Source organism: Dipodomys merriami, unplaced genomic scaffold, assembly GCF_024711535.1.
Source record: "Dipodomys merriami isolate MVZ:Mamm:240054 unplaced genomic scaffold, mDipMer1.0.p SCAF_332, whole genome shotgun sequence".
Lineage (NCBI taxonomy): Eukaryota > Metazoa > Chordata > Mammalia > Rodentia > Heteromyidae > Dipodomys > Dipodomys merriami.
The window spans coordinates 341,081-410,000 of record NW_027204849.1 but is presented as its reverse complement, the minus strand read 5'-3'; the positions used below and the strand labels follow the sequence as shown (position 1 = coordinate 410,000).

The following is a 68,920-nucleotide window of genomic DNA, read 5'->3' as shown; positions in this document are numbered from 1 at the left end:
TTTCCCAGCCACGTGGAGTGCCAACCTTGCCTGGTCCCAGCAGGTCTACCCCTTACCTGAATACCACGTGAGTGCTACTGTTCTTACCCCTCTCTCTGCTCTTTTCTCTCTCTCTCCTCTCTTCCCAGCTCTCTCTCATTCCCAGGCCTTTCCCAGCCACGTGGAGTGCCAACCTTGCCTGGTCCAAGCAGGTCTACTGAATAAACCTACCCCTTATCTGAATACCACGTGCGTGCTGGTGCTGTTCTTACTTGGCCACCTCTTTTTAAAAACCTAACATAAATGGTGCCGTGATTCGGATAAAGGCTTAAAGTCAGGATAGCTGGGATTTCTCTGTTTTTTTTCCCTCGTTTTTCTTTTTTTTTTTGTTCTTCCCTTTTTGCTCTGAGGAATACCCGCAGTTCTGACGGCCTTTTGCGAACCAGTCTGTCTGCGGCGGAATCAACGCATCGATACCATTGCTGCCTTCACATCCACGTCCACACTTCTCTACTCTGGCCCTGGTAACGGAGGCCCAACCATCTGATGTGCTTTGTTAGCAAAGATGTCTAAATGTTGTCAAAATTTTAGGTTTTGAGTTTTGCCTTTTTTGTTTGTGTTGTGTATTCTACTACTGACTACGTGATTCTAAAATACTGGGCATATCTATGCTAAAATTTTCATCACATCTAATGAGTTTTGTCATTTCAAAATATTTGTTGGCAATTCTTGATAAGAACCAGGTAAGCTCTGCTTATTCTACTTGATCTCCTTGTTGCCTTAATTGGAAATAATAAAGGGCTTTTGTGGCAAAGATTTCAGTTCAAAGCCAGCTCGGGCTAAAAAATCCCTAAGACTCCGTCTCCCAGCTAAACTCTGCAAGTGGTACTATAACTCAGTGTGGCAGAGTGCTAGCCTTGAGCAGAAGTGCTCAGGGACAGTGCCCAGGCCTTGAGTTCAAACCTCCTTAAATACTAGTGGTACTATAACTCAAAGTGGTTCAGTGCTAGCCTTGAGCAGAAGTGCTCAGGGACAGTGCCCAGGCCTTGAGTTCAAACCTCCTTAAATACTAGTGGTACTATAACTCAAAGTGGTTCAGTGCTAGCCTTGAGCGGAAGCGCTCAGGAACAGTGCCCAGGCCTTGAGTTCAAATCTTGAATACCAACTGGGACAAGCCATCCCAGCAACGAGCACCTAGACTCAGCCAGTCTGGGGAACAAGGGAACGTGGAAAGGAGTAAGAGGAGATGATGTCACATCAGCTACTTTGTGCCTGCCCTTTCAAAATTAACCTGAGCCGGGAGGTCAGTAGAAGTAAGAAGCCTGCCCAGCCAATGTCTATACCTGTCTACCTATTAACTGAACAGGAATTTCTATTCTTGCCTTTGTCACCTGACTTCTCTACCTAGTCGCCAGATGTCAGAAGTAACTAGGGACATTTCTACCAACATTTTCAGCCCCAAGTCCTTCCTCTTGCCATTTATTTGCTCTCTAGTATTTTTTTTCCAGCCCCTCAATGCTCATGAGACTTCTCCAGATTTCATCTAAGGACTCACGCCACCAAGGGACAGCTGCTGCTCACTGCCTTCTCTGGGAGGAGACCAAATTCCAGCCTTTTACCCCTATTGTCGACGCCCCTTGTCAGCAGGAAGTAGCCAGAGAGAATCCTCGCCCTATTTCATGATTATTAAAAGGCTGGAATGTAAGGTCTGCACCTGGATGGCGAGCAGACTCCACCCTCCTCGCAGCAAAGTCTCCACCCAGTACCTGCGTTACCTAGGCAACTGGGACACCTGGAAGAGGTCACATCTGCATCCGCTGAGGTCACATCTGAATTTGATGTGGCCACACCTTTCCCCACCCATACCCTACATAAGGGCTAGCCCAGGCCCAGACTCTCTCTTTTTTCTCTCTCTGTTCGTTTCTAGCTCTTGCTGCTCTTTTCTTGCTCTCTTGCTCTCTCTCTTTCCCAGCCACGTGGAGTGCCAACCTTGCCTGGTCCCAGCAGATCTACCCCTTACCTGAATACCACGTGAGTGCTACTGTTCTTACCCCTCTCTCTGCTCTTTTCTCTCTCTTTCCTCTCTTCCCAGCTCTCTCTCATTCCCAGGCCTTTCCCAGCCACGTGGAGTGCCACCCTTGCCTGGTCCAAGGAGGTCTACTGAATAAACCTACCCCTTATCTGAATACCACGTGCGTGCTGGTGCGGTTCTTACTCACCTACCTCTTTTTAAAAACCTAACACCTTTGGGGTTTTTTTATGTTTTGTTTTTAGTGCTGGTACTGACTTGAACTAGGGGCTGGGTGTTGTCTTTTAGCTTTTGCACTTAAGGTTCTATCACTTGAGCAACAATTCCACTTCAGGCTTTTGGCTGGCTAATTGGAGATAGAGTCTCTTGGATTTTCCTGGCCATGCTGGCTTTAAATCACAATCCTCAGAAGTCAGTCTCCTGTGTAGCGACCACTACCTGGCTAATTGATTTGTGTTATGTAAACTGCACAGAAACTTTAAGTCATTCAGATATGGACATGGCAATACTATTTTGTACTATATTCATGGGGAGCTTTTATTCCATAGAATTTGCAAAATTAATACCTTTTATTTCCATACTGACGTATTTATCACAAAATAAGATTACTGAACTAATACTTACTACTTAAAAATCACTGTGGCAAATACTGACCAGATTCCTTAACTTTCACTTCAGCATGCAAGGCATACAATACCACATCTTCACCTAACTGGTAAGGGAACCTGAGGCCCAGAGATATAAAATAACTTGTCCAAGATCAAACGAAATCTAGTAAAAGGTGAGGCTGAGATATAAACTAAAATCTGTTTAATTCCAAATCCTGCACTCTCTCCAGGACCACCCTAATCTCTTCTACTAACCAACAGCATTATTCAGCTATCTTATGAACAAAGCCTGATTTCCAAGAGGCATGAATGTTGACAACTATCTTATTTTTAAAAAATCTGTTTAAAATATATGCATTTATTTTGTAAATATTTACTTTCTATAAATAATTATGGTGTGTTAGGCTATCTCAAAAATATAATTATAGCTACTTAACCTCTTAAAAATAAACTATTTTTCAAAATGAGTTAATAGGAAGTGAAGCTGTAGCTCAAGCAATAGAGCCATAGCCTTGATCATGAAATCTCAGGAAATGGGCCCAAGCTCTGGGGTCAAGCTTCAGGACTTGCACATGTACAAACATACATACACACACACACACACACACACACACACACACACACACACACAGAGGATTAATACACTTTTTCATTTCACAAGATTGATTTATTAAGATTCTTTTAATTATTTTCATATTTCACTAGTTGAGATTAAGTAAAAAAATGAAAGCATTGGCAAAGTGGTTGAGTTGTAGTTGCTATCCAATAAAATGCTAGCAGCTGTTATTTCTTTATTATATTTCAAACTTTATTATTGATCATGTCTTAATAAGAAATTCAAAATCTCTATAACATTATAAAGCACATGACAATTATATCCTCCATAGTGAATATCTAGTCATGCAGCATCCACAATCTCAAATTCCAATATACAAAAGCACTCTCTCTTCTTTAGATTAGCAATATGGTCATTTTAACAGCTCAACAGAACACTGGATTCTACTCAGTACTTTAATTTTAGAGAAATTAATATTTTAGTTTAGCCTGACACCTAGTGGAATAACTGTAGTGATTCAAAATATTTAAAATACCCACTTTTTATTTTTAAAAGGAAATTAACAATATTCTATTACATAAACGAATACTAGCTAATATAAAATACCTAAAGAGTCTAATCAGGGTTAGGAGTGTAGATTAAGCGAAGCAAGCCTGCTAAACAAGAATGAGGCCTCAATTCAAACCCGTTTGCCCACCAAAATTATATATATATATATATATATATATATATATATATATATATATACATAATTTTTGGTTGTCAAAATATATAAATAATTTTGGTGGTCATATATATATATATATATATATATGTATATATGGTTTTGCAGGACACACACACACCTGTAATCCTAACTACCTGGGTGGCAGATAGAAAGGTAAGATCATGGTTTGAGGCCACCACAGGCAAAGCTGGTGCAAGATCCTGTCTCAAACACAGGCTAAAAGCAAAGTGATTAGGGACATTGTTAAAATGGCAGAGTGTTTATCTAACATGCATGGAGCTCCTGAATTCAGTTGAGAAAGAGGGTGTTGGGTGAGAGGATAGGGAATCAACTTGAGTATTATATGTGAGGCACTAAACTAAAACCTTCCACAAATTGTATGCCATTCATTCATGTGTTCATATTTAACATTTAGTAGTTATGCTAAGCATACACACACACACACATGCTTTCACATATATGTGTGTGCATTTATTTTTGTTGGCAATACTAGGGCTTGAAATCAGAGATTTGCACTTGCTTGGCAGGTATTCACTACTTGGTCTATTTACATTTTTGGACCAAGTCTTGCATTTTTGTCCTGGGACAGCCTTGACCATGATCCTTCTATTTATATCTCTTTTGTAGATGGCATCATAGCCTTGGACTACCATGCCCAATTTTTTTGCTGAGATGCTTGGGCTGGCCTTTAATCAGAATTCTCCCTCCCAAGTAACTGGGATTACAAAACAGAGTCATTCCATCCAGATAAAAATATTTTTAAAGCAGATATGACATTAACCTTTTGATGTTTATGGACTGACAGGAATTAAGTTATTAAATGAGTGGATTATATTATATAGCTGAATATAATTATAAATTGTGCTTAGAGCTATGAAGTGCCCATAAAAGAATCCTTGGCTGAGAATGTGTAGAATGCTTTCCTAGCATTCATGAAGCCCTGGGTTCAATTCTTCAGTACCACATAAACAGAAAGTGGTGCTGTAGCTCAAGTGGTAGAGTGCTAGCCTTGAGCAAAAGAAGCTCAGGGACAATGCCCAGGCCCTGAGTTCAAGCCCCAAGACTGGCAGGAAAAAAAAAGTTGTAATCTTTCTCTGGTATATTTATTTACTAATAAAATTTCCTAGTTCCTGTCTTTAAAAAAAAAATCCTTAATTTGGATTCCTTAGTTTAGGATAAACCTCTCTAAGGAAACCATAAGCAAATTTCTACAGAATGATTACCAAGCCAAGAACTAGTAAGTCATGCCTAAAATCCTAGCTCTGCAGGAAGCTGAGATCTAAGAATGGTACTTCAAAGCCAACCCAGGGATACAAATTGGAGAGATTCTTACCCCCAACTAACTAGCAAACATTTGCAAGTGGGGATGTGACTCAAGTGGTAAAATGTCAGCCTTGTACAAAAAACTAAGTAACAGTGCCCCAATACTGGCACACAAAAAAATACCAAGAAAAAATTAAGGCATAGAGAACCACATATGTGAAGGCCCAGAGGTGAGAAATGGCTACAGCTGTGATCAAAATAGCAGCAATAAATGAGTTTAGGGAGATAAATGAGGGTCTTATCATGCAGGGCCTTGAGAACCATTCAACCAAGAGTACTATTCAAAATTTTATTACTTCATCACATTGATAGTGGAAATAACCTGAAGTGTAACACAGGGAGAGATGTTTGATGGCCTATGTCAATTTAAAAGAACATGTTGAGCTAGGCAGTGGTGGTGGCTACTCAGGAGGCTAAGATCTGAGAATCAGGGTTCAAAGCCAGGATGAGTAAGGTCTCTGAGACTCCTATCTCCAATGAACCAGCAAAAAGCTAGAAGTGGAGCTATGGCTCATGTGGTAGAGCACTAGCCTAAGTAGGAAGCACTAGCTTAAGTAGGAAGCCCCAGGACCAGCACAAAAAACAATAGTAACAAAAAACCATTCTGGGGGAAATGAAGTAAAAGAAGATAAATGGGAATGTAAGAAGAAAAATTAGCACTTTCTTGTTAGGTAATATATTACAAGTTTTCATTCTAGTCTCATTTTTTAATCCATAGTTTTCATTTGTTTATTTCTCCAGGCTGTGCTATATAAAACATCGTTAAAAGTATCTTGCATTTACTGATATCTATTCATCTATATCTAGCATGCAACTAATCAGTCAATTAAGATTTTTACTTTAATGTCTATATTTTAAATTTCCAGAGGTTATCTTCTTTTAATCTGTCCTTATTTTCAGTGTCTTACTGTTTTCTTCAGATTTCTATCTTGCTTAGTTTCCCATTCCATATAGTCATTGTGGGAATGTTATTTGCCCCATCTAAGCAAATGCAGACCAGTAAGTGTGCAGGCAAGTGTTTTGGCAATCACTTATAAGAGAACCATTGACAGAAGGGCAACTCTTAGTTTCTCTTCCTTTTAATCTTTCCTTACTCATCAGTAAGTCAAAGGTAGAGTATTATAGAATGTGCACATATCAAGAAATGAAATGTTTAAAAATTAAGTTCATTTATTCAGTATTTTCACTGTTGGTGAGAACAAACACATATGCATATAGACATTATGAAACATAATCTGCAATTTTAATGGCTAGGCATACATATTAAGTATCCTTATGTGTGCATTTTAGTTTTTTTAAATTTACTAATTTAGACAGTTTAACTATATAGTCTTAGTTGGTCTCAAATTCATGAGCCTTTTGCTCTGCCTCCAGAATGCTGGGATTATAGGTATGTATACCATGTCTAGCTTTCATATTCAGTTCTTAAAATTGGCATTGTGTAATATGAATATGCATTGTAAAATTCATGCTAATAATTTAAAATTTTAGTTTTTCTTTGCTTAGGATGGTATCAAATTTTAAAACTAGTATGACAAGTCAAGGGACAGACCACTGAAGAAATGTGAAAACTTACACTTTTAGTTTTTAAAATTTTTATATTTTTTATTGTTATTCGAAAGGTGATGTACAGAGAGGTTACAATTTCATAAGTCAGGTAATGAGTACATTTCTTTCTTTTGGGGCAATGTCACCCATTCCCTTGCTCTCTCCCAGTCTCCCTCCCTCCCTCCCCCCCCCCCAGCCCCTTTGCCGGGACTTGAACTTGGGCCTAGGCACTTTCCCTAAGCCTTTTATTTTTTTTGGGGGGGGGTTCCGGTCATGGGGCCTGAACTCTGGGCCTGGGCGCTGTCCCTCAGCTCTTCAGCTCAAGGCTAGCGCTCTACCACTAGAGCCACAGCACCACTTCCGGCTTTTTTCTTTTTGCTTATGTGGTGCTGAGGAATCGAACCCAGGGCTTCAGGCATGTAAGGCAAGCACTCTACCACTGAGCCACCTTCCCAGCCCTCCCTAAGCTTTTTTACTAAAGGCTAGCACTGTACTATTTGAGCCACAGATATACTTCTGGCTTTTTGTTTCTGAGTACTTCATAGCTCTAAACACAATTTATAATTATATTGTTATATAATATAATCCACTCATTTAATAACTTAGTTCCTGTCAATCCATAAACATCAAAAGGTTAGTGTCATATCTGCTTTAAAAATATTTTTATCTGGATGGAATGACTGTTTTGTAATCCCAGTTACTTGGGAGGGAGAATTCTGGTTAAAGGCCAGCCCAAGCATCTCAGCAAAAAAATTGGGCACGGTAGGCCAAGGCTATGATGCCATCTACAAAAGGTATAAATAGGAGGATCATGGTCAAGGCTGTCCCAGGACAAAAATGCAAGACTTGGTCCAAAAATGTAAATAGACCAAGTAGTGAATACCTGCCAAGCAAGTGCAAAGCTCTGATTTCAAACCCTAGTACTGCCGAAAATAAATGCACACACATATACATAGTTTATTTTAGTTTAGTGTCATTTATAACCATATGGATAAACCTATAGAACAATATATTAAATGAAGTAAAGCAGGAAAAGACATATACCATATGTCTTCATTTATGTCTGATATCATTTATGTATGGAATCTAGTCTAAAGAGACACAAACAGGAACTGGCAGAAGCAAAACAAGACTGATAGTGATTAGTGAGCAAGAGAAGTAGAGGCTAGATGATGTGGTTTAAGTATACAAAATTTCAGTTACTAGAATTAACCAGTGAAGAGCTATCGAATAACATGGTGGCTACAGCTACTAATAATGTAATATATTTCTGAAATGCATAAAGAATGTGCCTTTTTGAGTGTTTAACCATAAAAATTTCACGTGAAAATAATACATGTTCATTTGTTCAATTTAGTCATTCCAATATATACATATTTCAAAATATTAACATATTATATACAAATTTTATTCTGTAATTTATTTTATTCTTTATTTTGTTTTAATTTCTTTGCTGGTCATAGGGCTTGAACTCAGAGTTTGGGCGCTGTCCCTAAGCTTTTTCGCTCAAGGTGAGCATTCTATCACTTGAGTCACTTCCTTTTTCAGTATATATATATTTTTTTGTTGGTCATGGGGCTTGAACTTTGGGCTTGGGCACTGTCCCTGCGCTCTTCAGCTCAAGGCCAGCGCTCTACTACTTGAGCCACAGTGGCACTTCTGGTTTTCTGGTGGTGTATTGTAGGTAAAACTCTCATGGACTTTCCTTCCCAGGTTGGCTTTGAACCGTGATCCTCAGATCTCAGCCTCCTGAGTAGCTAGAATTACAAGCGTGAGCTGACACCCGGCCATTATTCAGCAATTTTAAAAATTAGTTTTTAAATCCTCACATGGTGATGGGAGGCAGAGCCTGAACAAACAGACTCAGTAACTAAGAATGACTCCAGTTCCACTTACTGGCTTCACATATACACGAATTAAAAACTTATGAAATCCGAAACTCTCAGTGAAAGGCCAGAATAGATAAAATCCATTCAGTGAGTTGGAAGGAAGCATTTTTATCACTTGGAAATGAGGAAAATTCTCCCCTGAAATTTTATAAGTATCGTTAATTTCTAATGTGAGACATCTGAGTGATCTTGTAATTTCTAACCCAAGAAACCATTTCATATCAAAATTTCTCACTGGCAAGTGATACCCTTAGAATTTCTGACATATGAAACATTTTTCAATAGTGGAATGTAAATCCATTAAAAAAAAACTGTAAGACATGGGAAATTATTTCACAAAGAATAATTCCGCAGATAAAAGCATTGATCCCTAATTAGAAAAGTATATTTGTAACACCAATAAAGTCGTTTTACAAAATAAAATAGTACACATATATACATGCATATATTACGAAAACAGAAACATACAATCAAAATCAATGATACCAGTTTAAAAGTGGCGGTCATCTATAGGGAAGAAAGGGGAAACGGGGATGTATGAAAAGCCTGAAGAATTATTCCAGACTGAAGGAGGATTGAGCAACATGGCACTGAGGTACAACATGTGATCTTGGCTTGGATGTTTTCACTCTGAAGACACTGGAACAATTTGCTGAAGCCTGAGTAGGGTTTCTAGATAAAGTGTCTACAGAACTTTTTGTACTATTCTTTCTTTTGTTAGTTTGAAATGGCTTCAAATTTTTTTAAGCCCAAGAGATGAAAAGCATTTTAAAGAAGAAACTGCAAGACTAGATTAATTGGAGATGGCAATAACAAATAACAAAGAGACCTAGATTTATGGCTTATGGGATTTCATGCATGATTCGATTCACCAGTATAGAAGCCTCAAAAAAGAGTCAACCCTTGGGAAAAGCAAACAATAGTCTGATCACTGGAAATATTGAATCTGGTGTTTGGAAGTTAGGTTTAGGGGTTGGAGCCCTGGTTCAGTTAGTAGAGTATCAGCGAATGAACAAAAACATCAGGTACCAAGTTCAAGTCCCAGTCTCAAACAAGAAAGAATAAAATTCAGATTTAGGTAGTAGTATCACAAAAGAGCCTAACAAATTATTTAAAGAGCCAATATAGCTAGGAATCTAAGGCATAAAAATATAAAAATGAATAGGAAATATTGCCATCGTTAATGGACTCCCCTTTGGTAAGAGAAGCAGAATGGATCTGTTGGCAAAGTAGACTGGAAGAACAATCTCTAGTCTAGAAGATGATGAGTTCATTTTTAACCTTGGACATGTTTTAGAATCACCTTAGAGATGCCCAGTCCATACTCAGGGTGTGATCCAAGAATCAGTGGTTGCTTATATTCTCCAATAATGCTACTGTGTAGTGTAGCTAAGATTAAGAGAGGAGAGGTTCTACCCAAAGAGAACACCTGAGATACCACCCCCTTTCCTTTGAAATGTTTGACAATGGGGGAAGGAGCATAGAAAATAGGAGGTGAAGACAAGGGAGTTTTGTAATTCAAGCTACTCGGGAGACTGGAGATTATAGTTTGAAGCCAACCACTAAGGAAAAGATGAGAGTGGGCTCAGATGAAGCCCAGTGGCAAAGTGCTTGCCTAGCAAGTGCAACATCCTGGGTTTGATCCCCAGTACAAAAAAAAAAAAAAAGACAAAAGACAAAAAAAATACAGTTAAAAAACAAAAACAGAGAGGCTTCATCTTCAATTAGCAAAAAGCAAGGCAGGGCACAGCTTGAGTGGTAAAGTATCAGCCATAAGCAAGCAAGGCAAGCAAGCAAGGAGGCCCTGAGTTCAAGACCTGGGTAGAGCAAAAACAAAAGAAAAAAAGTTCCAAAGGTGAGAACACATATGAGCAAGGCAAACAAGATTGCATCTGTAAAGGGCTCAAAAATTAGAAGTTTTGCTGGGATTTTTTGTTTGTTTGTCAGGTCTAGGAAAATCAAAACACTTGAAGAAGATGTAGAGTTATTTCCCAAAATGGTGGCATCGAGGCATGATGAGCAAATGTCCCTGTTTTCAATACAGAAATCTGAAGGGAGGGTGGTGCTTTTCTACATAAAAAATCTAAAAAGAGCCAATGAATGGAAAAACAGGACTCGTGTTTATATATTTCCTTTTCTGGAAAGATAAGATTAGAGATGAAAGACATGGAATAGTTCAGAGTTGATACAGCCTCTGATACTAGAGTTACTTTAAAAAGAGATAAATGCTTCTGTCATCACAACACAAATATTTATATATTACTTTCTTGTCCTACTCATGTTTTTAATAGTGACTTTCATCCTATTTAACAACAGCTATTGCCCTTGTGTGCTCTGTTGAGGTAAAACACTGAAGCCTGAATAGATTTCACTGCGGGCTGGGCCTGTGTTTTTCCCAGACCCATTGTTTCAAACCGGGTTGGCAGCGCCATACACAAACATCAGTGTTTCCTTATTCTGGAAATACCAACAACATGCCTCCTTCCACGCTTGAGACTTTCTGATTTCTTTCAAGCATAGGATCTGTAGGACATTTTGCCTTAAGAGTGATTTCGGAGTGACAGGGTTTAAGCCATTTTTCACAATCGCTGTGAAAATTATTCAAGCTCAACAGTTATGGATTATCCTATTAAATAAAGTGCTATGCAGGTAGGAGCTTGGTGTTCATCTTTACGCCAGAATGATGTTTCTTAAGGCACCAGGTAAGTCCCAGGGTCAAGTAAGGAGACTGAGAGCAAGATCTCCCCGGGCCCTGCTCCAGAGCCTGGCACACAGTAGGTCCTCCGCAGTGCTGAGCGCGAACCCTCAATTCAACCCTATTCTACTACGAACAGGCCTCGGGGGCCGGTGAGATATTACCGCTACGACAAGATGACAGGGTCCGCTGGCTCTTATTTCATAGATGCTGTTTTTCTGTGCTGTCATTTCCGAGGAACGACGTCTCCGGCGTGCCGGGCCGCAGACCTGTACTGGGAAGGCGGGTGGCAGTGGCGGCGCGACGCCCTCTGGGTCCCCTAATGGGCGGGGCGGAGCTCCCGGCGCTTCCACGGGCTCGGCCGTCGGAAACCTCTAGGGGTCGCTGTTCTCGCGATAACCTCGCGGAGGCCCCGCCCCGTGCCGGCCCCGGCTTCCTGTGTCGGGGGCTAGCCCCACCTCACAGGGACGCCCGCCTGGGGGCCCGCCCGCCCGCCTGGGGCCCGCTCGCCCGCCCTCCGCGGCCGGCGTCGGCGTTAGCGGCGGCTCTCCGGATCCGATAGGCCGCTCTTCCGGCGGCGGCGGTGTCCGGGGTCAAGACCCGCTCCCGGGCGCGCTCCCCACCCCCGCCTCGCCTCAGCCTCCGCCCCCTTCGCGGAAACAACAGCTGCGGCGGCGGAGCTGGCGCCGCCTCCCGCCGCCTCCCTCCACCTACCGCGCCCCGCGCTCCGCGTCCCGGCTCTGTGGCGGCGCCTCCGCCTCTCCGCTAGGTCGGCCGGCGGCTCCGCCCGGCTGCCGCCCAGAATGAACATCATGGACTTCAACGTGAAGAAGCTGGCGGCCGACGCGGGCACCTTCCTCAGTCGCGCGGTGCAGGTACCGCGGCGGGGGGGGGGGGGGTGGCGGTGGCGGCGTCCCGGGAGGGACCCGGGAGGGGCCGAGCTCCGAGGCGACGACTCCGCGTCCCCGGGCCTGGACTAGTGGCGCGGCCTGCTGCCCCTGCGGGGCCCCGGAGGCCGTTTCTCGCCCAGCTTTTGGCCAACCGCCGCTCGTAGCGAGGCGGGGCGGGTCGCGACGCGGCCCGGGGCTTCCTCCACCCCGGGAGGACACCTTGAGCTCACCCTGGGGGGGCGGATGGGCGACACCCCCTGGGGAGGCCGCTCTCCCGGGACCGGGGAGGGGACCGAGACGGACACCCACCCTGCTTGTGCCGCCCCCACCCTTCCCTCGGATCTCCTCCCGACGGCTGGGAGGCCGAGGAGGGAGTTTCCTTTTCCTGTCTCTCAACCCGAGAGCTGCCAGCACAGCTCCCACCAGCGGCCCCCAATCCCCCAGGAAAGACCCGTCCCTGGACTTGGCAGCCCCTAGAGGAAATGGAGATCGCCTGTTGGTATCCAGACTTTTTTGCCCAGGACTTGGGGAAACCTAGAATTAAGGGGAGGGGAGCTTTTCCTTCTCTCCCCAAATGGGAAGCCCTGTTGGTAAAGCCAAGGGAGACGAAGAGATTTCGTGATGTTGTGTCCATGGTCACAGTGGTTTCTTTCAAGTGCATTGTCAAGGGAAAAGTTCACTGCTTCTCAAGATGCCGTAATCAAGGAAGTGTGTGTGGTAAGGAACTTGGACAACTTACTACAGTCATCACTCACATTGCGCCAACTCAGCAAATCTGTGAGCAGATGTCAATTTCACAACACGGGTTATAAACAATCTGTTCTTTAGTGTCATAGAATAGCAACAGCATTCTCTTTTGTTTTTAGAAAGCAAAAATAATTTTCTCATACGTGTTGCCAGATTGGTACTGAAATGTGAGTGTGTTCTTTTGCCTTCTTTCCTTTTTTTCCTTTACCTCAATTTTTAGTAGCAAAGTTGACCCTGTGTTTCATTAATCTTGGCAAAAGAATGGGAGAAGTACAATAAGATATTCTCTGCCTATATGATGAAAAGAAGTGTTTCAAGCATTTGGCTATACATTTGACATACAATCTCCAGTCCCATCTGACAACTTGTCAGATGTTACTAACTCCCCTTTATATATAAGGAAACAGCCTCAGAGATTAAATAACTTGATTCACTTGCAGGGCTAGTAAATAACCAGGTGCTGTCTGACCTACTACTACTGCAAGCTGCTTTCTCTTTCTGGATAAGCATCACAGGTTCAAGAGCTATAGAATAATAAAAGGACGTGACCTAAAGAAACCTTAAAGGTCATCTAGTACAAACAATATTTCATTATCAACAGTAGATAACAAGAGATGGAGAATTCCATCTAGCTTATTTCCTAAATCTATAGTAAGTAGCAAGCCTGTTCTTCTCCTTGCTTCTCCCGTAAAAAAAATAGAGACATATGATTGAGAGTATAAAATAAATTTCGATTTCTGAGACACTTTCTTTAGACTTAACGTTGACAGACCGTAGTAGAGAACTAAAATCTGTGATATTTTGTTTATCTTAGTGCTGAATGATTCTGATGCTTAATAAAAACTTGACACTATATAATGCCATATAATTGGATAAATTTCAGGTACATAATCCATTCTGTTTATATAGGATATTTTTGCTAACATTTAAATGGTTGGTGGATTCAACTTAAAAAAAGTAAATCTAGGAAAACTCTCAAAAGATGTACTTTCTAGATGAATTTTAATTACTGCTTTAATGCTTTAAGAAAAGCTTTTTTAATCTGTTAGCACTTATAAGTGTAGACAACTGTAGAGTGGGATCTAAGATTTCTTTCCTGAATAATTTCCATTTGATTTCAGTTGTGATTTCAAGAATCTTGTGATAAGCCACCTGCTGTACTTTTTTTTTTTTTTTCCATTTTACCTTAGAAATTTTAAGTTTAAACTTCCACACTGGGCACTGGTGGCTCATGCCTATAATCCTAGCTATTCAAGAGGCTGAGAGCTAAGAATTACACTTGGAAGCCAGTACAGGAAACTTCTTGTCCATGAGACTCTTAACTCCAACTAACCAGCAAAAGGCAGGAAGTAGAGCTATCGCTCAAGTTACACAGCAAGAACACAAAAAGCTCAGGGACTACTCTGTCCCTAAGTTCAAGCCCAATGACCAGCACAAAAAAAACATAAACTGCTCTGTTTTAAAAACTATCAGCTCAAAAGTATATAAATGAGTCATCACTACTGTGTACTGTCTAGAATTAGTAAATCTTGATACTTTAAACAATTTTAAGGCAGAATATATAAGTAAGTTTGAATGTTCTTAGTCTATTTGTGTACTTGTTGCTTTAAAAAAAATGGAATGAAAAATGATTAGGTAATTTATCCCTTGTTATTTTACTGGTGTCTTAATAGCTATTAGTTCTTAAAATCCTTTTAGTCTAAATTCCTTAATTGAGCTTTAAATGATCAAGTTTTAAACTTGTTTTTACATATGTAAGGACTGTTCTTACTGTATCATTTCTTTCTAAATTGTCTAAATCTGGGCTTTGTTCATGTAGTGAAACTTTTTTGAATGCCATCCATCTCTCTGATTAGTTTTCTTCCTTCAAAACAGCTTCAAATGCCTCTGAACTATGAAGGTTTGTCAAACCATAAGAGCTTTATGTGAAATCACTTGACATATTTTAATTCTTTATGGTCATGCGACATTTTTCTTTTAATGAAGTATTATGTAAGGTCCTTTGTAGCTCTCAAATTCTGTGACTCTATACTTTACATCTTTCATAAGATACATCCTGAGGAATCAACTCTTACATTTTTTCCCTCCTTTCTTAATATCTGTCGTGGTTCATCTTAACGTTTGTATCATTATAGCCAAGGAAGTTTGTGCCCCTGAATATGAGTTTACATGTAGGGCAACCGGAATTTAGCATGTTAAATTTAGCATGGTAAAAAAAACTTACTTATATATTCTGCCTTAAATCCATTTCACTACATATTTACTGAGTACCTTTTAAGTACTTGGCATTGAAAGATACAAAGATGAATAAGACCAAGTTCATAGTTTAGTACCAAACTTGTCATAGTTAAATATTTTATTCTTTGTATATCTACACAGATATATATATATATCTGTGTAGATATATATATATATATCAGTATATTTATGTATACACTGTTCTCTTATTTCATCTGATAACTCTTTTGAGTAAATAAATGAACAAGAAGTGAAATTTTAATTTACACTTGATATTAAGGCCAAACTTTGTTCACTGATTTTAAAATAAGGGAACATGTACTTTCTAAACACTTTTTAAAACTAAAATACTTAGGGAGTTCATTTTTAATTTTGTAAGATATCTTCTCATTAAGTTATTCTATGAATTTTATGAATCTCAGCTCTTTTCTTGGGGAATATGTCTTAGAAACATATTTCTAAGATTAGTCTTAATCTTCAAATTCTTTCAGCAAGCATAATGGTGTATTTCACCTGGAGATGTCAAGATGATAATGCCATCAGTTAACTCCTTTTGTATCCTGTTTGAAGTTTCAATTCCTGCCTTTCTTAAATCCTGTTTCCTTTTTAGAATTTAAACTGTGATAATTTCACTGTATCTTTACAATTTTAATAAAGCAGACCACATTTACAATCTCTGAATTTTCTCATAAAAGGTCCTACATATTTACCATTACTTAAAACTATATTTGCATGCTTTGATGGCATTAGTCTTAATTCAGTAAACTATTAGATAGAAGATAGTCTGTTAGCTAAGAAAATTTTTGCCAAAGTGCTACATAAATTATACAATAGAAAGCCTTCAAGATTATTTTCAATTCATCATATTTCTTGAAAATATTTTTAAGGTAATGACAAAAGTCACAAATGGTTTTTCTAAGCTATACTAAGTCATACACTCCTTATTGCTCTGCTATTTAAAATTATGAAACACCTAGGTCTATTACTTAAATCTGGTTGTGAAGACAGATTTCATAGTTTAAATTTTTTATATTTAAATAGTTGTACATAGTAAATAGTTTTTGAATACAATGTGTCTTTATCAGTGTTACCCCTTTCAACATTCTCAACCATGCCTCACCCCCAAACCACCCTCTCCCTTTTCTCCAGCTCATGTTTTTGAAGCAAAACTCTTGCATAGTCAAGTGACAGTACTAGCTAGATTAAAAATGCCAAAGAGGAAAGTCATGCCTGCTGCACTAAAACAAGTAATGCACACTTAAATAATTAGGAGCTTAAAACATAGTTTTAAGTCATAGGTATGCCAGAATTTACCTGGGGAATCTTTAACCCATATATATTCTACATCCTAGTCCAGTGAAATTAGAATTTAGGGATGTATTGGTCAGCATTGTTTTTGAAACTCCCTGCCCTCAAGTAATGCTAAAGAACAACCAAAATTGAGAAACAGTGATAAGTCCTCATTAAATATGCTCAGTTTGTTACTTATTTCCTCTCAAGGCATTTAGATTACTTTTAGACTATTACTCTTTCTAACCAGAGAATTGGTGGTTACAATTTATATTACATCAACATCTTTTTATCACACAGCTTTACGTATTTCCTCCTCCTTTCTTATAAAAGCTTATGGAATTCAGTTTCTGTTTTATATTGTAGGCTATCTTTGCCTATTTTACTTAAAAATTTTTAAAAAGAAATACTGCAGTATCTGGCATAAGGCAGCCAACTCAAAGACAATCCTTTCCTTAAAGAAATATTTAGGGGGTCTGGGAAGGTGCTCAGTGGTATAGCGCTTGCCTTGCATGCCTGAGGCCCTGGGTTCGATTCCTCAGTACCACATAACCAAAAAGAAAAAAAGCCGGAAGTGGCGCTGTGGCTTAGGTGGTAGAGCGCTAGCCTTGAGCTGAAGAGCTGGGGGACAGTGCCAAGGCCCAGAGTTCAGGCCCCATGACCGGACCCCCCCTCCAAAAAAAAAATTTAGAAAAAATATGTAAAGGAGAGACAATTAAACCTTGTTTTCTTGGGCTATTTTACTATGGTACAAATGAAATAGTATGAAAAGATTATGCATCTGAGTCCATTATAGAGAATATAAAATTTGGATTTCTATAGCCTACTTGCATTCTGACATTTACTATAGGTTTTTCCACCAAAGTTCTTAATAAATGTTACCACAGTCTATTTATTAAATGCTTTAAATCAGTTCTGGTCTTTTAGTGATGTGGACTTGAAGATGTGGAAAATGAAAAACTTTTATGTTTAAACCTTTAATTACATAGGAAAGGAATCTTTCAGAAAAAGAAGAGAAGTAGTAGGTCTTCTGTCTTTCTAAAAAGTATACCATTGTTATAATTTTATATTTGCAATAGACAGTATTAGAACATAAAATCCTTGCAGGCAAAATCACATCATATGCTGATTATCTTGTAACAGAAGAATTCCATATATTTTTATTATTAAAAAAATTGTTAGAGCTGGGAATGTGGCTTAGTGGTAGATTGCTTGCCTAGCATGCATGAAGCCATGGGTTTGATTCCTTAGTACCACATAAGCAGAAAAAAAAAGCTGGAAGTAGCGCTGCGCCTCAAGTGGTAGAGTGCTAACTTTGAGCAAAAGAAGCTCAGAGACAGTGCCCAGACCCTGAGTTCAAGCCCTAGGACTGGCAAACAAAACAAAAAAATTATTATTGTACAAAGTGGTAACAGTTCCATACTTAGATTTTAAGTACAATGCATCTGTTTTTTTTTTTCTTTAACGTTGGTTGTGGGGCTTGAACTCTGAGCTTGGGCGCTGTCCCTGCACTCTTTCAGCTCAAGGCGAGCGGTCTACCACTTGAGCCACAGCACCACTTCCAGTTTTCTAGTGGTTTATTGGAGATAAGAGTCTCAGGGACTTTCCTGCCCAGGCAATCTTTGAACTGCAATCCTCAGATCTCAGCCTCCTGAGTAGCTAGGATTACAGGTGTGAGCCACTGGCACCCGGCATACAATGCATCTTGACCTATCATCACTGTCCCACACATAAAATATTTTTGTTTTTTGAAACTCATGGCCTGGGCCCTGTCCCTTAGCTTTTTTTTTTGCTCAAGGCTAGCACTCTATCATTTGAGCCCCAGCTCTACTTTGAGCTTTTTTGATGGTTAATTGGAAATCAGAGATTCATAGACTTTGCTGCCCAGGCTAGCTTCAAATCACAATCCTTAGATCCTATGTAGCTAGAATTACAGGCATGAGCCACCAGTGCCTGCCCACAAATAATTTATGTATAAATAATTTATCAATAACTTAAATCTGCTAATTTGGTTACTTAATAGCCTTTTGTAGTTTATACATTCTTTAAAATGTTTTAGGGAAAATATATATTAAACATATTTTTTGTTAATACAATAAACCTGATGTTAATACGATAAACCTGAATAATGATGGAGAAAACTCTTTAGCCACCAAAATATTTCCCATTTAATCATGAGAAATATGTCTTTTATAATTCTACATTTATATAACAAGATTTCAATTTTTCATTAAATAATATAAAAGCATCAGTGTTCTTACTGTGTGCCCTCCCTCTTCTGCCTTTTTTTTTTTCATTCAGGATCACATGTAGGTGGCCTTCAATTAGGTGAATAATTATTGAATGTCACTAAAAGGCAAGGATAGGGGCTGGGAAGGTGGCTCAGTGGTAGAGCGCTTGCCTTGCATGCCAGAGGCCCTGGGTTCGATCCTCAGCACCACATAAGCAAAAAAGAAAAAAGCCGGAAGTGGCGCTGTGACTCAAGGGGTAGAGCACTAGCCTTGAGCTGAAGAGCTGAGGGACAGCGCCCAGGCCCAGAGTTCAAGCCCCACGACCGGACCCAAAAAAAAAAAAAAGGCAAGGATAGGCTGGAAGATACAAATACCCTCAGACAAGGAAGCATAGAATGTGTATGGATAATGGTAATAGAAGTAAAAACTAAATTTCTTTAAATTAGCAAGTATTTAATGTAAAGATGGTATAGTATAAGACTTAATAACTAAAACACAAGGGTAAAATTAAATGTCAGTACTGACCCTTGGACAGATTATTTCCCTACTATAAGCCTTTATTTAGCACTAAAATTATAATTCTTACCATAGGATTTCCTTTGAGTACCGATGTCCTGCTTAATAGATGGAATTTTTAACACATATTAAGTCCACGTATTGTTAACTCATAAATAGACAAGTGCCAGTGATTCATGCATGTTAAAAACAGAAGAGAACCCCCCAACAACAAATCCTCAAAGAAACAACTGCCCAATAAATAAGTGGGCGAAAGACTTAAAGAGAAACTTCTCTGAAGAAGAAAGAAGGATGGCCAATAGACACATGCAGAAATGTTCAACATCCCTAGCCATAAAAGAAATGCAAATCAAAACAACATTGAGATATCACCTCACTCCAATTAGAACGGCAAAAATCAAGAACTCTAACAACAACAGATGCTGGAGGGGATGTGGACAGAAAGGAACCTTACTTCATTGTTGGTGGGAATGTAAACTTGTTCAACTACTTTGGAAAGCAGTATGGAGGTTCCTCAAAAGACTTCACATAGAACTCCCCTATGACCCAGCAATCCCACTTTTGGGCATTTACCCAAATGTTTACAAACAAGACCACACTAAAGCTACCAGCACAACTATGTTTATTGCAGCATTATTTACCATAGCTAAGATCTGGAACCAACCCAGATGCCCCTCAGTAGATGAATGGATCAAGAAAATGTGGTATATATACACAATGGAATTCTATGCCTCCATCAGAAAGAATGACATTGCCCCATTTGTTAGGAAATGGAAAAACTTGGAAAAAATTACATTAAGTGAAGTAAGCCAGGCCCAAAGAAACATAGGTCCCATGGTTTCCCTTATTTAATATCTAGTATATGTATGAGTCAAGCGGAAAAGGTCAGATAATGTGCTGTCAGGAAAATGAACCCTTAGATGTGTATTTTAATGTTTTTTTCTTTCATGCATGTGTTTCTAACACATTTATAAGATTATCTCTTTGTTGCTTTGTATGTCCCTCCCCCACAGTATAACCCCTGCTTTCACTATATTTGATGTCAGTATAACTTGTGGAGGAGATGGGGAAAAACCAGTTGTTTAAGTATACAGGTGGACCTATTGCAACAATGAGAAGTACAAGTTGTCATGTCCAAAACTAGCTTTACAACATGGGGGGGGGGTGGAATGAGAAGGATTGGGATTGGAGGGGAGGGGGGAGGCTGGGAAGGGATGTGAAGGGTAAACAAAGGAGGAGGCTGCAATGCTTGGTAAGAAATGTACGCATTATCCTGCCCATGTAATTGTAACTCCTCTGTACAGTATGTTCACAAATAAATTTTATTAAATTAAAAAAAAAAAAAACAGAAGAGAGAGCTGGGAAGGGTGGCTCCATCCTGTAAACCAAACTATTTGGGAGATAGAGATTGGAGAGTGGAAGTTTAAGGCTATCCTAGACAAAAACAATTTGCAAGATCCCATTTTCACCAATGACTGGGTTTCTGTCATCCTACTACAGGGAAAGCACAAGGGCTGGATGTGGTAGAGTGCACACTAATATACACTAGTGGTGGGAAGCACACTAGTAAAAGAATCACAGTCCAGCTCAAGCATAAAGTGAGACCCTATCTCACAAATAACAAGCAATACAAAGTCCCAAGTTAACCTCAGTACCAGAAGAGTGGAAAAACCAAAACAATTTTAATAAAAAGAAGATAAGCTAGGCTTGTTGGTTTGGAGTAGCCCAGAGAAACAAGTAATAAAACTCAGAAAATAGAACAGCAGAAGAGATTTTAAGGGATGCAAAGGAGAAGTCAAGGAAATATTGCTCTGTTAGCAAAAAATGAGTCATGGTTGAGCATGGAATGGGAGCTAGATGCCTGTGATGAGAAGAAAAATCATATGTTTTAAAGGAAAATTATACATGACAAACTGCTTGAGTCATCACCTGTACTGTTTAATTAGAAGTTTTCAGAAGGCTCCATAAAGTCATAACTTTTTTTCCTTTCTACCTTGTAGGCAGTGCTATCTTTTCTCAAACACCAGCACACTCAATATAATAAAAATTGGCCCATTCAATATAGTAACTACATTTTATGATTTCTATCTCTATACAACTGGGCAATGATGGCTCATGTCTGTAATCCTAGCCGCTCAGGAGGCTGAAATATGAAAATTGTGGTTCAAAGCCAACCCAGGTATACAAGTCTGAGACTCTGTATTTAACCAGCAAAAAGCCCAAAGTGGAGACATAGCTCAAATGATAGAGCACCAGCCTTGAACAGAAAAAGCTAAGCAAGATCTTGCCCTGAGTTCAAGCCCTGTACCATCACAAAAATTAGAAAATAAACAATCAATAAATGAATGAATTTCTGGAATATATACTTAATAACAAATACCACTTTTCCAGAGCATCTCATATTTTACATAACTTGAGCATGATTAAAGTATCAATAAATAAATCATAATAAAGAATCCTTTTTAACTTGAAATAAAAATTTCCAGATTTTGAATAGAGTGGTCTCTTAAATAGGGAACTAATTGAAAAAGTATTATCTAAGAAGCACAAACTTTCAGGCCTATTTTTTTTTAACTATATAAAATGTTAAACTTAAGCCCCAAGACTGGCACCAAAAAATTCTTAACTTTGTCTATCAGATATTTTATAACATACTAGAATTAAGGAAACAGGTTAGAAATGACTAAAATATGTTTAATAATTACCATTTTTTTAAGTTACTGAGTTTAAATGTTGTTAAAAGTTAGGATTTGGGGAAAGTTTTCTCTCTGATAGCAAGGTTCTTGTTTTGAAAAATTGAAAAGGTATTTATTGTCTTGCTTTTATGACAGTGGTTACTAAAAACATATACAGTTCTTTCTCAGGTAATAATACAGCAGTGCAGTCAGGATTTGAATTCATATCTATCAGATTAGTCATTTTTTATTACCATTCCAACAAACTAGAAGCACATTTGCTTATTTATGATTATTTGGATTTGTGAGTTTTGTTTTGTTTTTGCCAATCCAGAGGCTTGATCTCTGGCCTAAGCTCTGTCCCTGAGCTCCTTTTGCTCAAGGCTAGTATTCCACCACTTGAGCCACAGCTCCACTTTTGTCTTATTCTGTGATTTACTTGAAGATAAGAGTCTCACAAGACTTTTCCTGCCTGAGCTAGTTTCCAACCATGGTAGAGTTCTCAGCCTTCTGAGTAGCTAGGGTTACAGGCATGAGCCACTAGCACCTGACTTTGAGTTTGGTTTTTACTGATTGAAATAATTTGTTTGCATTTGAGGTTTTATATATATACATATATTTTTTTTTAATAATTACAGTTTACAGAAGAAAAGCTTGGCCAAGCAGAGAAGACAGAATTGGATGCTCACTTAGAAAACCTTCTTAGCAAAGCTGAATGTACCAAAATATGGACAGAAAAAATAATGAAACAAACAGAAGTATTATTGCAGCCAAACCCAAGTAAGAAGTTTTTTTTTTAACCTATAATCTAATTTGATTAAAATATTGTTAGTGGGTTTTCTTAATGTTACAAATACAATTTTTGTGGCGTTAAGGTCTTTGGCATGTGTGCATGCGTGCATGTGTGTTTGGAAAAAGATGAAATGATAAAACACCTTTGTTTATTCTCTAAGAAATTTACAAATAACATTATTCAGACCTTTACTGAATCCAAAATTTTAAGTTTTATATTTTTACATAAGTTATTCTCTTTGATTTTCAGATATCTATGAGATTTTTTCAGTTATTCAAGTCGATGACAATAATTACTTGTTGAATGAAATTTTCCAGTTAGCCTCTTATCCAATACAGCATAGTTAATTAGAAGTGGAACATGACTAAAACTATAGAAGTATTGATGGCCTTTTCACTATAAGCTTTAAGTATCAAAACATGGGTGCTAAGTGACCATGTTATAAAATGCTATGAACTTACTTACTTTTAGGTAATAAAACTCCCAGTATTGCAAAAACTACTAGTAAGTCCCTGACAGTTAAGTTAAAATTACCTTTATAAATAAGCCATCTGCCCCTGGAGTGAAGCTTATTGTCTTTGGCTCATGTAATATTACTTACTCGTTTAAGTCCATCTAAATTACGTACCAGGACACTTTTAAAAAGTAACAGACATTTTCTCTCTCATTCCTTATTCTATACAGAGATCCCCCATAAAAAACATGTATGTCTCCACACTTATTTTTCTGAATGGAAAATAAACTCTTACATATGAGTTAGTGAGAATACAGTATAATCCCCCTCCTGCCCCTGCCCATTCTCCTGTCTTCATTAATGTGCAGTAGAAACAAGTTTTTGCTTCTTGATATAAAGTTACATCAGTATTGGATGATCAGTCACATTTTCTTTGACCTATAAGCCTTGGTTTTTCTTTTTGTTTTTGTGCTAGTTCTAGGATTTGAACTCAGTGCCTTGTACACACTTGTCTTTTTTGCTCACAATTGATGTTCTGCCTCAGAAGCCACATCTTTAGCTTTGTTATTGTTAGTGTTTGATTTTTCATAAGCTATATTCTTTCCAGAAATGAGGTATGTATATATACATGTATTACACTAAAGCAGGATTGCTTGCATTCTTAAGATTTTATGACCTATTGAATGAATTATGACCTTTTGAATTCATTTTAAAATGAGTCAGTTACTTATTAATATACCAAAGATTTGGTTAAAACTGGATCAAATCAGAAGGTCTTTGAAATTTGACAAGATTGGGGAAAAAGCAGTTAGACTAAAAATCAATCGGAAAAATTTCATTAACATTTCCTAAATGCTTGTTTTGAAATTGAATTACTCTTTGTTTTTAACTAATGCTTAAATTCTGCTTTTTGTGATTTTTGTGTCAGAATCTTCTACTAAAGGAAGTATCATTCCAAATTCCTATGGATATATGGTTCCAAGGAAACCACCTGGAAAAATAACTACAAATACTCAGGATGCAAAGTTCTTCTGCTAAAGATATACCACCTTTCAACAAATCTAAAATTTTCACTTATCACTTCAATTAAACATATTAACTTTTTACTGTGCTTTTTGGGCACCCTTGAGGGCAGGCAGACAGCAGAACATGCATAGTTTAGGTACAACTGACAATAAGGTAATACTGACTGAGAGTTTCTTCACATTAAAAGCTATGTAATGTGTACAGATACATTAATTTGGTTTTCAATTTTCTTCTGCTTTTTTTTTTTTTTTTTTTTACCATGCTTGGTCAAACTTCATGGTATATAAATAAGGCAGGCTTACTATAGTGCATGTATTTCATGTATTATAAATTAACCCTTTTATGTACTGCAGCTAAACCTTTTACCTTCTTCTGGAGAATTTCTGTTACTGATTCAACACAATAAATTTTTAGTGCACTATGTGAAAATTATATTACATAGGAATCAATACACAGTGTAGTACTTACAAGGAACATATTTGATGTAGCTGAATTTTGGATTGTAATTTTAAGTTATGCGTACTTTTGTTTCTGAAATTTTTATCTATTTAATACTGAAGTACCTTGCTGTTAGTAATGTAAATGTGAATTTCTTGGGTCTTAAATATCACCCTAACCAACCATTATTAGGCTTTTCTAGTTGTTTGTTTTTTTTTTTTACTCATTTATTCTCTAATGTCTGTTACTACTTTTATCCTTTGTCTTGTATTTTTAACAATTAAATCTTTTAAATGAATGCATGTTCAGGGATAATACCTGCAAACCTATGTACTTTAAGCATAACTAAAGCAAAGGCTTTGTACTTCTAAGACTATTCCAAGCCTAGATTGTTCCAGTTCTTAAGCTCCTCTGTCTATATTTAGACTTGGCAAGAGAAAGTGAGTGCATGATCATACTAATGGTGTTAAATGGGAATCTTTGGTTTTTTTAGACAATTTACTAGCTTAAAAAAAAGATATTGAAATTTGTAGTTTAGAGTTTAAAAATAAGGCAATGATGACTTCAGTAGTTAAATACTATAAATCCTCTTCTGAAACAAAATCTCAAAAACTCTTGTATTTAGCTTTATTTTAAAGTATTTTTGTGCTTAGACATATTAAGGAATTTCTAAAATGTAAGTTTCTTAGATCTATATAATACACTAACAAATTATATATTAAATGTATATATGAAATATGTACTTGAGTGGATGATAATTTCTTATTTAAGGGGGAATAAATTGCTGGTAAGAGTTGCAAACAATCACTTAAATTCTTTTTAGCCAGGCTCTTGCTTTTATAGCTCAGGCTGACCTGAGCTACCAGTTCTCCTGCCTCTGCCTCTCAGGTGCTAGGATTACAGGGATAACTTTCATACCCAGGACTTCTTGCTTTTTTGAAACTATTAGTAATTTTAACCTTTCTTTTAGATGCCAGAATAGAAGAGTTTGTTTATGAGAAACTGGATAGAAAAGCACCAAGTCGTGTAAACAACCCAGAACTTTTGGGACAATATATGATTGATGCAGGGACTGAGTTTGGCCCAGGAACAGCTTATGGTAAGCAAAGACCAAAAGATTCTGATAAAAAAAATATCCTTACATTGAAATTTTTTACTCCTTAAAGATATCACTGGCTAACTTTATTATGTTAAATTTTTGAAATGTAGAAAATAGAAGTGACCAACAATTGAAAAGTTTAATATTTAATACATTTAAGTATGTATTTAGTTAAGAGAATTCACATCATTCTTAGTTTCAAAAGAATTAAATGAATGTTTTACTTGTATTCTCACTGATCTTCCAAACAAATCTGTTTCAGACTTCTTGTGTTATATTACAGCTGTTTATATATGTATCCTCTATTTGCTTTTTTTCTTTTTAATGCTTTCTTGTATGAGTATTTCTTTACTGTTAAAGTGCTTTACACATAGTATATGGTGCTTTTATTTAAATTTTGCTTAATTAGTACCCCAAAATAATTAACAGTGGATAATAACTCTGTATGTTTGGATTACATTTCATTTCAGTTGCTGTACTTTTAAATTTGCAGCTCTAGAGCTAACATTTTACATCTTTATTATCACTCATAGCTAATTTTATAACAACATGAGACTTTCTGATTTATATAGCCAATAATTCTCTTTAAGACTGCATTAGAAATTGGTCCTTTTTTGACTATGAAATGATAGGTAGATTTAATGAATTTCTACAGATTTGGTTTATGAAATAGCTCTTAAATTCTTGAATTACATTAATGTCAAGTTTTGCTAGTTATAAATCTATTGAATGGCTTCTTAGATGTACAACACTGAGATATTTACAGTATATTCTTCAAATTCTAATTCTTTCAAATGTCTGAAAATACTTAAACTTGAGACTACCTCTAAATTTTAATTAATTTTTGGAAAAATATATTAAACATGTTTTATTGCTTTTTTGTTCTCCATCCTTAACGGTATGTGAAGGAGACCAGCTCCTTCATTTACCAAGCTAAAGGCCTGTTCAACCAAAAACACATTAGAAAAGCTTTTATAGTCGGGCACTGGTGGCTCATGCTTGTAATCCTAACTACTCAGAAGGCTGAGATCTGAGGACTGAGGTTTGAAGCCAGCCTGGGCAGAAAAGTCTGTAAGACTCTTATCTCCAATAGACTACTCAGAAAAGGCTAGAAGCGGTGCTGGTGCTGAAGTGGTAGAGAACTAGCCTTGAGCCAAAGAAGCTCAAGGACAGCAGTTAGGCCCTGAGTGCAAGCCCCAGGATCAGCACAGAATAAAAATGTTTTTATAGTTTCTCCTTTTTTTAACTTGCTTAGTCTGTATATACCTCTAGTAATTCTGGGAAATGTATTCTGATTATTAGCCTGGGCTAACGTAGTAAAAGTGAAATGAGTATCCAGGCATTGGGCTAAACACTACACAATATATTTACATGTTATAGCCATAAGTCTTCAAGTTGTTTTAGCTTTTTGAGACAGAATTCAAACATGTGGCCCAGCTTGACTTTGAACTCAAGATCCTTATGCCTCATCTGACTAAATTCTGAGAGTACAAGTATTCACCAAGAATATATCCTGTTTTAACATAGATTCTGTTGTCTCCATTTTAAACACAAGGTAACCCAGGCTTGAAGAAATTAAGTAATCCCTAATCACATAGCTGGCATTTGAAATGCATATCTTTTTCCAGCTAATTACTTTCCTTACCAATCTGACCTAAACATTATAACCTGAAGGAATAATTAGGAAAACTGAAACTAACTCTGATCTGAGGTTCCTTTCTGCTCTGCTCCCTTGTGTGTGTACACATGTGTACACGTTGTGTGCATGTGTGCACACAACGTGTGCACTGCTCCTGAGCTTGAACTTGGGCCTGAGCGCTGTCCCTAAGTTTCTTCACTCGAGGTTCGTGGCTAGTGCTCTACCACTTGAGCCACAGTGCCACTTCCAACTTTTTGGAAGTTAATTGAAGATCTCATGGACTTTCATTCCTGGGCTGGCTTTGAAATTTGATCCTCAGAGCTCAGCCTCCTGAGTAGCTAGGAGTACAGATGAGAGTCTCAAACCCAGCTTTTGCTCTGCTTTTTTTTTTTTTTTTTTTTTTGCCGGGCCTGGGGCCTAAACTCTGGGCCTGAGCACTGTCCTCAGCTCTTCAGCTCAAGGCTAGAACTCTACCATGTGAACCACAGCACCTCTGGCTTTCTCTGCTTATGTGGTGCTGAGGAATCGAGCCCTGGGCCTCATGCATGCAAGGCAAGCACTCTACCACTGAGCCACCTTCCCAGCCCTCTGCTCTGCTTTTTAACTCTACTTTGCAGCAACTATGCTATAATCTATTTAAATATAAGGTAAAGGTAGAATAAAACATGTTTTCTTAAAATATACAAAAATACGCCATTCAGCATTATTTATTAGCCCGGGTTTGTTTTTCTGAGTATAACTACACTGTTTGAACAGTGACTAAAAATTATTCTGTAACTGTCCTCTTTAAAACTATTGGTAGAATTTGTGCAATTAAATGATATGATAGAAAATTTGTCTTTCTCATTTAGATGTTTTTCTTATATTTACTTTTAAATAAACCATTACATTACTGACAAAAAAGGGACAAATAACTTTTAAGCTTACCTAAAAGGTGAAATATCTTTATATGATTTTTAGATTTCTAACCAGTCACTAATTGTTTTTTCCTTTGCAGGTAATGCCCTTATTAAATGTGGAGAAACACAAAAACGAATTGGAACAGCTGACAGAGAGTTAATTCAAACATCAGCCTTAAATTTTCTTACCCCTTTAAGAAACTTTATAGAAGGAGATTACAAAACAATTGCAGTGAGTTGGAAAATGTTCCCTGTCTTTTTTCTTTAGTAGTTTACATACATGCTTAATTTTTAATGAATAATTTTCTTTTTAATGACTGCAAGTATAGCAGATTAGAACACTTTAAATATTCTAAGTCAGTATAGTCTCCAAACACCAAAGCTAAACTAAAATAATGGACTGTTAATAACATCGATTCTGTTATAAAGATGTCTTTACATCCATTCTCACTTATTACAGCACTGAAATCTATATTTTCCCAACTATTCCATGAATTTGTCAAGAGTACAAGATAGTCATTGTGAGTTATTTAAACTCAAGCTAGAAACTTATTGGAATGTATATTTCTGCTACTATCCTTTATCTCCACGTGCATCCTGGAAGTTTTTTCATAGTATTTTTTTTCCAAAGTATAAAAATTAAAGCTGTTCTTCCTTCACTAAACCTTATCGGTTAACCTTTATTTTTCAACTTACTTTTTCTGTTAGCGATGTGAATCTTGGTAGATTTTTTTTCCCTAGGATTTTTGTTGCTTTTGTTGTAAATACAACTTTAGACTTTAATTTTCATATTTCCTTTACTTTTTGAGGTGGGAGAGGTTCATAATTTATGTTGTATATTTATTTTGAGTTAATGCTGGATTATTTGTCTATATATGGGCTGAGTGAAGTGGTTAGAAGGTCAGATTCACATTTTACCTGAGACATCATTGTATATTTACAAAAAGGAGAAAGATAAGAAAAGTGGGCATTGTTGAATTAAATTAGAATATAGTTATTGCTTCATATTTTCACAAAAGACATTTTATAGCTTTTAAGATTTCTGCTAATTGCATATAATAATTTATTATACAAAAGGATGTTAGTACAGGTTGAAAAGGACAAAACAACTATTCTCATGTGTTGCCATAATTATACAGCTTTATTTTCAAATAATTACATTTATGTAAATCTACTATTAAAATCAGTGTTATTTATACAGTTAGTCCCTAATGAATTCAGTCAACTTGCTATGATCCTATCCTTTTTAAATAAGATACTGATATTTCTGAAATTCACATATTCATTGTTACAAAATAGAGAAGCTTTTAATCGGTGTATTTGCAGTGAATTTATTTCTCTGTAAAGTATTTGAATTGATAAAAGAACTACTAAATAGGATTTAAAAGATATTAATGTATGGAATCTAAGAAAACAGGCAGTTATAGTCAACTTGACTTTTACACAGAAGCTTGAGGAATTCTAAAATATTAATGTTTGTTGTTCATGCTTTCTTTTTTTTTTTTTTGTGCCAGTCCTGGAGCTTGAACCCAGGGCCTAGGTGCTGTCCCTGAGGTTTTGGTTTTCGTTTTGCTGAAGTCTAGTGCGCTATCACTTGAGCCATGGCTCCAGTTCCAGCTTTTTGGTAGTTAATTGGTGATAAGAGTCTCACAGACTTTGCTGCCTGGGTTGACTTTGAACTGCAATCCTCATATCTCAGCCTTCAGAGTAGCTAGGATTACAAGTGGGAGCCAGTGGTACTCTGCTTATTATTCATAGTTTATGTTTGAAATTCTGTTTTAGAGCAGTTGCATTACATTACTGCTATGATGCATTAAGAATAAACTTCCAGTCTATGAAATAAATCACATAGTATATCAAGGAACCTTGCCCTAGGTTTATTTTTCCTTCACTTTAAGTACTTTGTAGATAATCCATGATAGTTTTAAGGTTTCTGGACTTGGCCATCACCAACATTGTGGGCCAAATGAGTCTTTGTTGTAGTAACTGTGTTGCATTGTAATTTGTTTAGTAGAATCATTGGCTTTACTCAGAAGACACTAGTGACACCACCTAAGTTTATCAACCAAAAAAATACTGCCACGTGTTCTCTAGAGGCAGGAAAACAGACTGTCAGATCATTAGAGCTCATATTCTTTTGCTTTTATGCCAGATTCTCCAGCTATATGCAGAATGTCTAAAATGTCTAGCTCATTTTAAAATGAAAAATGCTAAAAGAAAGGGAGAAAGAAAAATATCTGCATAGTCACTCTATAGAGAATTTTATAATCATAAATCTTATCAGATGGTACACGTATTTAATGAAAGGTAGTAGATGAAATTTGTGTATTCTTTCTGTTTCAGTTATAAAGGCTAAGATTTTTTTCTTTTCTACTATATATAGAAAGAAAGGAAACTGTTACAAAATAAGAGACTGGATCTGGATGCTGCAAAAACCAGACTAAAAAAGGCAAAAACTGCAGAAGCTAAAAGTTCAGTAAGTAGTATTTTTCTTTTTAAATAAAAACTAAGATTAAATAACTTTAAAATTTGTGCAATATTTTGCTAACATGTAAGTTGCAGACTGTCATTTAGAAAATATGATTTTAGAGTCTTAGTTTTGTTTTAAATAAATTTATCAGAACTTAATACACCCAAGTCATCACAGAGTAGTCCTATGAAGAGGCAAATCTACTGTTGTCTATAAACACAGTACCTCCTAAGGGCTGAAGCATGATTTAAGTATCCTCAGTAGTGAATTTAATTAACATGAGAAAATACCAAGTTTGAGAACCTAAGTATGTAGCCTAAAAGTTAAATAAATTTAATTCCTATATCTGACTCAGATTGTTAAGGGGTTATCACCAAGAATAGTTTTAAAAGGATTCAAAAAGTGGCAGCCTAGACTCCCAAGTAGCTATTTTGAAGGGAGAGAAACCCATTTGGATAAATTAAGTTCCAGTATAGTTTTCAAAAACTCAACTTCACATTTTTTTTCAAATTACATTAAATTTGAAAATGATTCAATTATATATATATATTATGTATATATATATATATATTAATGTATAACTATATTTTATCCAGTCTTGACACTTGAACTCTGGGCCTGGGAACTATCTCTGAGCTTCTTTTGCTCAAGGCTTGAGCCATATCTCTACTTCCTTTTTGGGTAATTTATTGGAGATAGACTCTCAGACTTTCCTGCCTGAGCTTGCTTGCTTCAAAACCATGCTCCTCAGACCTTAGCCTCCTGAAGTAGCTAGGATTACAGGCATAAGCTACTAGCACCCGGTTATATATAACTTTTTAAGGTCTTACAAGCTTTTTAGCTAATCTAACTACTATTTATATTTTCAGTCCAAAGTTAAAAAAGGTTATTCAGAGTTAAACTAGAATACTTTTACTGTTGTACAGTATAAACAGTTACAGTTTTGTTAGAGAAAGCTAACAAATTCTTAATTCGAAAAGGAATATGTTTTTGTTGAGAAGCAGAATTCTAGCCTCTATTTCTAACTCTGTACTGCTGTCAGAAATCATTTCCTTAGTTGAATATATTAATACAGTGCTGGTAAAAGTCAGTTTTCTTAATTAGGTTGAGATAGTATAGAGTGAAATTTAAAGCTTGGTGTTACTCAGTGATAACATGATACTACCCCAATACCTTTTATAAGCAATATGTACTTTTTCTTTTTGACAGTCCTGGGGCTTGAACTCAGGGCCTGGGACTTTTTGTGCTCAAAGCTAGCAATCTACCACTTGAGCCACAGCATCATTTCTGGCTTTTTCTGAGTAGTTTATTGGAGATAAGTATCTTAAGGTCTTTTCTGCCCAGGTTAGCTTCAAACTGTGATCCTTAGATTTCAGCCTCCTGAATAGGTAGGATTATACGTGTGAACAATTAAAACCCAGCTAAAATATGCTTTTTCTATTGGATTTCCTTTTTGGAGATTTTTGTACTAGTAACTGCTGGAGAAGAGCTATCTCTGATAAGATATTAATTTCAAATTCAATTTTTTTCACTTCAAAATTTACCGTGACATCATAACCACAGTGTTAATTCCTTAAACAGATGAATTTAACTTTAATTCACTAAACAGATGAATTAAACTTTAATATAGTAGGGCTGGTCAGGTGGCCCAGGTAATAAACTGCTTACTTAGCTTGGTCTATGCCCTGGGTTCTGTTTAAAAAAAAAAAAAAAAAAACTTGTAAACAGCAAAAGACCTTGCAATTTATAAACACAAATTGGTTTTTAAGACACTAATTTTATAACCAGGAAAAAGTTAAATATTATTTAGAAATAAACATTGGAACTAGAACAAAAACTTTAAAAAAAATACCTGAATAATAAGCTAGGCATCAGTGGTGCATGACTAGAATCCTAGCTACTCAGAAGTATGAGATCTGGAAGATCTTGGTTCTAAGTAGTTGAAGCAAGAAAGTCCACTAGATTCTGTTTCCAAAAGTAACCAGCAAAAAGCTAGGCTAGAGATGTGGCTCAAGTGGTAGAATGCCAGCCCATAAAGCAAGCCAAGCAAGTTCAGGCCCTAAATTCAAACCCCGTTGCCATAAGAAATAAATATAAAAGTAGACAAGTTTTGAGAGCTTTGTTTTTAAAACATGTAGGGGAAATATTGGCAATTTTTCGGTGCTGTGTATTTTGGAGGACAAATTTTTTTTCTGTGGAAATTTTTGTTTAAAATTAAGCTTTAAAGATATACAAGTGACATAATCCAACAATTTCATTTATACACAATTTTCTAGAATTTCAGTTATGTAAAACTCTTTATAGCCAAATAGTAAAGATACTAGTTTAGACAAAAGCTCATTTTTTCTGGTTTTAGTCTTATTCCTTCCTCTAGATAATCAACTTACTTCCTCTAGGTAATCAACTTATTTGAAACATTATATCAATTAAGTATGAATTGCTTTGGGTAGGAAAAGTTGTCTTTGTTTTCTACAAAAAACATTAAAGAATGTTGTATTTGCTGATTTTTTTTGTTTCTTTGGGTTTTTTTTGTTTCTGTTTGTTTCTTTCTCTTTATATAAATAATACAAAATAATAGAAATCATTTAGAGTTTTGCTCTTTTCCTTTTTGACACCTTTCTTAGTTCCTACTTGGCAACTGAAAAGGTTAATCTAACTCCAGACTTTATTTAATTTCTGATTTACCAGTAAGGTTTGAAACTTACACGTGGCACTACTTTTTGTAGAAGCTTTCATTTTAATAGTTTTCTGTGACCTCATGGTTACATTCTTTATTTTTGAGTGTGAATTTTGTGAAATGTACTGTAATGGGAAGGATTCAGAGGTAAATAATGCAACATACTCAGTCCTCAGTTTATTGAATTAGAATAGACATTTTTTCTTTTTTGATAGTAGTGGAGTTTGAATTCAGGGTCTCATAGTAGGCAGGCACTCAGCCCCTTGAGCTATGCTCCCTACCCTTTCTACTTATTTTTCTATAACGTTTTAACTGTACTCTTTATCTAAGGCCTCCTGCAAAGCTTTACTTACAAGAAGGCAGTACCAAGCTTGGCTGATTTGTTGTGTACTCCAACACACCTGACCTGTTTGTTGTTGGGAGGTCTCAATTTTTTCTCCTCAAGACTAGCTGCCTAATCTCTGCCCCCTGAGTACCTGGGATCACAGGTGTGAGCCACGTTGCCTAACCCTAGATTAAATTTTTTGGTGACAGACCTATCAGTAAAAAAAAAATTTTTTTTTGCTTATATCCAATCTTGCTGTTTTAATACATTATTTTACTTATTAGTATATCAAGAATGGTAATATCAAACACATTTCTCAAAATAGTCTAGTTTAACATAAAAGTCAGTTGTTTCACAGTGAATAAATAAAAGTATAGTTTTACAAATAGTTGTAGGTACAGTAAAACTTGGGCTGGGAAGGGGGCTCAATAAACTCCTGAAGTCTTAGGTTCAGTCTCAAACCTAAAAAATAAAAAACTGCCATAGGCGAGAGGTACAATGATGAAGTATAATTAAACTACATTGTACTTACATCTGTCTTTTTCTTTTCTTATGCTGATCCTGGGGCTTGAATTCAGGGCCTGGGCCCTGTCCCTGAACTTTTGTACTCCAGGTTAACACTCTACCACTTGAGCCACAGCTTCACTTCTGGCTTATTTGGAGATTAGAGTCTCATGGACTTTCCTGCCCAGGCTGACTTTGAACCATGGTCTTCAGATCTCAGCCTCTTCCATAGCTAGGATTTTAGGTGTGGACCACCAGTGCCCTGCCATAACCTAATCTTAATCTAATATCATTAATGAGAAAACATACTAGCTGGCTTCAAAGTTCTGCAGTATTTAGAGATTTCGACCTGCTATTTGAGCATCCAAATTTGATGGAAAACATTTATTTAGATACCTCACACAACACATATTCCCTCTACACACTTAAATATTTCCACAGCAGTCTAAATCTTTAGCCTGCAATTTCAGTAACATTTATAGCATAGCACCATGCTATAACCCTAACTTGAGTCTATGTACATGTTTGAATTTAAAGTGTATGGCAAAACCTAGTTGAGGCTGATTCAAAAAGAACATGGTTGAAGCAATCATATATTTATAACACAGAAATGAGTTTGGAAGTAGGGTGTGGGTAGGCAGAAGTTTTCACTTAGGTGAAAACAATAACTTCAGCTAATTAGCAATTTATAAGTAATATGCCTTCCCAAAATGAGACTAATTTAAAATTAAGTATTAAATCTGTTTTATTTGAAAATTTGACCTTTGAGAAAATTGAGTAAGCATCACCATATGAAATTTCATAGAATAATAAATACAGTTGTATTTTTTAAATAAAACATTTTATTTGCCTTTTTAATGCTTGTTTAGTGTTTGCTTTATTGTGCAGAAGTAATCTTGTTTCACTGTGTTCATTGGTATAATGTGTTCTTTGTCTCTTGCCTATGCACTTAAGCAACTAAACTCAGCTCGCCCTGAAGGAGATAACATGGTAAATTTCTTTTACATGCTCAACTTCCTGCATGTAAAATGGCTGAAGGTTTGTTGGCCTACTGTGTTTTCTACATCTTGAATAAAAGTGCCTTCTCTTGTTATTAGCTGCATATAAAACTAAAATAATAGTACAAGTCATGCATTCACTATATCTAGGAAAGCATATTGGCTAAAATGACCTTGAAATTTGGGAGAGGGGGTGGAAGGTGATGGTATATGTTCTAATTGCCCAATATATTGATGCCAGATACAAATGTTACAAGTATAGAGATAAAATGTTTTTATGTACCCAATAAAATATACTAATTTAAGCTAGCACCTTGTATTTTTACTTTGGGCACTGAAAATTAACAAGCTTTATCTTACTTGTAAAAAAGTAAAGGTATACAAATTGACTTTGATTCTTGGTAGCTTCAAAACTTACTATTTACAAACCCAAAGAAATTATTTTCTTCTGCTAATTTAGGCTAACACAAACTCCTGGAGGTTGATAATTCCTACAGTGGTCATGTCCATTCCACATCCTGTGCTAACTCACTTTCAGGATGGTGATGGCCTGGGGAAAAATTGAGAACGAGAATTGTTTGTATTATTGAATGTACATATTGAGCTCAGTTTGAGGAAACTTTTGATATTAGAACTTTTTAAATTTTATTACAATAGGAAATTGTAAAATGCAAGCATAGAAAATTCATTTATTAACCATATAAATTAGTAGTCTTAGTATTATACACTGATGCTCATTTAGAAGTGGCATGAAATCTGCATTACAGTTAAACTTGCAGTAAATTAACTTGTTTTATTCTATAGCATTGAACTAAAAGCAGAAAAAAATGTTTCTTGCATTCATATTTGATTTTTTTAACTTATAATTATTGAAGCCCTGTCTAAATTAGGGCTTTTCCTTAGATAGCAAGAGAATGCATTTCCATTGTCCTATCTAGGTAAATGAAAAGCATGAAAATATTTCAGTCATTGCTAATTGAGTATATAAATTGTAGGAATTTTTTATTTGAGGTAAAACTATCCTAACAATTAGCAATGCTTTGCTTATATAATGTGCTAAGTATTTATTTTATATGTTGTCTACTTATAGTCATATATAGTTAAATCTGGTGATTATAAATTCATTTTATTTTACATTAATTATCTCTAAAATGACTATATCAACAGTATCTAGTCTCCATATATCCTTGTTTTATTTTTCATTTCCTAAAATTTTATAATTTATGCCTGGAAGAAATTTAAAATTATCCCAAACATTTCATTTTATAGTTGAGAGAACTCATACTAATACAAGCTAGATATTTCCAAAATGGGAAAGCTGTAATTCAGTTAATACAGATTTTCACTTGATCATAATGATACATATAAAAGGCATACTCAAAATATTGTTTACTGATTTAGTTACTACTGTGTATAATTTATGATTCTGGAAAAAGTATGCCATTTAAATTGAAATGCATTTTTCTATAATTGTAGAAAATGTTAAATTCCAACTTTCTTTCATGCTCTATATCTTTCTCTGATTTTTAATGCTGGCTAGATTTGGGCAGAGGAAGTGACAAAAGTAAGTAAATCATTAAACTACAGAATTCTGAAACAAGAATTTAATTGCCATTCATTCACTAAGTATTTATTGAGCACCAGCTTGGAGCCAGTCACAATCAGTTTTTCTGTATCTTAAAAATTTGAAAGTTAAGGATTAATGTTCAAGTCTGTTTGGCTAATAGCAGTTCCATAGAGCAGTAGAAAAAGACTGCAGGGGTGTGGTTTACACACACCATGATGAATCCTAGAGAACAATTAAATTTGTAGATTTATAGTGCCTTGCTAAAAGACAATCAGTACCTGTTCATTGATAATTATTTTAAAACTGAAGTTTGTTGTCTCCAGTACCGAAGCTAATTTTTCACCTTAGTAGAAAATATCTCTAAAATGTGGACTTTACAGCCTTATTAAATACAGGATGACAAGTATTTCACTTTACTTACAGTTAAGATCATAATTACAAATATCCCTGATGTAACAATTGGAGCTATTGGTTTTTGTCCTTTCCCTCAATGTCAGACTGTTATTTCTAGAAGCTGTCTATATTACTTATGTTTGTAGTCCCTCTGCCTGTGTGTTACAACTTTAATATCTGAGCTGGGAAAGCAAATAACAAAGCAAGAATTTAAAGAATTAAATTATGACATTAGTGCATATTTGTTTCAAATAGTAGGTCTTGAGAAGGATTTTTCATTACTCTCCATGCTCAGCCCTACCAAAATCATCTTCTAGATGAATCTGATGCTAGGGACCAAGAACAGGTGACAGCAATGTCTCTAACTTTTAATAGCTTTACAAACTTTAACTTTGTAGTTTATACACCAGTAGTAGGATTGCTGGTTATAGTCTGTTTCTTGCATAGGTTATTGAGCTATTGTTTCCGTGGCTTGGAAATTCTTTGTGAAATTCTTAAGCTCTCATCACCATTTGTGAATATTTTGACCAATTTAGTTTGCTTCCATCCTGGCTTCTGATTTCCTCCTGAACTTCCCTCTTAGCATGAAGAGAACAGAGAAATAAGTTACAACAGGAAAACCTCTAGTGTCTTCCCTTTTGTGGATAGGCACGCCCTGACCCCAAAAATATGTATCTGACTTGATATTGCACCTTCTACAAGTTTTGGAAGTAGCTGTAAATAATCATGAAATGAATGTTTATATTATATAGTTACATAAGAAAATATGTCAAAATGGATTTGAAGAGTTTTTCTATGGTCTTCTAGCATTTTGTAGTTGGAATTTTTATAATTTGAAATTGTATAAATTAAAAAATTTCATCTTCCTGGAATATTTTAGACTTAGGCCCATAAAGATGTAGATGGCAATAACAAAAATTATTACAGCAAAAATTTATAGCTTATATATAATTCTGATGTCATAAACCAACAGATTCTTGTCCATTTTACAAGTCACATCTTAAGAGAAATCTTACTGTATGCTTAACTCGTGGTATACTGTCATACAGCCTGGATTAACTAGTTAAGTACCAGTTATCTTGACAGGTAGTATTTCTGCTGAATGCCTATTTGATGTAGTTTAGAAATTTTAAAATATAGGACAAAGAATTCTTTGGAGTAACCTAAGAACTATAACATTTAAGTGTTTGGTCACAAGAGGGTAGAAATCAAATTGAAGACTACTTTTGAAGTAAAAAAAAGTAGTAATTAAGGGGCTGGGAAGGTGGCTCAGTGGTAGAGTGCTTGCCTTGCATGCATGAGGCCCTGGGTTCGATTCCTCAGCACCACATAAGCAAAAAGAAAAAAGCTGGAAATGGTGCTGTGGCTCAAGTGGAAGATTGAGTGCTAGCTTTGAGCTGAAGAGCTGAGGGACAGCACCCAGGCCCAGAGTTCAGGCCCACAACCTACCCAAAAAAAAGTAGTAATTAAGAGGTATTTGACAATTATTTTATCTACAAAACAATGAGATTATATACAATCCTGAGATTTTGTATAAAAAAAAAATTAGCAAACTAGATACTTGAAAGTACATTGACAACTGTCTATCTAAAGTTTTCTAGGGTTTTATGAGAACAACATTAAACTTTGGCATTGATTCTTTTGAGTCAAATGCTGGTAAGGAATCACTGTATTGTGGCTGAGTGATTCAGAAAAGGTAAAGTCTAGAAATCATAGAGCAATTTAGAGCCTAAGCAGAATCTGAAATTACTAGATATAATTTGGGATTTGGTGAATTTTAACAATCTAAATGAGTGTAAATAAAATAGGTAAGTCTTCTAATGAGATTCTAAAACTGTTTCCTAATTTAAGTCTGAACAGGAAGTAAGAATAACTCAAAGTGAATTTGATCGTCAAGCAGAAATTACCAGACTTCTGCTAGAAGGAATCAGCAGTACACATGTGAGTATTTATTCACTGGAATTTATTTGGAGCAAAACACCTTCATTTTTATGTAGTACCTGGGAGGCCAGGGCAGGAGGGCTGTGAATTCACCGTCAGTCTGAACTACACAAGAGCCCATCTCATACAAACAAGCAAATAAAAAAAGGACTGATAATTCTAAAACTGTGTGGAGAGTAAAAAAACTGAACTTGCTTTTCAGTCACTTATCTAGGAAATTTAAACTGGCATTTTCTAAGATATATTTAAAGTTTTTTTGGTATATAACTCATCACTTCTCCAAACCTTACCAAATTGTCTTTTTGGCTTTTTATTGACTAAGCAAACTTGGTTACTGGAACTGTTCACCAGGGTCAATCCTAATAAGCCTTATAATAAGATGCTAGGTAAATGAGTCTCATTGCAGTGTTGTCTTCTGACCGTCCCTTGCCCCTTAAGAGCTGCTAAGAACTGACTGTAACTTTTCCTTTACAGGCCCATCATCTCCACTGTCTGAATGACTTTGTAGAAGCCCAGATGACTTACTATGTAACTTTTCCTTTACAGGCCCATCATCTCCGCTGTCTGAATGACTTTGTAGAAGCCCAGATGACTTACTATGCCCAGTGTTACCAGTACATGTTAGACCTCCAAAAACAACTGGGAAGGTGGACATTTCCTTTTCTCATATAAAAGTCCTGATAAGAAACTTATGTATATGAACTAATATAAAAAGATGAGGATTTGAAAAATTAAAGGTTTTTATTAGTGTATAAAGTATTGTATTTTTATAATAATTCTCAAGCTTCTTAGGTAATAAAACATTTTGAGATTTTCTGGCACATAAGGATTTAACAAGTGACAAGAAGATAATTTGAGTATCTGTTTAGTATTTAAAAATACTTGAAGCCAGGTGCCAGTGGCTCACACCTATAATCCTAGCTATTCAGGAGGCTGAGATCTGAGAATCGTAGTTCAAAGCCAGTACATCCAGGAAAGTGTTGAGACTCTTTATCTCCAATAAACCACCAGAAAATAAAGTGGTGCTGTGGCTTAAGTGGTAGAGCGCTCACCTTTAGCTGAAGAGCTGAGGAACAGTGCCCAGGCTGAAAGATGTTTGTTGTTTCTCTTTTCTCTTCCTGTTGGATATTTTCTGCTAAGGAAGAAATAGCTATATTGATGCTTAAAAGTAAACTAATTTGGAGCTGGGAAGATGGTTAGTGGTAGAGTGCTTGCCTTGCATGCATGAGGCCCTGGGTTTGATTCCTTAGCACCACATAAGCAGAAAAAGGAAAAAAAAAAAAAAAAAGCCGAAAGTGGCACTGTGGCTCAAATGGTAGGAGTACTAGCCTTGAGCTGAAGAGCTGAGGGACAGCACCCAGGCTCCACGACCTTCAAAAAAAAAAAAAACTAATTTAAATTTGTTAATTACTTGCTTATTATAGAATATTCTATAAAACCTCTGACACACTGACGTACTTGTTTCAATATACTAATATATGTGTGTATCTTCAGGATTTGAACTCAGTGCCTCTTGATCTTTCTCACCTTGATTGCTCATGGTTAGCACTTATCCACTTGAAATATGCCTCTGGCCCAGCCTTTTTCTTTATTCTTGTTAAATGGAGATGGAGTCTTGAAAACTTCACGACCCAAGTTAGCTTCAAATATCAATCCTCTGATATCAGCCTCTTGAGAATCTAGGATTATAGGGATGAGCCACTGGTACCTAGCTGTTAATATATTTTAAAATAAAATGATAGTTTGTAAAGTATATAACTCAATCATTCATCAGATGTTTATGGAATACTTAACAATATGCCAAGCACTGTTTTATATTTTACAGTTAAATTAGCAAGCAAAGAATGCCAAAGTGCTTGCCTTTATGGCACTCATAAGGTGAAACTGAAATAATAAAAAGCAGATTGGTCTCCATTCTCAAAACACTCAAAAGTCTAGGTAGAAGCACAATAAGTGGAAAAGTATAAGAAGGGCAAAATGCTTAAGGACATCTGTGAGTCAGAAGTGTCTGGCAAAATTTTCTAGATGGAAGTTTTTTAGTAGTACTCTAGATTAAAAAAAGGGGGGGCAGGAATATTCCATACAAACTAGGAACCTGTTTACAAAAAGGCTAGAGGAAAGAAAATGTAGTAGCTCATTATGACATATTATGAAGTTAAGGATTAGGGCAGTTGATGAGTCTAGAGTAGTTAAGAAAAGTCATACTATCCATGTATGCTATGGTCTTAAGTATGGCAAGCAGGTTTGGATTTATAGAACAATTAAAGCAGAAGAGCGATTCATGGTAATTGAGAGGAAATAATCAAGATGAATCGTTTCAAGGCAAGGAATCAGTAGTTCTTGCCTGTAATCCTACCTACACAAGAGGCTAAAATCTGAGGATCCCACTTTGAAACCAGGCAAGGCAAACAAATCCAAGAGAATCTTGTCTCCCACGAACCAGCAAAATGCTAGAAGTGGAACTGTGGCTTAAGTTGTAGAGAGTTGCCTTGAACAAAAAAAGCTAAGGGAGAGTACCAGGCCCTGAGTTCAAGCCCCAGTACTGGCACCAAAAAAAAATGTTTCAAAAGTCTTTTTCTTTTCAGTTAAAAATCATCAAACTCATCAACTGAACATAAGTTGGGAGAATTTCTGGGATTTAAGGGAGAACAGAAAGTGAATGGACTAGAGAATATAAATTGCCAAGTAGTATTATAGAGCCGTTTTGAGGCTCTACAATCACCTAATAACATGGGAGTTTGTTGTTATTTTTTTTGTATGTGGATTTTTGTGTCTGTCCTAGGATTTCAACTCAGGGCCTGAGTGCTGAGTGAGTCCTGAACTTTTGTGTTCAAGGATAGTTCTCTACCACTTGAACCACAGCTCACCTTCCAGCTTTTTGGTAATTAATTGGAGTTGAGAATCTCAGTGACTTCTCTACTGAGGCTGCCTTTGAAACATGATTCTTAGATCTCAGCCTCCTGACTACCTAGGATTAAAGGAATGATCCATTGGAACCTGGCTTTACAACATGGTTTTATTATTTTTTTTTGCTCTCACAATAGATGCATGCATACTGAGTACAGGTAAATTTGGAATTTTTATCAAGTAAATACAGTGTTGTAAATGGCATTAGAGAGAGGCATATGCCAAAATGAAATTATCATAAGTAATTACAGGTATGAATAAAATATTGGTAGGGTTGAGCTGGGAATGTGGCTTAGTGGTAGAGTGCTTGACTAGCATGCATGAAGCCCTGGGTTCAATTCCTCAGTACCACATAAACAGAAAAAGCCAGAAGTAGTGTTGTTGTAGATCAAGTGATAGAGTCCTAGCCTTGAGCCAAAGAATCTCAGGGACAGTGTCCAGGCCCTCTTGAGTTAAAGCCCCAGGACTGGCAAAAATAAAATAAAAGTAATGTTTCTGTATTTTCCTATTTACTCTTGTATTCATTTTAATTATAGTTACACCACTTGAATGTGAATTAGGAAAACTTGTAATATGTAGCTTTTCACTGATTTTTTTTAAACAGTTAATAAAGAGAGGAGACAGATAAAAATACATTCTAATAGGAGTTCTTAACAGTGTTTTAAGGATAAACCATCTTCGGGGGTGGAGGAAATAGCCACTTAAAAATCTAAAGTATTGGGGGCTGGGAAGGTGGCTCAATGGTAGAGCGCTTGCCTTGCCTGCTCTGGGTTCAGTTCCTCAGCACCACATAAGCAGACAAAAAAAGCCAGAAGTGGCGCTGTGGCTCAAGTGGTAGAGCCTTGAGCTGAAAGCTGAGGGACAGCACCCAGGCCCAGAGTTCAGGCCCCACGACCGGACCCCCCCCCCCAAAAAAAAAAATCTGAAGTATTAAAGACAATTTTGAAACAAACTTTTAAGGATTTATATTTAAATACAACTTAAATTGTCTCTAACTGGCCCAAGAAAGATGAGGAAGCCAGACAACACACTTTGTCATTACAGTATTAAATTAAAAGCATCTGTAAATTCTTTCAGTTGAGATTGGTGGTGAGCAGACAGTGCCACCCAGTGGTGATAGTGAGAAGCTTTAACCGCTTGGAAATTAGTAATGGCTGTTTTCTTTTCAGCAGTTTTCCTTCCAGTTATCTTTGTAACAACAATCACAATGCTGGGACACCTGTGCCATCTGCTTTACCAAATGTGATTGGTTCTTCTGCCATGGCTTCAACAAGTGGCCTAGTAATCTCCTCTCCTAACATCAGTGACCTTAAAGAGTCAAGTGGCAGCAGGAAGGCCAGGGTTCTCTACGATTATGATGCTGCAAACAGTACCGAACTATCACTTTTGGCTGATGAGGTGGGTAATGTGGGTGAAAGAAATATATGTAACAGATATTATAAAATGAAGGTTCAAGGGCTGGAGATAAGGCTCCAGTGCCTATATAAGTATCTGAGTTCAAACCCCAGTACCATAAGTAAAGAAAAAAAGACATTTCTTGTTGCTTATCTGGAATAGTTTATCACAAGTATTTCATAGATTTCAGATATTTATATAGACATAAGATACTGTTATTTCCCCAGTACCATAAGTAAAGAAAAAAAGACATTTCTTGTTGCTTATCTGGAAATAGTTTATCACAAGTATTTCATAGATTTCAGATATTTATATAGACATAAGATTTTGTTATTTGTCATAGAATGTCACAGATACTTTAAACTTTTAACTGCTGAGTAGTTGTATATAAATCTGCATCCAATAAAATTCTTTATCAGCACAATTGATAATGTTAAAGTTATTTAACAATAACAGTTTAGAGAAGTTAAATATGTCTTTTTTGGTATGTGTTTATTTTTTAGTATAGTTAATTACTTGAAATTTTTATTTTGTAGGTGATCACTGTGTTCAGTATCATTGGAATGGATTCAGACTGGCTAATGGGGGAAAGAGGAAATCAGAAGGGCAAGGTGCCAATTACCTACTTAGAACTGCTCAATTAAATAGGGAGACTAAGAAAGATTACCCATCATGACACCATATTTATATACAAGTAATTCTAAATAAAGCAGATTTAAGTATCGTCCATGTTAATGTCTTAAGAGATTGAAAAAAAACAGCCATTAGAAATTATTCGTTCTGCTAATAAAATTGCATGGTAAATATTTCATTACACAATTTACATTAGAATTTTCATGCCACAAATGTTTTCTTATAAAAGTCTCTTTCTACTGAAGTTTCATTAATATACAACTCTACTTTTGAGCTCCAACTTGAAGCAGAAGAATTGTTTTCTACTAAATTTTTCATTAACAGCAAGCTTTTCTTTTATGTAAAATAAATGTATTGTGAATTTGATATCATTGGCTCATTTACGAGGGATAATTAATAGCCAAAGAATACAGTTAAAATTTGTTTTCAACTTTTGGTTTTTAAAATGCTCTAAGATAGAAATCTTTTTTGTGAAAAATAATGTTTTTGAATACGTCCAAAAACAAATTCAGTTAAACCATTTTTACCTTGAGCCCAGCAGAAATAAATTATTTCAATATTGTGCTTTTAATAGGTTGAGCATACTGGGGAGATACCTTTCTTTCTTTCCCTTTTTCTTTCTTTCTTTCTTTCTTCTTTCTTTCTTTCTTTCTTTCTTTCTTTCTTTCTTTCTTTCTTTTTCTCTTAGGTTTTTGATGCGTTTTTTGTTTTGAGCTTAGGGGTTTTTTTGAACACTTGTGAATAGGTTCTTTTAAATTAAATTAGTCTTGAAAAGTATTCCTTTAATTCTATAATACAGTTACCATTTTAGATTATTCAGTTGGCACAAAGCAATATTTAATGAGTAATCAGAATAAGATCCATTAATAATATGCTGTACTACTACAGAAAAGATTTATTGAACAAAATCTGTATAAAAATATTAATACAGCTATATTCACTATGGAATAATTTATACCTACATAAAATTTTTACTTGTTTCCTTCTAGCTCACTAATAAAACTTTGAAATTTTATTAGTGAATGTAAGTTTCCTTGGTTAGGATCTCTGGTTATGAAGAGCACACTATTGAAATTATTAGTGACAAATGTGGAGCCAGAGAATTGTCATTTGGGATATTGGTATGAATCAGTGGTTGCTATAAATTAGCCTTATGAACTTTTTTCTTTCTGTATTAGGACTTCTCATATTCACTCAAGAAACATTTGTTAAGAGTCAGGTACTTTGTTGTTCCACTATATTATAAACAAGATGCATATAGTTCTTGCCCCTGCAGAGTTTAAAGATTAGGAAAGCAATTATTCTGTATCAAGATTTGTTGTATTATGTTGAAGAAACAGAAGGTATTATCCTGTGTTAGGAATCCCTAACTCAGATCTGAGGACAGAAGACTGTTTAGATTTCAAAATGCTGAGTATTTATGCTGAGTTCTTTTGGCTTATACCTGTACTCTTACGTACTTAGGACGCTAAGATCCATGCTTGAAGCCAGCCTGGATAGAAACAGAAAAAAGCCAGGCTGGAGCTGTGGCTAAAGTGTTAGACTACCACCTGAGCAAGCAAGATTGAATAAGTGTGAGGGCCTAAGTTTAAACTCCAGTACCAGGAAAAATAAATAAATACTTAAAATATCTGAGTTTTTAAGAACTTGATAAGCATCTAAATAATTTAATTCACAGCCTAAAATTTATTTCTGTGCTATAGAAAACTTCTTGTATGATTTTTTTAAATTATACAAGAAGTTTTGATTCATACTGTGAATTATACTCAACCTCAAAAGCTCTTACTTTTCTGTAAAACCAAATGAATAGAGCTTCTCCCCATTTGGAAAGGAAATTTTAAACAACATAGATCTCCATTTATTATATAAGTTCATAAAAATTCATATCAAATAGCAACTTTAAATCAGGTTTATAGAAAGTGTAGTAACAAGGAGAAAATGCAGATAATGGAGTAAATGGTCTGAATTCATACCCAGCCTTCCTCATATACTGTGCTCTTTTGAGCTTCAATGCAGATATGTGAGTGCTACTTCTTTATAAGCAAACTTAGATAATTATGCACCTTAAGGCTGCTAGAATATTATACAGCAAATGTTATTTTGTGCTAGTGTGCTTTTGGTAAAGCCTTGGCACACAGTAGACACATTCTGTAAATACTAATTTCCCCTTGTCAGTCCCTGTGACTTAGTTACCTACCCAGACCAGGGGCCTTGTTATCAACTGTGGATCAGAAGGACCTCTTCTGTCTGTGCTCTGCTTGTTCCCTTTCAGTTCTATCCCCTCCATGTTCTTTAAATGAGACCCAAATTCATGTTTAACCCTACCACAGCATAAATTCTTTATTAGAAATGTCTGCCTTCCATCAGAGAAGTATGGTTTATTGTTAAAGTGTGTTATAGTAACACATTAATGTGCTATTAAAATGTTACTAGGTTCAAAGGCTTCTTGTACCTTTGTCCTACCACAAATTCACCCTAGTAAGAGAGCTTGTTCTTATGTTTGTTGCATTTTCATTTTAGTGGGGTTTTGGTTGGTTGGTTGGGTTTTTGTTTTATTTTGGTTTGGGCTTAATGCCATAGTTTAGTTTTTACTCAGGTAAAAGCCTGAGAATGTTCTTAGGCATAGGAAGTAAAAAGAAAGCTTGGGAAGCTTTTTATTTCATGGTGCAGTTCAGAGTTGTTTAAACAAATATGCTCTGAGTTTAGTTCAAAAGGACAGTAATGTGAAGCATGTACATATAAATGAAATAATAAGTTTGGAAATACCTAGTCTTTTTCAAACTGAAGAAAAAGACTAAATTGTATCTCTTTGTTCTTATCTAACCTGCAAGATTGTTACGTTACAAGGGTTTTATGGTGCTAATCAAAAAGATGGATACTGTGGAAGGTGAGGTCCCAAAATGGGAGCATGCCTCATACTTGACAACAGGGAAAAATAAGGAACCTGAGGCAAGCATTCCTATTGGGCTAATAATATCCTCTTAGTCTGCTGTTAGCCATCACCAGAATAAAGGAGCAAAGGAGGCTGGTGTTGGGAGGACAGTTCTGAGATAAACTGTAGAGTGAAAATGATGAAGGGTGGGACATGAAGCAGCAAACTTATTTTCCAAGAAAGGCCAGCATACCTCCATGCTTTTTTGATGGGATTTAAAAAAAAAACAAAATCCCTTGTCTTTCACATAGCACATTTTGAAGCATGTTGCCCTACTTGTGCATGAAGCCTGTGCAAAGAGCTATAAGGGACAGATGGACTCAAAACCAGCTTTTCTTAGTCCTTTCCTTGTGGTGAGGCTGCACAGGCTGGGATGGAGATCCCCATTGTTCTAGTTACAATGGTTTTCAGACACACCAGCAAAATCTGCATTACATGGATACTTGTTTCAGATGCAAACTGCTCTTTTCAAATATTTGTTCTTTTGTCTTCAAGGGCTTGTGGAATTCATCTTACTCTTGAATGTGATAGCTTTTGAATGTTTTACAACAAATACAAAGTCTTTAATATGGTCTAATACTAATTGTACTTAAATTATTGTTTTAGTATACATCTGTCATTCTAGCACACAAGCTTTCTGAGATAGAAACTAATTCTTTTGATCGGATTCCTGGCTCTTAATACAAGACCTAACTCATATTATCTACGTGTTGAATGAAAAGAGAAAATGCAGATGGCTAAGCCTTCCCATAGACCTGCAAAATCAAACGGGAAGTGGGGCCCAGCAGTCTTTATCAAGCCGTTTTTGAATGAGGGTGCTGCAGTTAAGTTTGAGAATCATTGCACAACCAGCAGCACTTACCTTTCACTTTAAGGCTTACTATCTGACATCGCTTGAAAGGCTGTCATCTGTAACTCTTGGCAGCAACATTACTCTCAAGATAGAGGAAGTGTTCTGGTCTATAATACAAGTGAGTACGAAGGTATGAATATGTTTTGTATAAGTAAAATATCAGAATGCCAGTACTTGGGTGCTTTGTAAGATTTCTAGAGTTTGGATTCCTTAGTCTACAGAAAGACAAGCACTACTACCGCCTACATTTTCACTTGGTACAGTGTGCCTTTTAACTGATGATGTACATCAAAACACCTTAACAAACCACTGAAGCAGTAGACTAAGGTATGTATGTCCATGTGCCTCTGGTTGCCATGCTCAGCTCTCGTTCCTACTTGAGACTTTTTTAAAGAATTGTTAGTTTTGTTTAGTTTTTTTTATGAGTCCTAGTGATGTTAGCAAAAAATAAAATACAAAAATAAAATCAGATACAACCATCATCCAGGGATAAGCACTGTTATTTAGGTGAAAGCCTTCTAGACTTCCTGTATATTTATAGATTTTTTTAAATGGTATCAATTGTACAAGCTGTTTTGTAACTTTTTCACTCAACAGTATCATGACTCATTGCTGTGTCATATATATCCACATCTTTTTTAATGGCTGCATGGTGTTTCATAAGTGCCACATTTCATTAAACTGCTGTGGAATTTTTAGGTTTCTAATTTTTCACTAATAAACGTGTTCTAAATCTTTTATGTTCCTAATTATTTAATATGAATGCTATAAAGTGTAATTACTAGTAGAGAAAGTATACCTGGTTTTGTCTTAAGCTTTTGTTACTGCCACTTTGCCCCCTAAAAATATTTTGGTATTCTACACTTTTTTTTAAAATAAGTGATATATGAAAGAATGTTAGAGGTTTGAGGAAGGATATTTTTGTTTTGGAGGGTTTCCACTCAAATGTTCCTAGAGTCTTTGATTTCAAAATCAAGGTAAAAGATTCTATAAAGACTTTGCAAAATTAAAACAAGAGCAGTCAATTTTCCCCCAACTGTAATATTTTGTGAGACTTCGGAAAAGTTAGCAGTGCTAGCTCCCTCTGGAGTCATCTGGAACATTACCATCTTTCTGACTTGTTGAAATAGAACTATTGTAAATAGATTTGAGTCTTAGTTTTGAGGCAGAGCAAACATTGATGGTTTTAGGGAGCATGCCCATGGTATGCAAAGTAATCACAATTAAATCACCTGGTTTTATTGACAGGCTCAGCCACATGACAGACCACCTGTACCTATGTTAGGATTGCCAAATGATTGATTTGAGCAGTTGTTATTGTCAGCCTCTGGAGTAAATATCAGTGATAGCTAAATAAAAATCTTGAAAGCCATCACAGTAAATGGACAGATTTCAGTGATGAAGATTTGAACACTAACATGGTTTTATAGGACTATTGGCAGAGTGGCGGTATTTTATTTTAAGAGGGGGAGGGAGAGTATCCGCATACCAGACTTCTTTTCCAACTACAACTACCCACCCTCAGCTATAGTTGGCCTTTAGGTTTTGGACTTCTGAGTTGGAACTAACTTCTACCTATGAGAACCTGACCAAAGAAGATTGGCTCAATAAAGGTAACTTTAATTAGCCAAGTCCCAGTAGCATCTCCAGAAAAATGCACAGTTGCTTTGTTTATGCTGAAAAATAAACAAGAGAAGTATTGTGAATGCTAAATTGCTCAACAATGTTTCCAAAAAGGTAAATTTCCCAGGATTATATAGTTGCAGTACACAGCAAAGCCTCAGAGATCTACCCACTTTAACATTTGGATAAACCCCAGTAAATTGAAATGAGCATCTGGTTTGCTTTATACACCCAAACTACTCAGCCAGTAATAAGTTTCTAGTGATTACTGTTTGGGGTAGGGGTGGCCCAAGTGGTAGAGCACTTGCCAAGCAAGTATGAAGCCCAGTGCCACCAAAAAGAGTGGTAAGAATGACAGGAAGTTCTAAGAAAAGACGTGTCTACAGGAGGCTTAAGGTTTATGAAGACAAGTGACCTTTGTGTCTACAGGAGGCTTAAGGTTTATGAAAATGACAAATGACTTGGAGCAACTTTTTTCAGTCAGATGCACAAAGTAGAAGTCTGACTTCCTAGTGAAATTTTCTGAAACTAGCAGTTCCCAACAATGTGTAATTGAATGCCTGCTTGCCTTTTGTCTTTAGTTTCTAGTCCGCTCCACCTGAAGATCCACTCAGTTGTCTTAAGCTGTAAAACACTCCCCTCTCTATGAAGATACTCCAAGCTCCCTTAAATCATATTCACACAGAACTGACATATTGCCTTGAACTGCTAGTATATGCCACCTTAGCCAAGCTAAAAAAAAGGGACTTTGTGTCCCCTACCACCTAGCACAGTACACCTAAAACTAAGTTGCAGCAGGCCCTGTAGCAGCCTGAATCATTCTAATTTCTATAAGATAATTACTACTGATTCAGCTTTGGTTCTAAGATGTGTATTTGCCCTAAGAAACTCTGGCATTGATTTGGAATATCAATATAGATAAAACATACCTACTTAGAAGCTCTGTTGTCTTCCCGTTGACTGGTTAATTTTATAGTCCTCAGTCACTATTGTTATATATTTCTGTTTAACTTTTCAGTATAGATGTTTTCATTAGAATAAATTTTCTTCCTCTTCTCCTTTTCTCTTCTTTCTACCATCTCCCTCTCCCTTCCCAAAATGCTATGTAGGAAAACATTTACCACCTAAAAGGAGAAAGGTAAATTTACAAAAACAAAGATTAAAATATAAGTATACAGCAGAAGATTCTGCTAAGTTGCTATTTGTGAATGTCAAATATGACTCACTTCTAGAAGACAGAAGGAAATGTGACCAAACTTCAAATTGACCATTTACATAGAGATGAATGCTGGCCGCAAGGCAGAGATCCACTCACAAGAGACTACAGAGGGCACAGAGGACACCATTGAGCAGCAAGCCAGAGTGAAGAGGCCAGAGTTTTTGCCCTCACTCAAGAATTACATTTTACATGACAGCTTCATTCAGAGTTCCATCAGACAATATAAATGAACACACAATCTACATTAGTGCCCTGAAATTGAATGACTGAGCCTGCCTGATTCCTTTCTGATACCAGATCATCAGAAAGCAGAACTTAGCCCTCCCCTATACATTTCTCAGAATCTCCAGAGACACTGGTTTGTGTCCACTAATCAATTCTGTCTGACACCAGCTCATGGAGAAGGGCCCTCCACCCCATCTCACACCCTTGCCTCAAGTTGCCTAGAAACCTTGTGTAGCTACTGCAGTGAAGTGAGAGTTTTAATTGGCTGAAAGTTGATAAAGTGGGAAGGTCAACAATGGCCTCTAATGTAACATTCTATACAAGGTAGCTATAGTTGGCTGATTTATGTAGTTTAATTGGAGAAAATAGTGTTGCTTATCAAAGCTCAAAATCTTACCTGGATTACCAGACTTGCTGATACAAATAATAGAAAGCCACAACCTAAGCAGTGTCATTGTGACAGACCCTGTGCTGTTGCTGACCTCCAACTCCCTTTCCCCACCTCCTTGAATACTGTATACAGCCCCCAAGGCCTGTTCACTGCTGCCTCAGATTGTGGAAATCAGAGCAATAAGGTATGATGAGAGCTATTTCTTCTATAATATGCTCAACCAAGGCCTCAGCACAGCTCTCTAAGCACAAGCACTCTTACTTACAAACAAATGGGCGTGGCTGACTCACACCTGTAATCCTAGATCTGAGGATCACAGTTCAAAGCCTGCCCAGGCAGGATAGTCTGTGAGACGCCCATGAGACTCTTACCTCCAATTATCACCAGAAAACCAAAAATGATGCTGTGGCTCAAAGGGGTAGAGCACACACCTTGAGCAAAAGAACTCAGGGACAGCACCCAGGCACAGAGTTCAACCCCCATGACCACCAAAAAAAAAAAACTGTAGACACAGAAATGGAGGTTCAAAGGATGAACAAATGCAGCAACAATACTCATTAGATACTTGAAAATGAACTATACAACTTGTGGGTGGGAAAGGAAGGGAAAAACAAAGAGAAGAGAGGTAACATTGACCAAAAAGAAATGTACTCATTACCTGACTTATGTAATTATAACCCTTCTGTACATCACCTTTATAACAAGAAAAATATTTTTTAAAAGACTGTAGACTTTAGAATCAAAGGAGCAAGTGCTTAAATCCCAGCTCTACTCTCTTAGCTATGTATTGAATACGTCACATAACCTCAATTTCTGTTTCTCCATTTAAGAAGTACAGATCAGAATGTCTTCTACTATGTTGGTAGCAAGAAATCATCTAAAAATTATTTACAGGACATCATTATCACCTAGGAATTTATTTTTAAAATGCAAATTCTTGGGCCCCTGCTGTAGGACATTGCAATTTAACAAGCCAAAAGGTTCTGTGGAAGTTGATGAGCTATTTGATGTGAGCATAACCTTGCCACTGCCATAAAACTATTTCTATCATTCCTATAATTTCTAAAGTAATGGGTGAATGGTGAACTTTTCAAGCAAAGTTCCAAATATATCACTCATAACAAAGCTTTCCATCAGAATTTGGTAGTCAAAAATTTAAGGTTAAGATTTTTGATGAGTATACAATGTACAAATCCCCATGCTTTAATCATGTAGACAATGAGCAGAAATTCTTTTTACCAGAAACAACTAAAATCTATATGAAAAGGCATTCTATCTCTGCAAAAAGAGGTATTGAAGAGGAGGTCAAATTTTTTTTTTCTCAGAAAACAGCCCAGTGTTTGCTTCTAAACAGGAAAAAATACAGGGCAACTGAAGCTCTCATATTCTAGAACATAGATTGTAACCATAATCAATTTTTCAGAGTGCACATTTGTCAATTGCATGGTATGGTTATAAAGCAATTTCTGTCATGCAGTTATAAAATAAGTAACTTTTCTTGCGCACTTTCCTGATGAATGCTTTGGGATAAACCCATTTCCTTAGGTAACTCTAGGAAAGTAAATGAATTTGTCTTTCATATAGGGTGTTTGGATATAATCCAATTACATGTTGCAGGGAACTAAAGCTATGGTGGTTTTAGAAGAGTTCATAAGCCATTCTTTTTAGAGAGTATTTGGATAGCAAATCCAGTAGAAATTAAATCTTTGGTTGTACACCCTCAGGAATATTATCCACTTACCATCTTAGACTGTCAGACTTTTCATCTGTAAAATAAAAATATTAAATCAGATGTTCTCTAAGATCTGTTGTATCTCTTACATCATAATACGCTAAAGAAAAAGGCCATTTTCAGGTCTCAATAACTAAGCCAAACCCCAACTTACTGGTTCAGCTTGAAGACTATGCACAATTCCATTGTCAGGTATTTGATGTAACTATTTTCTTTCTATTGTATTTTAGATTACAAAGCTCCTTAACCTGAATTTTCTAGAAAAGGCTAAACAACACCTTGAAAGACTTTCCTTTGAAAATTCTCTGGATTGAGCTAGGCCTCACCACGGAGGAAAAGGACACGTATTGTGCTCACACTTTCAAGTGAGTTCTAATGAGCATAGGATTGTGGCACGACCATCTTAGGGATATTGTTAGGGTTTTATGTCCTCTTGGAAAAATTCGTAACATTATCTGTTGTTTATGAACATTACCTTCCTTAAACATAGCAACAAAGTAACCTTGGACCTATTTTACAGACAGAATGTAGAAGACTGCTCAATTAAAAAGTGGCAGAGCTAGGTCTTGTTCATTACCTACCTAGCTTCAAATCTCAACCACCTAATCATGTTTAATAGATACCCAGTGTTTAGTATGTACCCAAATAGTTAGTGGCCCTTTATTCTTCTGTATTGGCAACATTGCTTGTGGTAGAAAAAGTGCTACTGTTGACATAAAAGGGCTATAAGCTAAAAGTACCTATAAAGTTCATCAAGCCCAGTGGGGATCTTTCTGCCCCACTAGCACCATAGTGAAGGAACAGATAAATCAGTGTTAGCTTAATTGACAGGTGTCACATGGTTGAAGAATTGTGGATCTTTTTTTTTTCTTGTGAAAATGGTAACCTTTTTTTCTTTTTTTCCCCTTTTTTTAATTGTGAAAATACTGTACAGAGGGGTTACAATTACATGAGCAAGATAACAAGTACATTTCTTATCAAGCATTGTTGCCTCCTCGTTTCCCCTTACCATCCCTTCCCATCTCCCCAGAATTGTGGATCTTTCTGTCTCTTTTTCCTCTTTTTTTCTCTCTCCCTCCCTTCCTCCCTTCTTTCCTTCTTTCCTTCCTTCCTTCCTTTTTTCCTTTTTTCCTTCCTTCCTTCCTTCTTTTCTTCTTCTCTCTTTCTCTTTCTTTCCTTCCTTCTTTCTTTCTTTCTTTCTTTCATTCTTCCTTGCTTCTTTCTTCCTCTCTCTCTCTCTCTCTCTCTCTCTCTCTCTCTCTCTCTCTCTCTCTCTCTCTCTCTCTTTCTTCTTGTCTTTCTTTCTGTTCGTGTGTATTCATCCTGGGGCTTGAACTCAGGGCCTCAGCACTGAGTTGGGTTTTGTTTTTGTTTTTTGTATTTTGTTTTTTGGGTTGTTTTGTTTTGCTAAAGGCTAGTGCTCTACCACTTGATCCACAGCTCTACTTCTGGCTTTTCAGAGAGTTAGTTGGAGAGCCTTCCTGCCCAGGCTGGCTTAAAACCACAATCCTCAGATCTCAGCCTCTAGAGTAGCTAGGATTACAGGCTCACAGCTTCTAGGAGACCGTTATTATTATTTTGTTGTTGTTGTTGTTGTTGGTCATGGGGCTTGAACTCTGGGCCTGAGCGCTGTCCCTCAGTTCTTTAGCTCAAGGCTAGCACTTTACCACTTGAGCTACAGCGCCACTTCCGGTTTTCTGGTGGTTTATTGGAGATAAGAGTTTTACACACTTTCTTGCTCGGGCTGGCTTTGAATGGCGATCCTCAGATCTCAGTCTCCTGAGTAGCTAGGATTACAGGTGTGAGCCACTGGCACCTGACTGAGACATACACATGTTTAAGAACTACTCATTTAAACAAAGCAAAGACATTAAATTTTTTTTCAGTTCAAAACTGACTCACTGATAAAAACAATAAGAGAGGATAATGACAATTTCCAAAATATTACACTAAGCAAGCTGAAATGTATTGCCATTTTACTTACTGTCTTTATCAATTAAAAATCTATTCACTAATGTTTAATTTGATGGTAGAAGTGTTCAGAACAATGAAAATTCAACTCAAAAGATATAGTGCTTTTTCTCTCACCAAGATAATAAATCTAAATCATTTTATGGTTTTTTCCCTGCGGTAGTTTCCAGTGAGGGGCTTATGTTTACATTAAACAATGGGTGCTATTCCATGGCATCTACCAGGTATTAGTCATTGTGAGAGGTGCTTTACTCATCTTATTCTGGCAACACTGCTGTGGTAGAGATGTTGTCCTCACTCTATACATGAGAAAACTAAAAGATTAGACATTCATCTCTTCCTATGCTCTTTGCAAGGCTCCTGAGTCTTTAGAGACAATGCATTTCCTGGCCAGCATCTCCCTTTCCATCCTCTTATGTTGATGTTAATCCCCCCCAAGTCTGCCAAACACAGGAAGCTAGAAGTGTAAACTGTCCTTTGTGACCCATTCCCCTTTTCCCCTGTAATTCACAACATAATGCCCACTCTGGCTAACATTAAATTCAATTTTTGCAAACTTAAGCCCTCCAGCCTACAGAAAACTGCTTTTAGAAGGGCTGCCAAAACTCAAGGACCACTGGGATCTTGGCAACAATAATGATCCTCAGAAGAGAAAGAAGAGGAGCCATATAACAGAGTCATAACTCAATTGGATGTGAGAAATGTATAGAGAGCGATACTGAGCATAAAAAGAGGGAACAACTAGCAAAGAGAACAACTGAAAATATGATTAACCAAGAGAGATTTTTGAAGCATGCAGTTTTTGTAAATAGCTTCACAGCCACATAGCACCAACAACTATCATGCAAATTATTAAATGCATTGGATTATCTTTTTCCATTAGAATTATCTTGTTTTTAGTGCAATAATGCTACAATCCAGAGTTCAATAGAGAACAGTTGTTTGTCACTATTTCTGAGTTGTAAGGACCATTATCTGTATTTCATTAGGTTTGAGAGCATATATCCACCAAAGGGAACATATACTCTAATGATATATAGATATGTAGGTATAGCTATGTGTGTATGTGGTACATACACACACTCACACATAAACAGAGGAAAGAATTTTTTTATTTGGTAGTGAATAGATATTAGTACAACCTAGAATTTTACAAAGCTCTTCTAGCCATGTGTCTATATTAGAAGCCCACCTAGTGCAGAGCACTGGTGGCTCATACCTATGATCCTATATACTCAGAAGACTGAGATCTAAAGATTTTAGTTTGAAGCTAACATGGGCAGACAAATTCAAAAGAGTTCTGTCCAATTAACCTGCAAAAGATTGTAACTGGAAGCATTGCTCAAGTGGTAGAGCACCAGCTGTGAGCAACAATGCTGAGAAAGAGCATAATGCTCTGAGTTCAAGCCCCAGCACAGCACAAGAAAAAAAAGGAAAAGAAAGAGAAAGAGGAAAGAAGGAAGGAAGGAGGGAGGGAGAGAAGGAAGGTAGGAAGGAAGGAAGAAAGGAGGGAAGGAGAAAAATCTACAGAGCTATGGTTTAGAGATCTCCTTTCATTTCTAGCCACTTGCTTTATTTAATTGCAGGAACTATAGCTATTAGCAGGGTGACTAGGTAGGGATTCTTTCCCTACCCACTCTGCTCCTTTTCCAGGTTCCTCTAAGTTCCTAAAAGTCTCTTCAACTTAAACCTTGCAACTTTGGGAAATAACTGAAATAAAAATTACAATGATTTGAGTATTTAGTGAGCACCAGAAACTGTACTAAAAGAATAATTTATACTTATTTTCACAAATTTGTGAAGCAGGTGCTACTCTCAACTGTGATTTTCAAAACGGGGTGAGAGAATGCTCTTAAATCACATAGACTGGTAGAACAGAGGAGCCTGAGATTGGATCCAGCACTCCTTGATATCAAAAGATATCCCCAACAGGTATGTCATTTAGCCTGGCCAGGGTCTACCATAGCTAGGAGCAGAGAATATCCTTCTGTAACTGAGGTAGAGTTCAACCTTCTCAATGCAGCCACACCAACAACTGAAGCACACAGTCTGATGGCTGATGCCTTGTGAATGCTCTTCCAGGAAATGGATTCCCTTTCCCCTGGTTCCTTTAAGAAACTCTTTTAATGCCCACCCTTCTGGTACCAGCGAAGGGTAAACAGGAACCTTCCTAGACTCAACTTTACTACAGGAAATGAGCACCCTTCCTATTCTCTCCAATATACTTAGCTCATCTCAGTAATTTGCCCAAAGTCTTTTGACTCTTAGGAGTCAATCTCTCCTAACATAAAACACCTTTGTGTTCTACAGATGGTGGGTGGCAAGGTGCCCTGGTCAGTGCATCAGAATCTAATCTGTAATATGCTTGCAAATTGGTAGTGTAGTCAACCCCAGACTAGAGTTCCAAAGACCATTATTAATCAATCCAGATTAATCCAAGCTCTTTTCACACACCTTTCATCCAATAGCAGTGACAAACACATAGTCATAAATAATAATAGATTGTATTAAATGAGAATTTGCCCCATGTTTGATAGTCCTCTACATGAACTATCTCTTTTGGCCTTCACAGCAGCTCTAGGCAATGGACACAATTATAAAGCTCAAGAGATTGAGGCTTACAGAAATGATGTGATTCCCAATGTCCCAGAGGTGGGTAAGTATAGAATCTGAAGCAGAGCCCAGGCAGTCTGGGTTCAAAGCCAGTGTCTGAATGACTGCTCAATCACCTCAATGGCTCGGTAGCTGCTCTCCGAGCACCAGGAACAGTACCCAAGACCAAATTCATGGCTGTGTTACATAGGCAGCTCTGAAGCAAGCAGGTGGGAAGAGGGTTGGATGGAAGCCCTGGAGCATCCCTACACAAAATTGGGGAATAAAGAGTGTGCTAGAACCCACAAACTTCTGTTCCTCTGAAGGAGGATGTGTTCAGTGAAAAGAAAGAGTTGTTGGGCCAGCTATTTGCACTGAGGAACAAGCAAGCTGCTCTGAAGTGTGACCTTGGGCAACTTTCTTAACCTCTACTTAAAGCCCTTGGAAATTCACCTCTAAAGTAGGGCTGAAGTGAGAAAATCTGCCTGCAGAACTTTGCTCATGATCTAGCACCACGTCCCTGCACGTGTCCATTTTGTGATTCTGACCATTATCATTCCACTGTATCACCAACTGAAAAGAGCTAAAACCCACTTCAAAGCCCTTTCAGCTACCTGTGACATAGCAAGCATGTGGAGGAGATTTTATCCCTAAGCACCGAGATAGCACAGAACCACAGTGACAGAGCAGTTCTCCCAAGCCTATGCTGAGGAATGGGCACAGTGAATGAGCTCAAGTTTCTCCTCTTGTTTCTGCTTTTGTACTTTCTACTTTTGTACTTTTGCAGCCTAGAAACTGCAAAGTAGAGGAGTACTGTTGGCAGGAGGAAAAGGGCAACCAATGCAAACAGACCCTGATTAATCAGGCTTGAGAACAGGCCATAATTTACTCTACAATGGTCTCTAATGGGAGTGGGGGTAGGGCAAGAACAGAAGCAAGGGAAACAGATGCCCGTTAAAGTTTCTCATCAAAAACCTAATGAACCATTCTTTATGAATGCTATGGTGTTTTATAATCTAAACTTCTTTTAAATGTCTAGGTCCAGAGCCAGCTCTCTCTGGCTCTCTCTCTGTCTCTGTCTCTCTTTGTCTCTGTCTCTCTGTCTCTGTCAGTCTCTCTGTCTCTCATTCTCTGTCTCTGTCTCTGCCAAGAGAAGTGTTGCTATCTTTGCCATTGCTGATCTTTGTTATTCTTTGATTGGAAAAAAAAAAGTAAAGCCAAAATAGATGGGCCTTAAATGTAACACTTGAATTCACCATCTCCTGTTATATATTAGTTGAAGAGGACTTTGGAAAATACACAGAGATATTATATGTAAATCAATATTTTTTCTTTCTCATTCAAACCATGAATACTGACTAGCTAATTTTCATGGCATTCCCCATCAGTGAGCTTTATTATCCTGTTCCAATTCAATTCTTCCTCAGCGTTTTAATCAGCCTAGATGATTTTACTTTATCTCCATGAAATTGTTTTTGCCAGCATCCTACATTTTGTTTAGATTTTCTTGCCATAGCTGGATACATCCTGCACTGGCATTCAGGTACAATGGAATGGGGCAAGTAAGATAAAGACTGGAACAAGGCATTGGTATGAGCTAATGTGAATGCTTAGAGGGAAAGGTCAAGGAAGTATAAACCAGCGGGGAAGACCAAGGGAACAGTTAGTGGGTTCATGCAACTACAAAGGCAATAGCATAGATAAAACTTGGGTAACAAATTACAATTAGTAAACTCAACAGATGCAGAAGATTGTCCCTCCAAAACGACTTTACATACCCCATTTCGTCATCTTCATGTAGGTCATGTTGAAGATGGCTTTGTCTGTGTGACTTGCTAGTAGGAGTTAATCTGTTTGTGCTGCTGTAACAGAATACTGTACCCCAAACAGGGTACTTTATTAAAACAAATAAAACAAATTATTTAACTTACATTTCTGAAGGTCCCAAGGCATGGCACCAACATGGGGGTGGGGGGTTGCTGTTGTTCCAACAGTGAAGCTTTAACTCAGAGCCCTGCCCTCTTGCTTAGGTTTTCTGCTCAAGTCTGGCACTCTACTACTTCAGCCACAGCTCTACTTCTCAGCATCAGTTTTTAATGAGAGGCTCAGGGCAGCTATCATTATGCAATGAAAGGAAAGGCAAGAAACCTGGGAAGGTCGGGCTTTTTTTTTTTTTTTTTTTTTTTACAATACTGGGGTTGAATTCATATTCTTGCACTTGCTAAGCCAGAGCTCTACATTCCTGAAAAACCTAACCCATTCTTCCTTACCAGTATTAACCAGTACAGTTATTACCTAACCATCTCTCACTTGACAGCAACTCTTAAAGGTCCTACAACCTCTTAGCACCATTACCTTGAGGACCAAGCTTCTTAGCACATAGACCATCTACAAACCATAATAACAGGCATGATAAGCAGAGGCTTGTCATATATGTACATAGTTAGACTTGCCTTTTGGGTATCTACCGGTACCATGAGATGAGCCTGTGAGAGGAGTATTAGGTCAAATGGGGCAAGAGACAAATGGACCATATCTATGGCTTGGAGCAAGCCTGGACAAACTTAGCAAGTTCTTTCTGGCCTCAGAACCTCCACAAGTGTTGTTTCTTTGACCTAAATTGCATTTCCTAATCTGAACGCTTTCTCATGTTTCCAGTCTGAACCCAATTGTCAGTTTCACGGGGGCCCTTCCAAGACTCTCCTCCCATCTAAATTACGCCTGCCCCTACATTAACTCTTCCTTAATGTAGTAGATTATTTTCCTTCATTGAACCACAGTTTGTTTCTATGTCCCATGTTTGGCTCTTCCATCAGATTTCTAGAATGAAGTATACCAAGTTCTCTTCCTGGAGACTCTCACTACTTCAGAGATGACATACAGTTCTTCTCCCAAGTAGCTTTGAATCCAGATGTAGGCTAGAGCCACTTAATTATTTTCTGTCTATGGTTAGAGTGGACCTGGGAGATTGAACCATAGTGGATAGCAAAATTTAGTGGCTTGAAAAGATAAACTACTTTATTACTTCTCAGAGTTTCTGTGGACCAGGAAATCAGGAGGTTTGAATTGCCATTTCTGGTGCAGGCTGTATCATGAGGTCACAGTCAGGTGATGGATGCCCAGGGCAGGGCAGACCTCTCTCCTTATCATCTCAGGACCATTTCATATGATGTCTCTGAACAAGTTTAGATTTGGTCAAGTGATAAGTGTATCAATCACCAGTCTGAGCACAAAAAGACAACTCAGACACATCTGTGTTTTCTCATGGGTATGGCTCTTGTCCCTCTTTGTTACCTCTTCTCCATCTCACCTTGTGTGTAGTATATCTTGGCTTTATTGTCCATCTCAGAACTTTCTCCAAGCTTGCAGAAGCTCATTCAGCCCCCATACCTCTTCCAGGTTCAACCAGAAAGAGATAGTAAAGCCTCAGGTCAACTCTCAATCCAAGGAGAATAAAACCCATTGGACAAATGCCCAAACCTTTTATCCTATGAATAGAAGCTGTCCTTTACGCTTCAGTGGTCCCTACAGACTTTAGTCTGTAGACACTTCATTAACTTTTTCCTTCTTGTTTCTTCCTACCTGCTTCCTGAGATTACCTCTTACTTTAAGCTTATTGAGAAAACTTAAAAAATGAAGTTACTCTTATGGGTGATATAGTGAAATTCACACTAGTAATTGGCTGCTAGGAGCCAGTATAGAAAATAGGAGTAAAGTGAGTTAACATTAATTGTGCCTAACCATCATAGATGCATCCTCACTGTTACTATTATTTTATCCATTCTGATATACTTTGTCTCCCATATTTTAACACGTTTTAAGAAAATAAGAAATATCTTTAATTTGAGAATGTAACTATATTTGGCAGTATTTTTCTTAGACATATGTGAAGATTATCTTATAAATCTGGCTCAGAGATATATAAACATTGGATACATCTGATAATCATTATTATTTTAGTCTTTAGAATTTGCTAGTTCCCACTCAGTTTCTCTGAGTCAAGGGAAAAAAGGGAAAGAATTGTTAGGGTACAAAGACAATATGTGGAATGGAGCTCGTGAAGAGTCCTATAGTCCCTTAAAGCCTGATGAACCCAAAGATCCCCCAGCCAAGAAGAAAAGTGACAGGAAGGATCCATTGGTCTTCCTAGTAGGTGTTGGAATCCTAAGCTTATAAAGGCAGGATTATTCTTCACTCATCCACATCATCTAAAAACGTGGTTCAGAATGGAGCCTGGTAAATGACTGTTGATGGGAACAAAGTGAGGGAGATGCCATCATGGTCAGTTCTCTCTGTCCTGGAAGTACACATAGGAGTAGAGACCAATGACATAACCAACATTGGGGATGCTAATTGAATTAAAGAGGGTAAACAAGCCTTCTTGTAGCCCCTTGCAAGGGGAGAACCCATTGACTTTGAATACCTAGCAGGCTGCAGGCCCTTCAGGAGATAGATAACTTGTATCCACTTCATCTCTACCTTTTCCTGTGGCTTCCCCATCCTTTTCCTACCTTCTTGTGGCTTTAAGGGCCCCAGAGCAGGGCTCTGTGTCTTCCTCTTTCTCCTCTTGGAAAGAAACCTTTCATTCACATGGACCTTTCTGCCTCCTACAGCATTTGATAATCTGCCCTTTACCTCATTTCCTTCCCTGAAAACTTAATCTTCCAATTTCCCATCTCTTTAGGCTCAGCCCACTCTCTGGTAGACCAGATGGATGCATCTGGCACTTGGGGTTGTTAATGAGTTATCCTTGTTAAGGACCATTTATATCGTAATAGCCCTTTCTGTGCACTTAGTTCACAATGACAAACATATGTTAAGCATTCCATAGTGAACTCATAGGGACACTGTGGGCTATTTTGTAATTTTCAAGGGGAATGCAGAGACATCTGTCAGACTGTGCCCAAATTACTACTATTAAGTGATTTGGACTTACTTAATAAACACAACTGGTAGATGACTTAAAAGAGCCAAAAAATTATTGACAATAAATGTCCTGTGAATAGAACTTTTATGAACTTATGCTTCAAGCCTAATAAGTAAGTGGAAGTGGCATTTGGAGCACCCTAGAAAAACTTTCAGGAAAAGAATCTGTGGGCCAAAATATCCCTTCAGAGGCCCTAGATCACAACATGTAGGTAAGTGTCCACCTTTCCAGTGGGTTAAGATCCCCAGTTTTGTCAGCAAATTCTAAGTCCTATCCTAGGTGACAACTGACTATAGACTATATATGCATCGTGTGTGTGTGTGTGTGTGTGTGTGTGTGTGTGTGTGTGTGTGTGTGTGTGTGTGTGTGTGTGTGTGTGTGTGTGTGTGTGTGTGTGTGTGTGTGTGTGTGTGTGTGTGTAGTGCTTGTCCTTGGGCTCTGAGCTCAGGGTCTGGGCACTGTCCCTGAGCTTTTTTGTTGTTGTTGTTCAAGGTTATCATTCTACCACTTTGAGCCATATCTTTATTTCCAGCTTTTCATGATTACTTGGAGATAAGAGTCTCACAGTCTTTCCTGCCTGAACTGGCTTTGAGCTTAGAAGCTCAGATCTCAGCGTCCTCGGTAGTTAGTGTTACAAGTGTCAGTCACTAGTGCCTGGCTCAGACTATCTATTTTTAAAAGTGATTATAGCCCCATGGACAAAGAGACATGTGTTTAGAGTTCAAGTGATCCTCATAATTTCTATTGCATTCCTTCTGTGCTAGAATGTGAGCTCCAAGAAAGCAGGGGCTTCCTTTGTTCAATACAGTGTAATTAGTATTACAAGGGCTCCTAGTACATAGAAGGCCCTCAGTAAATATGTCAAATAAATGAACTGGGGTACCATGAAAGAACTGAGTTCAGAATTTAGGAGAGCCAACTCTTTTAGTCCTTCTCAGATGGAGAAGGAGCCTTAAGTGGCTAGATCCCAGATCCATTTCCCAGACCATGATAAATAGCCTCCAGTTCTACTAGGTAGACTTCTTCTTTTCTTCAGTATCCAGGAATAGTGTGTGTGTGTGTGTGTGTGTGTGTGTGTGTGTGTGTGTGTGTGTGTGTGTGTGTGTGTGTGTGTGTGTGTGTAGTTTATATTAATATTTATCTGGAATCTAAAGTCTACACTAGAAGTTAAGCTCTGTGAAGGTGGAGGTTTTATTTGATCACTACTGTACAGCCAAGAGTAACTAGCACATAAAAGAAGTAGGTATGTTGAATAAATGAACTAGAGTTCAATGACAGAACTAAGCTCTAATCCCCATCACTGTCTGTTTGAATGGTATCAGGAATGGCAGTAGCAGGTGTTCGGTGCTGATGCCTCTAAATCTAGCTAATCAGGAGGCTGAGATCCAAGGATTGTAGTTTGAAGCCAGCCTCGGAAGGGAAGTCCATGAGGCTCATATCTCCAATAAACCACCTAAAAGCCAGAAGTAGAGCTTGGCTCAAGTGGTAGAATGCTAATCTTGAGAAGAAAAAAATGCTCAGGGACAGTGCCCAGGCCCTGAGTTCAAGCCCTGGGACCAGCACAAACAGAAAAAAAAAGAATCCATATTGCAAAAGACTGAGTTTATCAGCAAATGAATAAACAGAAAATCCCATCCCTCTGAGTCTGTTCTTCCGACGATCCTACCCACACAATAGTTATAATTCTTTCTACATCTACTAAACATGCCTGGGTTTGAAATGGTTAAGGTGGTGTCTCTTGCTGATTGATGTGCACTTAGGGAGGTATATTCAGCTATCCCTGGAAGGTGACTTGTGGGACCCCACAGTTAATGGCCCTGTAAGCAGATCCGGCCTTTAAAGGCTTCACAAAAGGGCACACTCACAATTGAGGCTGTAGTCTAAATACTGTCTGGTACTGATAAGCCTGGCTGAGAATGCCTGTCCTATCCCTTCTCCAAGTCAAAAGCTCTTTGAGAGGCAGCCAAGCAGTACTAAGTGCATTATCTTGTCTAAGCAAAGTATGAGAAGTAAATTAAGATTCTTACTGACCTCACTGACTTAACATTTAAAAAAAACTCTGCTTTTACCTAATATATAGCCAGTGCCCTAAAGAAAATCTCCTCCCTTCCCTTAAAATTATATTTAGTATGAAGAAATTCATTCCCTTCAGGAGTCTCATTCTATAAAAATACTTCCATTTCTGCTTGCTCTGGTCATTTTTAAACCAATCACTAGAAGCAGAGATACAATGACCTCAATTAGCTTAGATCTACCTATTAGTTTTTCGATCTACAAGATCCGTCCTAGGAGCTGCAGGTGCAATCCCTTAGATTTATGAGGGGAGGTAGATATCTTAAAAGAGAATCAGGATTCTCCTAGCTAGGAAGTAAAGGGGAGTTAGGGGCTAGGTGTGATGCAGTAGTAATGTCTAACATGAGGATTTTATAGACTTTAAGGGTATAGATGTGATGTTGAGGATCCTTGGCACTAAATATTATCCTCCTTTTGGATGTCCTCTGCTGGCTACAATAGCCAAAGAGTTTACACACACACACACACACACACACACACACACACACACACACACACACACACACACACACACACACACACACACACACTTCATTGTTCATTTGCCTGTCCAATCTGCCCTCACTTTATTTCCCAACAAGTAAGCTTTTAACTATTTTTGGACTAGACTGTCTTTGCCATTCCATTGGCTCTTGTCATGAGGTGAAGCTGCCCTGACTTCATCAGACACATTTGATACAACTCTAAAGTCCATGAACTTACTACTGACATTGAAGAATGACTAAATAGCCTTTTCCTGCCTTTCCATTTCTGGATCACCTCAAGACTCTCTAACACAAAGTTCAGTCCTACCCCTTTAAGACACCTCCTCAGATTGTTACTGTCTTGTCCAGCCCCTTTTAAGTCCCTATAGCTGTTAGCTTCAATGTTTTTTGTGTGTACTCTTAAATTGTTTTTTGTAAAGAAAACTTTTAACTGATATCCAGTAATATTAATTATAAGTCTAATTACCAACATATATCTATATATAATATATTCAAATTTATTTATTTATATGTAATTATATATACATATATGTTATATGTTTATATAAATATATATTTATCTACCTGAATATATTTCTGGTCATGATCTTAGAACAGTAAGTATACTTAAATTATTCTATTTGTAGTTAATATTTGCCATCTAACTTGGCAAACCCAATTCTCATTTTAAAACTATCAACCCAGCCAGATTTCCTTTCTATAAAAAAAGGTACACTTCAGCTGGGCAGTGGTGGCTCACACCTGTAATCCTAGCTACTCAGGAGGCTGAGATCTGAGGACCATCGTTCAAAGCCAGCAAGTCCATGAGACTCTCATCTCCAAGAAACCACTCAGAAAACTGGAAGTGGCACTGTGGCTCAAATGGTAGAGTGCTCGCCTTGAGCTGAAGAGCTGAGGACAGTGCCCAGGCCCAGAGTTCAAGCCCCACAACTGACACACACAAAAAAAGGTATACTTCAATTTTAAATTCAAATAATCATATTAATGTCCATAGCTGTTACAGTGATCTCACTTTTAAATTCTAATTCAAAGATGGATGGATGGATGGATCGATGGATGGATCGATGGATCGATGGATCGATGGATGAATAGATGGAGCTTCGGATGTGCCAGTCATCTTTTGGATAACATCAGGGATGTCCTCCTTTATTCCTGCTGGCACTCAGTCCTCAAGAGGAGGCATCCTGGAATAATTCCTTTGTTTGGCACCCTGGGTCAATTCCACACCAATAAATTTACAGTGGGTATGAAGCTTTGTGTGTGTGTGTGTGTGTGTGGGCCAGCTCATCAGAATTTGTTGTCTTCTACCTTGAGTTCTTGGTTAGTCTTTAATAGGGAGGAACTTTGGAGAAAGTGAAACTTTTTATTTTAGTAATCCAATGAGAGGTATTAAATCAAAACACTATTGGGACTGAATGTAATAACATGAACCTCTTATTCTAGCATTTTAGAAGCTGAGGCAGGAACATCATAAGTTCAAGGACAGGCTGGGCCGCAGAGCTAGACCTGACTCAAACAAAAAATTACAAACAAAAGCAAAACACCATTGGCAAAACCTGGGTTTTGTCTAAGGGTAGGCAAGAAAGATTTAAGAAAAGGTAAGTAAATTATTCCTGTTTTGTATCTAAATATTTTTTTTTACCAATACTCAAGTCACAGTACAATTAGTAGAATAATTGTCTTGTATGATTGCAGATATCATAGACAAAACAAAACTAGCACCTAAGGATAGAAAGGAATGTTTGTACTTAGAATCTCTAAAGCATCTCTAAAATATAAATATATATGTGTATATATATATATATATATATCTGTGTATATATATATATATATATATATATCAGATATCTCAGTACACATGATCTGGTTCAAATAATGGGGGTAGGAGAGTATCTCCTACCAAATTACCAAATTATCAAATTAACAGTATCAGTTCAGAAATTGAATTTCCTCTTTTTTGTTACTTTAGAGAATAAGTATGCATATCCAAGCAGGAATGAGGGACGGGCACCCTCTTAACCAGCACAGCAGACTAAGAAGGAGCCAGGTGCTAACTTTGGGCAGCAAAACAGCTGGATTTCTTTCCAGCTTCACTACCATCCTCCCCTTCTTCATCCCCATTAAAAATCAACAAAATGTTTTTACTATAGCTAATGGCTAAAGAATGAGAGCAGATGGAATGAGAACAGATGCACAGTCTTTATACATTTTATGTTTTGATCACCCTGACTCTCAACTCTTCTTCCTTAAGCCCCATCTATAAACCATTGCCAATTGCCCCCGCCTCCCTTTTTCTAAAGCATCCTAATGAAAGTTCCAAGCCAGGACTGAGAAAGGATTTGTGCTGGCTCTCTCCCATAGATCCTTAACTATCTTTGCCCCTGCTTCCTGCAGGCAGAAATGAATTCAAAGCAACTTGTATGGGAGCAGCTGCCTCATTCTCCTCCCAAGCCCAGTCACATTCTGTTGTTCATTCTTGGGCAATATTTCAGAAGCTTACTCAACCTGCCATTCACTTCCCCCACCTCCTACCTCTGCCCCCAAACAAGACATTAGGAAGGAAACATGAGAAATTGTATTTTGGCCTAATTGAACAATAGCCCTTATTTCATCTTGAGAAAGATAAATGGGCTGTCCACCTTGGCTTCTCACTTTATCTGTAATGAGGTTTCTCTCTCAACTGTTTACTAAAGTATTAAAAAGCACTTTGCAGTGCCTGCTGCTATATTCCATCAAACAAAGTCAATAAAACAGATGAAGACATATGAGAAAGCAAGCAAGATAAGGTGCCTTTTATGAAAGTTCACATTCTAAAACTATTGGAACTGCTTGCCCTCTCTGAATTCAGTGGGAAATACACAGCCTTTTCCTTTCTGGTAGCAAAGAGGTTTGTTTGTTCGTTTAATGTTTACCTTTTTACATAGGGCAGGAGAACTCATGATAGGCTTTTCCAGGGTCAAGCCAAGCTGGGTAATGGTCCTCTTTAATGACTAAGAGGTATGAAATTGCTAGAGTTCTGAAATCCTAATAGGCTATTAACATCTCTATAGCAGATATATTTTTGTGGAGTTTGCCTGTCACCCGCAGTGGTGAGCTGTGCATCTGTTCTTACTCTGTCTTTAGCATATTCAAATGTTGAGAACTACAAAGGTGAACATTGGGAATTGGAAGGCCTGGGTGCAGACCCTCCTCAGAGTTTTGACATGCTCTATGAAGTGTACCTAATTTCTTCCTTTATATTCTACACTAATACATATTCCATTTTTGGAAACAATCAACTATATGATGTATTGAAATTTTATGTAAGAATTAAATATGGACTTTTTTCAGTCATAGGGCATGAACTCAGGGCCTCAGTGCTGTCCCTTAACTCTTATGCTCAAGGCTAGACCTCTACCACTTTCTGCCACAGTTCCACTTCTGGTTTTTGAGCAGTTAATTTGAGATAAGAGCCTCACAGGGACTTTTCTGTCCAGGTTTACTTGGAACCTCCATCCTCAGATCTCAGCCTCCTGTAATCCTAGGACTACAGGTATGAGCCCGCAGTGCTTGGCTGAACTAATTTTTTTTTAACACAGACACAGTTCTGTTCAGGACTTTCATTTATATATGGGCCTACTGAGTCCATAAAAGACAAACATGAACAAGAATAAGGCAGGGGTTGTAGCTTAATGATAGATTATTTGCCTAGCATACACAAGTCCCTAGGTTCAATTCCCAGTATCACCAAAAGGAAAAAGAAAAAAAGAAACAGAAGCATTGCATGGCCCTATTGAAGGGGGAAGTCAGATTTTTATT

At 37.2% G+C, this 68,920-nt stretch overlaps 1 protein-coding gene and 1 long non-coding RNA gene across 12 annotated transcripts; both read left to right on the top strand.

Moving 5' to 3' along the window:
• Window positions 1-11,779: 11,779 nt before the first annotated feature.
• On the top strand, window positions 11,780-48,622 carry LOC138842252 (endophilin-B1). 10 transcript variants are annotated; one of them, XM_070043403.1, is made up of 11 exons: window positions 11,780-12,229; window positions 22,580-22,721; window positions 25,623-25,751; window positions 28,388-28,521; window positions 30,673-30,765; window positions 35,220-35,303; window positions 36,804-36,827; window positions 39,075-39,164; window positions 39,711-39,811; window positions 43,241-43,469; window positions 44,003-48,622. In XM_070043403.1, the coding sequence occupies exons 1-11, from the start codon at window positions 12,158-12,160 to the stop codon at window positions 44,108-44,110; spliced, it is 1,206 nt and encodes a 401-aa protein (XP_069899504.1). In that variant the 5' UTR covers window positions 11,780-12,157; the 3' UTR covers window positions 44,111-48,622. The 10 variants fall into 10 exon arrangements, with proteins under 10 accessions (XP_069899504.1, XP_069843000.1, XP_069899506.1 ...); XM_069986899.1 differs by having other exon boundaries at window positions 11,781-12,229; window positions 35,220-35,255; XM_070043404.1 differs by having other exon boundaries at window positions 11,782-12,229; window positions 43,244-43,469.
• A 4,209-nt stretch (window positions 48,623-52,831) lies between these two features.
• LOC138842246 (uncharacterized) lies at window positions 52,832-66,352 on the top strand. 2 transcript variants are annotated; one of them, XR_011376673.1, is made up of 5 exons: window positions 52,832-53,439; window positions 56,852-56,977; window positions 57,618-57,697; window positions 65,832-66,071; window positions 66,155-66,352. It is a non-coding gene; the product is annotated as an uncharacterized lncRNA (long non-coding RNA). The 2 variants fall into 2 exon arrangements; XR_011376674.1 differs by having other exon boundaries at window positions 57,618-57,701.
• The last annotated feature ends 2,568 nt before the right edge of the window (window positions 66,353-68,920 follow it).

Coding starts and splice junctions, on each gene's coding strand:
- LOC138842252 (XM_070043403.1), top strand. CDS start 12,158: ATGAACATCATGGACTTCAACGTGAAGAAGCTGGCGGCCGACGCGGGC. Junction 28,522..30,672: donor GAGATTACAAAACAATTGCA/GTGAGTTGGAAA, acceptor TACTATATATAG/AAAGAAAGGAAACTGTTACA. Junction 39,812..43,240: donor CTCCAAAAACAACTGGGAAG/GTGGACATTTCC, acceptor TTTTCTTTTCAG/CAGTTTTCCTTCCAGTTATC.